Genomic DNA, 72089 nt, shown 5'->3' on the forward strand with positions numbered 1-72089 from the left:
ATGCATAATTGCCTTGCTGCAATTTTCCATTCATAATGTCATGCTGCTTTTTGTAGCAGTCCTTAGCCATATGACCCATTTTGCCACAATAGTAGCATTCAACATTGCTGTTTGCATTTTGGCTTCTCTGCCATCCACCACGGCCTCTTTGGCTCCCCCTGCCTCTAGAGTTACCACGTCCTCCTGCATAGGACTGGTTTTCTTGCGTTTGCTGCATATTCTGATTTCTACCACGGCCTGCAGATTCGGCCTCCTCTACCTCTGCCTCTACCTCTGCCAGCATTTGAGTAGAAGACAGTTTCTTTTGAAGTTCCTGCTGAAGAAGATGCACCCCCATTTCTTTGCTCTTCAGAAATTAGAAGAGCAATCAACTCCTCGAAATCTAGAAATTTTTCACGGACAGCAATGGATGTCCGGAATTGTGCATAATCCTTTCCTAGACCATTCAAGGTCACAGAAACCAAATCATCATCATCCACTGGCGACCCAATGGAAGCAAGTGCATCTGAAGAAGCCCAACTTGTGGGCACCTTTGCGGACCACTATTTTGAAGTTGAATTCTTGAAGCAAAAGGACCCATCTGGTTATTCTTCCTATTGTACATAGACGGTTCACAAGATAAAGCAATGCTTGATGGTTGGTGTAGAAGACAAAATCATTTGTTAGGAGATAGTGCCGAAATTTCTTTATACTATACACTATTGCTAGGGCTTCTCTTTCTGTGGTGGTATAGTTGATCTCTGCATCATTGAGTTGTCAACTGGCGAAGTAGAATGGGTAGTCTTTCTTATGTTCACTAGGTTGACAAAGCACACTCCCAATTGCATACTTGGATCCATCAGTATGAACATGAAAATCAATATCCTAGTTGGGAGATATAAGGATGGGTGCTATGATTAGGTGCCACTTTAAAAGCTCAAAGGCTTGGTCGCACTCTTCGGTCCATAAGAATTCCACTAATAATTTTTATAAGAATTCCACTAATAATTTGTAAAGTGGTCTAGCTATCATGGCATACTGCAAAATAAATCTTCTATAATAGCCAACATGTCCCATAAAGACCTGTACACCTTTGAAATTTGTAGGAGGAGGCAATTCCATGATGATTTTGATTTTGTCCATGTCAGTTGCAATCCCATGTTGAGAGACGATGTGTCCCAAAACAACTCTGTGGGTGACCATGAACTAGCATTTTGTTGGATTTAGGGAGATGCCATACTCCCTCCATTTGATTAGTACTGCTTCAAGACATTTGAAGTGGTCTTTTTTGTTTGAATGGATGCACAAATCATCGAAAAAGACCTGTAAAAATGTATTAAAAAATGACTTGAAAGCCATGAACATGACTCGCTAGAATGTGGCCGGGGCATTACAAAGGCCGAATGGCATGACTCTATATGCAAAAATACCCCATTCTATAGCAAATGCTATTTTTTATTGGTCTTTAGGAGCAATTTACACTTAGTTATAGCCACACTGAAGCCATCCAAGAATCTATATATTTCAAAGCCTACCACTTTTTCCAACACTGTTTCTGTTAAGGGTAGGGGATAGTGATCCCTAATTGTGGCGGCATTCACATTTTTTAAGTTTACGCATATTCTGAGCGTCTTGTTGTGTTTAGGCACAATGACGATGGGTGAAACCCAATCAAAGTGCTCTATCTCATAGATGAATCCGGCATCTATATGCAAAAATACCCCATTCTATAGCAAATGCTATTTTTTATTGGTCTTTAGGAGCAATTTACACTTAGTTATAGCCACACTGAAGCCATCCAAGAATCTATATATTTCAAAGCCTACCACTTTTTCCAACACTGTTTCTGTTAAGGGTAGGGGATAGTGATCCCTAATTGTGGCGGCATTCACATTTTTTAAGTTTACGCATATTCTGAGCGTCTTGTTGTGTTTAGGCACAATGACGATGGGTGAAACCCAATCAAAGTGCTCTATCTTGTAGATGAATCTAGCATCTAGGAGTTTTTCCAGCTCGTTCATAAACCATGGTGCCATACTTAGGATTTGTGCGATAAGGTCCACATACCTTAGGGTGAGCACCTTCCCTTATAGGTATTGTGTGTATTGCCATGTCTAGTGAAATTCCTTTCATCTCTTTATATGGCCATGCTAGGCAGTCACAATACTCCATTAGGAGGGCTTTGAGTTTGGTTTCATCTTCTTGTCGAAGCTGTTTCCTAATGAAAACCAGTTTTTCTTCCTCCCCTTCAAGAGCGAGGTTTATTGTGCATGTTTTTGCCGATCCCTCATAGATTGGAGTTTCTCTAATGCTATTGGACTTTAGATTCCCTTAGTGGTCTTGGCATTGCTATTGGTGCACTGCCACTTGTGTAATTCTTGAAGTATTCCGGCACTTCTCCAAGATCGGCCTCTGATGGTGTTGAACTAGCCTGACATGTGCTATGTGTACCGGGTGGCATAGTTGCATTTACCAATTTGTTAGGCTCTTTTTTACTTTCTTTTTCTGAAGTCTCTTGATCGAACTTCATCCGCACACGTGGCTTATATTTCTGAAACTTCTTACGTTGGGAACTATGGGGTAACTTTTCCACTGGTAAGGTGTTTTTAAGTAAGGGTTCATTTTCCTTCTAGTCCCTCAAGGGACCATCCAAGAGGCAATGGTTCTAATTTTGAGGGAGCTGGCTTTGCAAGGTATGATTCAATGATCCTTATTTGGACTCGTTCAAATTCATTGAAGTGTTTGGCCTTGGCTTTTTTGCGATTTCCTCCTTCAGCTTTCTTGCGGGATCTTTTGCTGTTATTCAACCTTGGAGGTTCAACTTTTGGGAGTTCGACTGCCATTAGGGCATGCAGAATGGCTAAGCTATTATCAAAGATTTGATCTTCAATTTCAACATTCTCAGCCTCTGTTTCAAGGTCCCAAGGAAAATTTGAGTCATCATTGGTATGGGTACCTTCTTCCGGTTCATTATCCCGCTCAAGGTCAAGGTGTCACCCAATGCTCTAGGCACAATTGGTTTTATAGCTCATGTCCCCACATTCACCCTGACTGTGGTGTCGTGATTCTAGATTGTCAGTGTATCAATTCCCTAGTCATGGAGGACTGATGCTTCCCATAACCAAGGATGTCCCAGTAAGATTTGATAGGATTTTTTGGGGAAATCCAAGATTGTGAATTGAAGGGAAAAGCGGACTCTTGCAGTCTTTGTGGACACGCCATTTACTATTCCCAAGAGTTTAGCCCAAGAATCATTGGCAAGGCATATTTTGAAATTAGCCTTTTGCATTGGTGGGAGACCCCATTCTTTGTAGAGCTCCATTGATAGGACATTTACACCTGCTCCACCATCCACTATGGCTTGGACTTCATTATATGCCTTGTGGATCAAAGGCACATTAATGTTGTGTATGTCATCTCCCTCATCCATCCGCACAAGGATATCTTCAATGTTGTTCATAGGTGAAGGGGGATTCGCAAGTTAAATCCATCCTTTGAAACTCTCCCAGAGATTGGGACAATTTCATAGGAGGATTCCGATTGGAATTGACACAAGGCAACTAAGGATGCTAGAGAGTGCGGCTCCTTCAAGTTGACATGGCAGTACATTATGTTGTGGAGTCTGTTGTTGGATCACAGGCTTGAGTACAGTATCAGTACTTTGTGGGGCCAAGTCATGGATTGGGTCTTGAGATTGTTTCTCAGCACCAAATTGAGCTTGCTTCTTGGCCTTAAATTGAGCTTGTTCCTTTTGTACCCATTGTTGAAGTGCTTGAAAACGAGCCTTCTCCACCTCTGCATTTGGGTATGGAGTTTTTTTATTTGAGGCTCGCGAGTTGATGTGGAAGAGCTCGGCTGCTCATTGCTTGGCGGAGGTGGAGGCACTTGTGCTTTCTTTTTAAGAAGTCACTTTGGTTGGATTGGAATGTTAGGGTCCTTGGTGGCCTCTTTCTGTTGGCATGTAATTACATTTACAAGTTGTGATATTACACTTGCTGGACACAGACTTTGATGGTCCACCCCAATGATGTTGATTGGGACGTCACGCTTAACCTCTGTTTGTTCTGGGCCTTTATTTTTCATGGGACAATCCATACAAGCATGTCCTATGCCACAATCTCTGCAAAGTGGTTGGAAAGTAGCGGGGCTACCACGATGAGGGCACTCTGCGATCCGATGATTTTCACCACAACCATAGCACTTGATTGGTGCTCGATATGTGTTGGGAGGTACTTGATTTGCATAGACTAGTATTAGACCCTCTGCACCTTCTACATAGTACATTGGGTACTATGTTTCATACTCAAATGATGAGTCTACTTCCTTGGTTTGTAATTGATGTATTGGAATTGGCTGAGGAGCTGGATTTGGTGCTCTTGGATATGCTCGTGGATTCGGATTTCTGAGTAGTTGTGGGACTTGTGTCCGAATAGGAACAGGATTTATCCTCGGAGCTGGGGGTGCTTGTGCAAGTGCCGATTGCCTGTACACTGGCATGGGTGCCACTTGGTATTATTGAGGTTGAGGCAGGTTGTTGCGCATGTTGAAGATGCAACTGTTTTCATCATGGCCGCCAATGACGCAAATATGGCACCACAACCTTGGCGATGGATTTGCTTGTGCATCGATCCTGGCTCTCAGGACCGGGCACTCATTTGCTGTATGGTTGGCCATGCAGTGTGGACACCAACACTTTCTCATCGTGGATATGTTTGAGTTGGCGACTGAGACAAGTGAAGTTTTTGTTCCATGGCTTGCATCATGCCTTCTTTCAGCTTCATGGTCATGGCCTCTAGGCGATCTTCATTTGATGTTTCGACAGTGGAATGATTTGCCCTTTTTCGAGCGCTTATCCCGCGCACTAGATTTGCCATCATCACTGCTAGTGTCTAAGTCGATCATGCCATCCTCGATGTCAATGGCTGCTGATGTGTCAATCATGCCATCCTCGATGTCAATGGCTGCCACATCAGCAGCACTGAATGTTTCATAGCTGCTAATCTTTTTCATATCCTTTTGGATTTTCTTTCTTAGTCCTACAATGAACCAGGCCATGAGGTACTTTGCATCGGGATGTGGGTCACATTTGGCGATTAATATTTTCATCTTACCCAAGTACCTGCGTACATCTTCTCGACGGCCTTGTTTGATCTTGCTTAGTTGGAGAGCGGGATCATCTTGTAGCCTCTCTGTTTGAAAGCATCTTTTAAATTGGGCATAGAGAAGCTATGCAAGTTCAGAGACCTGCTTGGTGTGCAAGAATTGGGATTGAGCTTTAGGAGGAGTGTTGAGATATCGAGCTCCACTCGTGATATGCCATGGTGACCATTGTGCATTGATGTCACCGACTTGTTAGCTGCAGATGCGATTGGTACACCGCCCATGAATAATAGCTAGATGACAACTATCTTTATGTACTCTAGTTAGTGGCTCAGTTAGTACGCCACCTAGGTTAGCTGAGTTTGGTTTGAGACCCACATATAGGGTTCACCTATTCCTTTTGTACTTAGAGAGAGTTCTTTTTGGCTTACACAACTAAGAAGAGGAAAACTATTTTCAGCCTCCACCTTTATGTGTATTCCCCCATTGTGTATGTGAGAAAGCTACAAGTGAGACTCCTTACTTCTCTTCCACTCTCTTCACTTATATTTGGGAAGTTCCAATTTTCCCAAGGGACGTCTGCCTTGATTGTTATTATTTCTTCGATTAAAGAAATTGTTAGCCTCTACATCGAGGTCGATATCCCCATCATTGTCTCGCTAGACAGCGTCCAGCCATGTTGTGGTATGGAGGAGTTAAAGGGAGTGATTGAATCTTAGGGGGTGATTCGGGGTAGAGGATTGTCAGGGGTGGTGGTGTTAGTGGAGTTGTATGTGGATTTGGTGAGCATTGGAGTCAGAGGCATTGGCCGATGGCGAAACGTAGCTGCATGTAGATTGGGCGAGATTTGCAAAGGGTGTCTCCGCCCCGCAAGTGCGAGTGTTGATGTAGTTTTGTTTGGAGGGTTAGAGTGGTGTTAGTTTGTGTAGGGACCTTCATGTTAATAATGTGCCTAAGATTGTCCTACGTGTGTAGGGAACTGTGCCGGTGCAGACGGATCGTTAATCGAAGGTCACGGCATGAAGATACGAGCGAATTTGTGCGAAACGAGGCCCACATGGGGGCACAAATGTGCGAATGCTAGTGATGCAAAATGGTGTGCAATGGGCTGGAAAAATATTCCATAGCATGGTGTTTTTGTGTGTGAAATATGGGTTCAAACAGGGTCCAGTGTGGGTCCCAAACAGATGACTTACGAGGGGTTAAAGTAGGGGTAAATTTCGCTTTTTTGGGGGGGGTGATGGTCTCAAGGCTGGTGTGAATGGACATTAAGTCCGACTAAAGGGTTTGAATCAAGATAGTTCTAGTTAGATAAACTAACCTATATCCTCCCAGTTACTATAACTGGGAGGTTAATCTAACTACTCTTACTAACTACAATTAGTTACTAGCTGAAGGTTAGTTAGACTAACCTAGCTATTAGTAACTAACCGAGGTTAAACTAACCTAACTAAGTTAGACTAACCTAACCTAGGGTTAAATTAATGGTTAGGTTAGTTTTCTTTTTAATATATATATATATATATATTTATTTATTTTTTTTTTTTAAATTTTCGTTAGGGGGGGAATTCCGCATGGCGGCGACAGCGCGGGGGGTGGGGGTTTCGCATAGAGGGGAGGGGAGGGAGGTGGAGGGGAGGGGAGGGTGAGGGAGGTAGAGGGGAGGGGAGGGTGGAGGGGCGGGTGAGGGAGGTGGGCGGGTGAGGGAGAGGGCGCGGCCATGGGAGGGTGGAGGGGGGAGGTTATGCGGGTGCGGGCGGGTAGGAACGGGGAAGAAGGGGGTGGAGGGGAGGGGCTGAGGGTGGGCGAGCGCTGCCCTGGGCTGGCGCTACGTGCAAGTGCCGCCGTTTTGACGGGCGCCATACCCTAGCAGCAAGGGCCTTAAGGCCCTTGCTTAGTTAGTAGGTTAGTTTTTTTTAGGTCAGTGTAGGGAGCAGCCGGTGAGGGGGGGTAGAGAGAGAAGAGAGAGAGAGAGAGAAAGAAAGGGAAAGAGGGAAAGAGAGAGATAGGGAGAGAGAGAGAGAGAGAGAGAGAAGAGAAAGGGGGGTAGAGAGAGAGAGAGAGAGAAGAGGGAGGGGGAGGGAAAGAGAGAGAGAGAGGGAGAGAGAGAGAGGGGGGGAAAGAGAGAGAGAGAGGGGGGGAAGAGAGAGAGAGAGAGAGAGGGGCAAGAGGGGGGGGTGGAAGGGGGGGGAGGGGAAGGGGGTGGTGAAGCAGGTGAGGGAGTGGTGGAGGGGGTGGTGGTGGAGATGGAGGAGGGGAGGGGGGAGGGGGTGGTGGAGATGGAGGGGGGTGTAAAGAGAGTGGGAGAGAAGTAAGGAGTCTCACTTGCAGCTTTCTCACATATACAATGGGGGAATACACACAAAGGTGCAGGCTGAAAACAGTTTTCCCCTTCTTAGTTGTGAAAGCCAAAATAACTCTCTCTAAGTACAAAAGGAATAGGTAAACCCTATATGTGGGTCTCAAACCAAACTCAGCTAACCTAGGTGGCATACTAACTGAGCCACTAACTAGAGTACATAAAGATAGCTGTCATCCAGCTATTATTCATGGGCGGTGTACCAATCGCATCTGCAGCTAACAAGTCGGTGACATAAATGCATAAGGGTCACCCTGGCATATCACGAGTGGAGCTCAATATCTCAAAACTCCCCCTGCAGCTCAATCCCAATTCCTGCACACCAAGCAGGTCTTTGAACTTGCGCAGCTTCTCTACACCCAATGCCTTCGTGAATATGTCAGCTACTTGATCCTCTGTGCTGATATAACCTAGATCAATAAAACCTGCTAGACCCTTTTCCCACACATAGTGATAATGTACCTCAATGTGCTTTGTTCTAGTGTGATAGACTAGGTTATTTGCCAAGTGTATACTACTCATGTTGTCACAATAAATGACAACTGGCCCATCTGTAGACTGATTAATATCATAAAGTAGCTTATGCAACCAAGCTACCTTACATGCAGCCATTGCTACACCCTTGTACTCAACCTCTGTGCTCGACAAGGCAACTGTAGGTTGTTTCTTGCTGCTCCAAGTGACTGTAGCACTCCCAAAACAGAACACATATCCACTGGGAGATCGTCTATCATAAATACTACTAGCCCAATCAACATCAATGTATCCATGCAACTGTTTATGCAGGTTCCAAGGAAATCGCATTTGGATGCGGTTAGACGCATACTGAGGTATGTGAAGTCCACATTGCAATATGGACTATTTTATGAGATACAGTTGCATGGATACATTGATGCTGATTGGGCTGGTAGTATTTCTCATAGACGATCTACCAGTGGATATGTGTTCTCTTTTGGAAGTGCTGCAGCCACTTGGAGTATGCAAATCAAGTACATCCCAACACATATCGAGCACCAATCAAGTGCTACGGTTGTGGCAAAAATCACTGGATTACAGAGTGCCCTCATCATGGTAGCCCCACTACTTTCCAACCACTCTACAGAGATTGTGGCATAGGACATGCCTGTATGGATTGTCCCATGAAAAATAAACCCCACAACAGACAGAGGTTAAGCTTGACATCCCAATCGGCATCATTGGGGTGGACCATCAAAGTCTGGGTCCAGTAAGTGTAATATCACAACCTATCAATGTAATTACACGCCAACAGAAAGAGGCCACCAAGGACCCTAACATTCCAATCCAACCAAAGCGACTTCTTAAAAAGAAAGCACAAGTGCCTCCACCTCCGCCAAGCAATGAGCAGCCGAGCTCATCCACATCAACTCTCGAGCCTCAAATAAAAGAAGCTCCATACCCAAATGCAGAGGTGGAGAAGGCTCGCTTTCAGGCACTTCAACAATGGGTACAAAAGGAACAAGCTCAATTTGAGGCTGAGAAGCAAGCTCAATTTGACGCTGAGAAAAAGCTCAAGACCCAATCCATGACTTGGCCCCACAAAGTATTGATATTGTACTCGAGCCTCTATCCCAACAACAGACTCCACAACATAATGTCCTGCCACGTCAACTTGAAGGAGCTGCACTCTTTAGCATCCTGAGTTGCATTGTGTCAATTCCCATCGAAATCCTCCTACGGAATTGTCCCAATCCCTAGGAGATTTTCAAAGGATGGATTGAACTCGCAAATCCCTCTCCACCTATGAACGACATCGAATATATCCTTGTGCGGATGGGTGAGAGAGATGACATATGCAACATTACTATGCCTTTGATCCACAAGGAATATAATGAAGTCCAAGTCATACTGGATGGTGGAGCAAGTGTAAATGTCCTATCAAAGGAGCTCTACAAACAATGGGGTCTCCCACCAATGCAAAAGGCTAATTTCAACATACGCCTTGCCGATGATTCACGGGCTAAACCCTTGGGAATAATAAATGGTGTGTCCACAAAGATCATAGGAGTCCACTTTTCCCTTCAATTCACAGAGTCTTGGATCTCCCCAAAAAATCCTATCAAATCTTACTGGGATGTCCTTGGTTATGGGAAGCATTAGTCCTCCATGACTGGGGAACTAATAGACTGACAATCCAGAATCGCGACACAGCAGTTAGGGTGAATGTGGGAACAGGAGCTATTAAACCAATTGTGCCTAGAGAATTGGATGACACATCTTCAATGATGACAATCTCAAGCAAATCAACTCCCTTGCAACAGCATGCCATAGTGGGCGATTCACAAAGCAATGTGAATAACTAGATACAAACATTGGCAACCATTGACAACTGCCATTCATTAGACCCCATCTTCTCACAGAAAGATACTAAGGCACTATAGGTAGATCCTTCACTCACACATAAAGAACCAATCAATCTAGAGATGCCATTCTTTATGGCTGACCTTGACTAGGATAATGAACCTAAAGAAGGTACCCATACCAATGATGACTTAGATTTTCCTTGGGACCTTCAAACAAAGGCACAGAATGCTGAAATTGAAGATGAAATCTTTGATAATGACTTAGCCATTGTGCATGCCCTAATGGCAGTCGAACTCCCAAAAGTTGAACCTTGAAAGTTGAATAACAATAGAAGATCCTACAAGAAAGCTGAAGGAGGAAATCGTAGAAAAGCTAAGGCCGAACACTTAAATGAATTCAAACAAGTCCAAACAAGGATCGTTGAATTGTACCTTGCAAAGCCAGCTCCCTCAAAATCAAAACCACCGCCTCTTGAATGGTCCCTTGAGGGACTAGAAGGAGTATGCATAGCAAATGAACTCTTACTTAAAAACACCTTACTAGTGGAAAAGTTACCCACAGTTCCCAACGTAAGAAGTTTTGGAAATATAAGCCACATGTGTGGATGAAGCTTGATCAAGAGACTTCAGAGAAAGAAAGTCAAAAAGAGCCTAACAAATTGGTAAATAAAACTATGCCACCCAGTACACATGTCACATCTCAGGCTAGTTTAACACCATCAGAGGCCGATCTTCGAGAAGTGCCGGAATACTTCAAGAATTACACAAGTGGTACTGCACCAATAGCAATGCCAAAACCACTAAGAGAATCTAAAGTTCAAGAAACCGATAGCATTGGAGAAACTCCAATCTATGAGGGACTGGCAAAAACATGCACAATAAACCTTGCCCTTGAAGGGGAGGAAGAAAAACTTTTTTTCATTGGGAAATAGTTTTGACAAGAAGATGAACCAAACTCAAAGCCCTCCTAATGGAATACCGTGACTACCTAGCATGGTCATACAAAGAGATGAAAGGAATTTCACCAGACGTGGTAGTACACACAATACTTATAAGGGAAGGTGCTCACCCTAACGTATGTGGACCTTATCGCACAAATCCTAAATATGACCTTAATGTTTATGATGACGAGCTAGAAAAACTCCTAGATGCTGGATTCATCTATGAGATAGAGCACACTGATTGGGTTTTACCCATCGTTCATTGTGCCTAAATGCAACAAGAAGCTCAGAATATGCGTAAACTTAAAAAATGTGAATGCCGCCACAATTAGGGATCACTATCCCCTACCCTTAACAGAAACAGTGTTGGAAAAGGTAGCAGGTTCAGAAGTATATAGCTTCTTGGATGGCTTCAATGGCTATAACCAAGTGCAAATTGCTCCTAAAGACAAATCAAAAACATCATTTGCTACAGAATGGGGTATTTTTGCATATAGAGTCATGACATTCGGCCTTTGTAATGCCTCAGCCACATTCCAGCGAGTCATGTTCATAGCTTTCAAGTCATTTTTGAATAAGTTTTTACAGGTGTTCTTGGATGATTTGTGCATCCATTCAAACAAAAAAGACCACTTCAAATGTCTTGAAGAAATACTAATCAAATGCAGAGAGTATGGCTAAATCCAACAAAATGCTAGTTCATGGTCACCCACGGAGTTGTTTTGGGACACATCATCTCTCAACATGGGATTGCAAAAACTGACATGGACAAAATCAAAATCATCATGGAATTGCCTCGTCCTACAAATTCTAAAGGTGTACAGGTCTTTATGGGACATGCCGGCTATTATAGAAGATTTATATTGCGATATGCCATGATAGCTAGACCACTTTACAAATTATTAGTGGAATTCTTATGGACCGAAGAGTGTGACCAAGCCTTTGAGCTTTTAAATTAGCGTCAAGAATCACAGCACCCATCCTTATATCTCCCAATTGGGATATTGATTTTCATGTTCATACTGATGGATCCAAGTATGCAATTGGGAGTGTGCTTTGTCAACCTGGTGAACATAAGAAAGACTACCCATTCTACTTCACCAGTCAACAACTCAATGGTGCAGAGATTAACTATACCACCACAGAAAGAGAAGCCCTAGCAATGGTGTATAGTGTAAAGAAATTTCGACACTATCTACTGGCAAATGATTTTGTCTTCTACACCAACCATCAAGCATTGCTTTATCTTGTGAACCGTTTGTGTACAATAGGAAGAATAACCAGATGGCTCCTCTTGCTTCAAGAATTCAACTTCAAAATAGTGGTCCGCAAAGGTGCCCAACAATACATTGCTGATCACATGTCTCATGTCAAGTCGGGAGAAGAATCCACTGGAGTAGAAGACAACTTACCAAATGCCACACTATTTCAAATAGATACTGTTCCAAAGTGGTGTGGAGATATCATTGGGTACTTGATGGCAAGAAGACCACCCCTTAAAATGAAAGTAGTAGATGCCAAAAAATTGATTCTAAAGGCTGCACCCTATCAACTCATTGCAAGACAACTGTACAAGATGGGCAAGGACCAGATATTAAGAAGATTTGTAATGCCTCATGAGATCATGCCAATCTTGAGTGAAATCCATGAAGGCATTGCAAGAGGACACTTCCAATGGGAAGCCACAGCAAGAAAAGTTCTCCTCGTAGGCTAATGGTGGCCAACATTGTGGGCAGATGCCTATGAATATGTAGAAGGCTGTGATATATGCCAACAGACTACTAAACCACAACACAAAGACTTCAATCCCCTAACAACAATTGTTGCACAAAAACCATTTGAAAAATGGGGGATTGACTATGTGGGTCCCATAAATCCCAGCAGCAAGAGGAACATAGGCACGCTACATCATTATGGGGGCACTAATTACTTTACAAAATGGATTGAAGCTAAAGCAGTTAGAAAGGCAGATGCCAAAAGCACAACAAGATTCTTATATGAATATGTGATCACCCGATTCGGATGCCCCATTGAAATTGTGTCGGATAGAGGCACACATTTTGTCAATGAGGTAATCCAAGAACTCTTGTCTGGCTTCATGGTGGTAATCCATAGAAAAAACACACCCTACTACCCCCAAGGGAATGGGCAGGCCGGATCCACCAACAAAATAATATGCATTATCCTCACCAAGGTAGTAGAACCACAGCATTCTGATTGGGCAGAGAAACTGAATGCATCCTTGTGGGCATACAGAACCACACTCAAGGTCAATACAGGGAACACACCTTTTCAATTGGTATACGAACTTGAAGCTGTGGTCCCACTAGAATTTGTCATACCAAGCCTGTGCATAGTAGTATAGGAATGCATGGGAGACCATGAATCCTTGAAAGAAAGACTCTATCAGTTGGAGAAGCATACAGAGACAAGACTAGTCACTACCATGCCATGACAACAGAAAAACGCAGAAGAAAGGCATGCTTTGACAGAAATCTGAAAGCTAAAGACATCAAGGAAGGCGACTTAGTCCTGTTATACAATGCCAAAGTACACAAGGGGAAACTGAAGTATCTAGGTCAAGGACCATACTGAGTATGAAAGATGAATCCCATCAAAGTTGTACTGCTAGAAACATTGGATGGAGTCCAATTCAACACAACAATAAACAGGAGCCGACTGAAGTGCTACTACGTCAACATGCAAGCCATGCCTGACAAAAACAAATATTTGGGAAACCAAGTCTTCCTTAGTTAGGATTAGATTGTATCACGAGCACTCACTAGCATATGCACGTTTTTGCACATATAGTTTGCACTAGATTGTTACATGCACACTCACTGGCATATGCACATTTTTGCACGTTTAGGAAGACCTAATCAATTTCGTATTAGGGATGATTCAGTCTTAGTTTCCCTATTAAATCCCACAAATAAGCATATAGTTAGACACATCATGTGCACTCACACGATTTTGCATAGGCACATAATAGATTGCATCAATAATAGTATCACACACTTTCATTCCATACTCTGAAAGCATGCAATGAATTCACAAGTAGGACAAGAAGCTATGCCAAAACTCAAGATGAATTGGCAAAAGACTCAACAGCCTCAGCAGTGAGACCCTCGCCAAACATCACAGCCATATCCTATATGCAAAAATATCAGACTTGCATATAAACTTATGTACAAGCTCAATGATACGGATGCAATCGCATCCAACATGTATGCAAGATAGCAAGAAATGCCAGCCTCAACAACGAGACCCCCGCCAAACCGCTTCCCAAGAAGATTCAATGGCAGAGTCTGCAACCTCAACAACAAGATCCCCTCTGAAATTCACAGCCGTCTACCCCTCTTTAAGAGGAGATAAGCTTCCTGACTACATACCATAAATTGTATGGTGTTGAAGCATTACAGGAGGAGAAACCTGCATGCCACAAGCCCACCAATAGCCACTGGGTTATGCACATGGCATCCCAACTCAGAAATCAAAATAAGACATAACCAGAGGACGGGTAATAAAATGGATCCAGGAGTATGTTGTCTCTATGCTAACATGGACTCAGGTAGAACAGAATGTGTGTGTAGAGTAGCGGCAAAGCTCCGCTTGTACTTGCGTAAGGCTAGAAATAATCCCTCTTAGAAATCCAACTTCCATGTTCTACATGCAAGTTCTACATACGATTCCTACATGTGAGTCCTACATGCGAGTCCTACATGCGAGTACTACATGCAGCTCCTACATGCAACTCCTACATGCGAGTTCTACATGCAACTCCTACATGCATCTCCTACATGCAACTTCTACATATAGAGAGAGAATGTCTTACAATTCCTACATGTAGAGAGAGAAGCTCTCCAACTTGTATAAATACCCCATAATGGAATGAAGCCCACACTCTTTGGGGCATTGTGTTGAGTTCTACTTTGGTATTCCAAGCAATTGTCTCAAGTGTCCATGCTTCCTTGCAGTCCACGTCCAAAAGCATGTCCTAACCTTGCAACTCCTCCTCCCCTCTCCTCCAACCTTGTAACCCATCCTCTTCCTTCCTCTCCTCCTCCCTCCTCCTCCTCCCTTCTCCTCCTCCCTCTTCCTCCTCCTCCTCCCTCCTCCTCCTCCTCCTCCCTCCTCCTCCCTTCTCCTCCTCCCTCCTTTCTCTTCTTTCCCCCATGCTCTTACACCTTTTTCCTCTCCCACTCCTATGCTCCCCCTAGACCCTTAGTTCCTCAACCCTTAATCTCCATGATCTACAAGGGAGTCAAGTTCTCCACCATGTACCCTACTCTAAACCTTGGAACCTCTTCTAAACTCTGGAACCTCTCTCTAAACCTTGGAACCTCCTTCTAAACCTTGGAACTCCTTCTAACCCTGGAACTCCTTCTAAACCTTGGAACCTCCTTCTAACCCTGGAACCTCTTCTAAACCCTGGAACCTCCTTCTAAACTCTGGAACCTCCTTCTAACCCTTAAACTCCTCCTAAACCCTACAACCCCCAACGAAGGTGAAAGCCTTCATTACCTCAACCATGATGATACACGTCCCTTTTACACATCCATGCACTATGTTTGCTTACCACACTTAAGCCTACATCTCTCATCGGAACATGACTCAAGGTCCTAAGCTACACGTATACTACAAACGACGACCCCAATATATCTGTAGGTGAAAAAAAGCCTCGGAACCCTTCATACTAAAAAACCCCTATTCTTCCTACGAAAGCCATAGGAAAGAGCCAACATCATCCAATTGGACAGATCACACCATAGGATGGGATTTTGCCTTAGTAGAGAAGCGATCGGCATTTTCACCTCTATCGATAGGAAAGCAACCAACCTGACATTGTTGCAGGGCTCTGATGAAGCTTCTTCCTCCATGGACAACATGTCATCAAAGCCATATAGGTCTCCTTCATCTTGGAGGTTATGCAACACTGGGTCTTCCTGGAACATCTTCTGCATCAGATCCAAAGCTTCTGACTACTCCAAGCTGAGGTGTTCCTCTTCCTCCACCCTTTCTGGCACCTTGAGTGATTTTGCCCCTCGGTGGCCAGGGTTGTTTTTATCGAAGCTATACTTATATATTAATATAAAATCTTGGCAAAAGTTTATTGAGCTGGTTTTTTTAGTTTCATAGCATTTGCAGAACATACTACAATTGTATATATATTCTTTTGATTTTTAAATAAAAGTTGTAAATCCTGGCGAAACTTTAAATTTTTTCTCATAAAAGTTTCAAATCTTGGTAAATTTTTCAAACCTTTATTTTTTTAAGGGCATACAAACTTTCGACACCAATATAAAAGTTTCACTTCTTAATGAAACTAATAGGAAAAAATCATCCATGTCGGTGGCTCATCAGGTGGGTTGGATGAATAGTATCTGACCCCCTATAACTTGCCTTTAGGCAATGCTCGAACTTATCTTGGCAATCCCATACCAAGTTTTGGGCATCCTTTATGTATTGTTTTTCTAAGACCGGGTTGGGATAGGTCTCCTTATAGGTGGGTGAGGGTGCTAGGCCTTGGGCATGCACTAGTTTGTTCACCTCTAGGATCCTGGGTGCCTCAAGGTCACCCTGTGTGGAAGACTGTTTGGAAGCATAGGAGTGTTGAGATATCAAGCTCCACTCATGATATGCTAGGGTGATCGTTGTGCATTTATGTCACTAACTTGTTAGCTGCAGATGCGGTTGGTACACCACCCATGAATAATAGCTGGATGGCAGCTATCTTTATGTACTCTAGTTAATGGCTCAGTTAGTATGCCACCTTAGTTAGCTCAGTTTGGTTTGAGACCCACATATAGGGTTCACCTATTCTTTTGTACTTAGAGTTCTTTTGGCTTTCACAACTAAGAAGAGGAAAACTGTTTTCAGCCTCCACCTTTGTGTATATTCCCCCATTATGTATGTGAGAAAGCTACAAGTGAGACTCCTTCCTTCTCTCCCACTCTCTTCACATGGTATCAGAGCTCGGTTCGTGGTAAGGAGCTCAAGAAAGCAAACCAAGTTTGCGGTGTTCTAGTAAGAGAATCAATGTTGCTTTCCTTTTTTTTCGAGTTTGGGAGCAAATCTTTGCAGGTAGCACAGCCGAAAAGTGCAAGAGTGCACTATCTCGGATTGGGACGCCCTTCGCGATGTGGCGAGAGGGCAGTATATGCTATGGGATAGGGCAAGGCCCTTGGTGAAATTTTTTTTTTTATTCGAGGCCATTTCGGGACCCGTTTTAGTGGTGGAAGTTTTCTATAGGCACTAAGGAAAGTGCCCTGTTTTTGCTATGCGACCACTATTCTAGAGGTCGATGAAAAGTTATCACAGAAATTACATCATATGCCTGTGCACAGAGATATTGGGAGTGACAAAATCATTCTTATTGCTTGTTGATGTGTAATCGTCACTAGGAAGTGACTGTGTGGTCAAATACCACTCTCGTCAGTTTTGCATATTTGCCCTTGTGAGGCAGAAGTTGTGTTTTTTTGCAGTGTTCTGTAATGGCATCTAATACACTTTCACATATTGTCACTAAAAAGCTTGACAAGAACAACTTCCAAGCATGGAAGTTTAGAATGACGAATTTCATTAAGGGAAAAGGCTATTGAGAGTTCATTACTGGAGTTGAACAAGAACCAGTTATTCCTAATGTTCCCAATCAACAGGAGTTGCAAGCATTTAAAGGCTAGCATGAGAGAGCCAAAAAAGTTATGTACTGGCTGTCTATCAGTATTTCAAATTCTATGATTATGCATATTCAAGATGCAAGCACACCGAAGGAGGCGTGGGATACTTTGACAAAAATGTATAGCACAAATACGCAAGCCAGGAAAATGCAACTCAAGCAGGAGTTGCATAATGTGCAGAGAGAAAATATGAGCATCAATGACTACCACATGAAGGTGAAGAAGATTGCAGATGCACTTGCTTCTATTGGGTCGCCAGTGGAAGATGATGATTTAGTTTCTGTGACCTTGAATGGTCTAGGAAAGGATTATGCACAATTTCGAACATCCATTGCCATCCGTGAGAATTTTCCTGATTTTGAAGAGTTGATTGCTCTTCTAATTTCTGAAGAGCAGAGAAATGGTGGTGCATCTTCTTCAGGAGGAACTTCAAAAGAAGTTGTCTTCTACTCAAATACTAGAAGAGGTAGAGGCAGAGGTAGAGCAGGCTGATTTGGAGGCCATGGCAGAAATCAAAATATGCAGCAAATTCAAGAAAACCAGTCCTATGGAGGAGGATGTGGTAACTTTAGAGGCAGGGGGAGCCAAAGAGGTCGTGGTGGATGGCAGAGAGGCCAAAATGCAAACAAAAATGTTCAATGCTACTACTATGGTAAAATGGGTCATATGGTTAAAGACTGCTATAAAAAGCAGAATGACATCATGACTGGAAAATTGAAGCAAGGCAATTATGCATCCTCTAGTAGATAGGGTGATGACAAAAATGAGCATCTGTTATGGTGCAGCACATGACCAATTTTGGGACAAGTGCAGAAGAAAGCAATGATGTGTGGTATGTTGACTCAGGTGCGTCAAACCACCTGACAGGTCATGCAGAATGAATGCAGGATGAAAGGAAAATGGAAAGGCCAGGATTTGTGGAGACTAGTGATGATACTGCACATCCTATTGTGCAGATTGGTAAAATTCCTTTGTCTATGTAGGATGGAAAAAAGAAATACCTATCTGATGTATTTTATGTCCCAAATATCACCAAGAACTTGGTTTCTGTTGGTCAAATGGTTGAGCAGGGCTTGCAGGTCAGATTTAATCCTCAGGGATCCTTTGTTGAGGATATGAAAAATAAAGGTCACTTGATAGCAAAAGGGAAGAAGAAGGGCAGGATGTTTACGTTGGATGCAGACATGCCTGAATTGAGTGCAGCAATGTTTGCACATGGGACCAGTGTAGTTGCAGATATTGAAATCTGGCATAAACGCATTGGTCATGTTAATGTACAGCAACTTAAATTAATGCAAGCCCAAAATATTGTTGCAGGATTGCCTAAGTTCAAGGTTGCATAAATGCATAAGGTATGTGAAGCCTGTCAATTTGGAAAACAGGCAAGGAAACCATTTCCTAGACATGTTCAAGAGAGTAAGAGGCCATTGGAATTAATCCACTCTGATGTGTGGACTATTAAAGCTGTATCTATTGGAGGCTGTCATTATTTTGTCACTTTTATTGATGACTACAGCAAAAAAGTTTGGGTGTATTTTATAAAAAAGAAAAGTGTAGTGTTTGGGCATTTCAAAGCTTTTAAAGCTATGGTTGAAAAAGAAACAAGCCTGCAAATAAAATGCCTAAGGTCAGATGGAGGGGGAGAGTACCTCTTAAATGAGTTTGCAAGTTTCCTACGGGAGCATGGCATAAAGCAAAAATATTCATGCAATCATACCCCACATCAAAATGGACTCGCAGAAAGGAAAAACAGGCATATTGGAGAGGTATCTCGTGCCATGCTCAATGAAAAAGACCTGCTAGATTATTATTAGGCTGAAGCAATTGCTACATCAGCCTACATAATGAACACGACTCCCACTGCAGCAATACATGGCATGACACTAGAGGAGAGGTATACTGGTGAAAGTTTTTGGTTGCATTGCCTATGTTCATGTGCCAGATGAGTTGAGATCCAAGTTGGATCCAAAAGTTGAGAAGTGCATCTTTATTGGTTATTCTCTGCAACAAAAATGGTATAGATGCTATAACACTTCTACTCGTAAGTTTATAGTGATCAGAGATGTTTTTGATAAGATGAGTAGCTGGTATAAACCAGTAAATGTGATTGATGATGTAGATGCACAAAATGGTGATGCCGCACAAAATTCACAAGAGCAATCACAAAATATTAGTGAACCTGTAGTGTCCTCTTGTAGTGTTTCACATACTTCACCGTGGATAGGTAGATTGAGATCAGGAGAATCTCCTCAAAGCAATGCAAATAGTGGTATGCAAGTATCACGAAAAGGAAAAGAGGAAGTAAATCAGCCCATGGTTGATGTGAATGCCAGTCACTCTTATGTGGATGGTGAATCCAGTGGCTCAGAATAGAGCCTTGATGATGAGTTGGGTATTCCTTCTGTTGCTACACCTGGAGCAAGGAAGATAAGGGATGTTTTGAGAGCACTTGGTAGTGAGCCTATTTTGCGCAGGTCTACCAGAGCTAGGTATCCTATGGTTAGGCTGAAATATGATGGATTTATAGCCATTCACTATGCCTATATGATCAAAGTGATACATGAACCAAAACCCACTTCTTTTGAGCAAGCCATGGGAAAAGAAAAATGGGAGAAAGCCATGGATGAAGAAATGGATGCCTTGGAAGCAAATGCTTCATGGGAACTGGTGCCTTTGCCTAAAGACAAGAATACAACTGGCTGCAACTGGGTTTATAAGGTGAAGCACAATGCAGATGGTTCTGTGAACAGATATAAGGCAAGATTAGTTGTCAAGGGGAATGCACAAACATATGGCATTGATTATGAAGAAACATTCAATCTAGTTGCAAGGATGGCAACCATAAGAGCAGTCATTGCTATGGCTGCATCAAAGGGATGGTCTTTACATCATATGGATGTAAATAATGCCTTCTTGCATGGTGATTTGCAAGAAGAGGTCTATATGGAGCAGCCACCAGGTTATGTTCATGTTGTTCATCCTGAGTTTGTTCATGTTGTTCATCCTGAGTTTGTTTGCAGGTTGAAGAAAGCCTTGTATGGCTTGAAGCAAGCACCCAGAGCATGGTCTGACAAGATAGGAAAGTATCTTGCCACTATTGGCTTTCAGATTTCCAAAGCAGATTTCTCACTTTATGTGAGAAAAACAGAGAAAGGCATTATGCTACTTGTCATTTATGTTGATGATTTGATCATCACAGGTGATAGTGATAAAGATATCCTTCATGTGAAAATCCTATTGAAGCAAAAGTTTGAGATGAAGGATTTGGGAGAGCTGTGTTACTTCTTGGGCATTGAGGTGATTAGATCCACAAGTGGGATATGGCTCTTGCAGAGGCAGTATGGATTGGACATGCTCTCCAAATATGGGATGACAAGCTGTTTCAGTTCCTTTGGAGCAGAATGTGAAGTTGAGCGCAGATGCAGGTGAGCTTCTAGAAGATCCTACTATGTATAGACGCATAGTAGGAAGTTTGATTTATATGACTATTACCAGGCTAGATTTGAACTATGCTATTGGGTTGGTAAGTCAGTTTATGCAGGCTCCAAGGAAACCGCATTTGGATGTGGCTAGACACATACTGAGGTGTGTGAACTCCACATTGTAGTATGGACTATTTTATGACACTGGGGTTCAGATACAGTTGCATGGATACACTGATGCTGATTGGGCTGGTAGTATTTCTGATAGACGATCTACAAGTGGCTATATGTTCTCTTTTGGGAGTGCTGCAGTCACTTGGAGTTGCAAGAAACAACCTACAGTTGCCTTGTCAAGCACAGAGGCTGAGTACAAGGGCGTAGCAATGGCTGCATGTGAGGTAGCTTGATTGCATAAGCTTTTTTATGATATGCATGAGTCTACAGATGGGCCAGTTGTCATTTATTGTGACAAAATGAGTAGTATACACTTGGCAAATAACCCAGTCTATCATGCTAGAATAAAGCACATTGAGGTGCATTATCACTATGTGTGGGAGAAGGTTCTAGTAGGTCTTATTGATCTAGTTTATGTCAGCACAGAGGATTAGGTAGCTAACGTATTCACAGAGGCATTGGGTGCAGAGAAGCTCTGCACAAGTTCAGAGACCTGCTTGGTGTGCAAGAATTGGGATTGAGCTCAAGGGGGAGTGTTGAGATATCGAGCTCCACTCATGATATGCCAGGGTGACCGTTGTGCATTTATGTCATCAACTTGTTAGCTGCAGATGCAGTTGGTACACCGCCCATGAATAATAGCTGGATGACATCTATCTTTATGTACTCTAGTTAGTGGCTCAGATAGTATGTCACCTTAGTTGGCTGAGTTTGATTTGAGACCCACATATAGGGTTCACCTATTCTTTTGTACTTAGAGTTCTTTTGGATTTCACAACTAAGAAGAGGAAAACCGTTTTCAGCCTCCACGTTTGTGTATATTCCCCCATTGTATATGTGAGAAAGTTGCAAGTGAGACTCCTTCCTTCTCTCCTACTCTCTGCACAAGGAGGTGGCAAGAGTAGCTATCTCCTCATCAAAACCATCCTGGAGGAGCACCTGGTCGAAACTGTCACCTACTCGAATGGCTTTCTTGAATTGGGTGTGGGGGAATCTCGGGATTGGGCAACGGGGATCCCTTACCCTTCTTTTTGAGCTTCCTCATTGCCTTGCCTTGTGCCTTGGCTTGCATCCTCGTAATGACTTGTAGTGGCACAGCCGGCCACATGGTCTTCTTCGATGCTCAGCAGATTGAGGCTGGTGCTCTTTGATGCCGGAATGAGCGGGGTGGTTGGTTTCCTCATGGGACAGTCCTGGAATAGATGCTCCGCCGTCCTGCATCCCACACACAAAGGGGTGGGATCGGTTGTGGTTGGGGCAGTGGGCATACAATCCCTGTATGGAGAGTCCTTCAAGAAGTGTAGGCCCTGGCATTTGAAACACGACACTAGAGGGTTTGAAGTGCCTCAGTATGCACTTGCTCTATGGGGACCCTGGCAGGTGTAACATTGTAGCGGGGGTCTTTGAGCAATTGAGTTTAGATCTCTCGCCCTTCCGTTTATGGGGACAGTCTGGAATATGGGGACTTGTTGATCCTGTGGCGGGAGGTAGTGGATTAGGGTACCATTTCCCTCCTTGTAGGGGTAGTAATCATGAGGTCCATGATCAGTATCCGTTTTCTCCCGATCGTTGGGCAATTCTTCAACCAACACTTGATTGACTAGGGCAATACAAGGTAGCAAGGGCTGTGGACCTAGTATGGGTGGTGGTAGCGGAGTTGGATGAGTCCTATACTGACTAGAGCAAGCCTCGAGACCACCTTGAGAGATCTAGGGGTTAGGTGGGGCCGTTAGGGCTAATGGGGGTCTCATTTGATACATGGGTTGGGGGAGGGACCTCGAAAATTGACATTGGGAGGTATCATGGTTTCCCCACCTATGGCAATGTGTGCAGTAGAGTGTCGGCCTTTCCCTTAGGTGCAAGCACTCATTGGAGGGGTGGTTGCCATTGCATACCCCACACCAGGCATTGTCTCTCCATGGAAACAAGTAGGGGTTGCTCGATGCCTCCTTGGAGGTTCCTGTCTTCCATTGCTGGCCTAGCTAATCCAACGGACAGAAGGCCAGCTCACTCATATCCAAGCCTTTAGGCTCGTTAGCCTCCTTCTTGATTGACTCTACACTCGAGGACCTAAACAATGGAGCTATTTTGAAGGGGGCCAAGGCCTTGTCCAAATTCACTTTATCCATCATGTTGTCACATATACGGATGGCTACTTTGCTGCATAGATCAAAGGAGGTAGGGTTCATCACCATGAGGTGGTCATGTAGCTTTGGGTCTCCTAATCCGCGATAAGGAAGTGAGGCAACAGTCGTTCGTTGCTCATCCGCTCATATGGCTCACAGCGGGCATTGAGGTGCTTAATCCTAGCAATGTAATCACTCAGGGATTTCTTGTCATTCTGTTTTACCCCATACAATTGGTTGATCAGGATCCATTTATGGCCGTTGGGGGCGAACCCCCACAATAAAAGCCTTTCTCAATGTCTCCCAATTGATCTTTTCTTCTAGGATGAGAGCCCTATACCATTGGCATGCCTTGCCACCCAGGCTAACGCATTGGCCATCTCTAGGCTGCCTCGCGCACCAAAGGCTTCACAAATCTGTTCAAATCATTCCACGTGGGAGACCGGGTCTCCTTCTCCTAGGAACTTGGTCATTAGCTTGGAGATGGCTATGGGACAGCTCCTTGAGAGATTCGCCATCCCTGCAGGGAACATTGGGGCAGGTGGATGTGGTGTTACCCCCCTTCCTAGGACGTTCACCAAAATACGCATTACCTCATTTGTCAACACCGTTTGAGTGGCTAGCGGAGATGGTGTTGCTGTGGGACTGATGGGTCACAGGGCTAGCCTAGGTGGTGGTCCCCATGTAGTTGCTGGTATTGGCATTGGGACGGAGGTACCAAGGCCTACATTCATTGGTGTGACTGGTATACACGGGAAGGGAAGGACTCCGGGAGGTGGTGGGTCCCGGGGCATGGTAACATTGGTTCCATGCAGCAGGCTGGAGGGTGGAAACTGTGGTGCCCCATAGTTGACAAAGGCTAGTGGCACCGAGGCTGTTAGAGGGTCATAAGGCACTCCACCTTGGAAGTTCCTAGTATCCCCTTGACTTGGGTTTTGTCTATGGAATTTGCTCATCCATGGATCTTCATCATCCATGTTCTCCCACTTGGGAGGTCTAGCATAGGCGGAGGGACCTGGATCAGCAAAGGTGGTTTCTGTCCCGACGAACTGGGGTTCGGGAGTTGTATGCTGCTGGCCCTCCCTTCTTGCGAACATGCCAGCAAAGGGGTTCTCCATGTCCACCGACTCTGTTCATCCTAAGCAGCCAAACATGTTAGAGAATGTACATCTAAGCATGGATGCAACCGAAGGTGCAGGAGAGTTGGGAGAGGATACACTTGTGAATGGAGCTTTCGAGGCCCTTGGACCCGAGGGGTCTTCCATCACTTCATCTAGACTCTTTGTTTCGTCAGAATTCAATATAGTTTCTGGTCAGGGACCTACAAACGAGTGGAGGCTCGGTATCGAGCCTTGGCACCCTACGGGCCCAAGAGCCCTTAGTTGTAAAGAGAGAGAGAGTGCTAAAAAGGAAAAGGGTTGGCCCTCCCTTCAAAAAGTGACTTGTATAAAAGGCCAAATGGTTGACTTTGGTCTTCATTGTTGTCAAGTTGAATACAAGCTCCCTCTTCTCTTCCAAGAGAGTGTTTTGGGTGTTCTCTTGTTTCCTTCATAGTGCCCTTGTGCTTGTCACTTTATCCCCCTTTACTCCCTTCTCCCCCTTCCCCTCCTCCTCCCTCCTTCTCCCTTCCTTCTCCCTCTCCCCTTCCCTCTTCCTCTTCCCTCTCTCTCGCATGAAACCACATTGCAACAATCTAGAGGCCGCTTGCATGACACTTGCGGAACTCGTGCTATGCATTGCTCCCACAAGGAGTAACTAGGAGTGGAGACTCTGTCAGCATATCTTCAACATCCCCACAACACGTGAGTCACTGCTGAGACCCACTACATTTTTGGCACTGTTGCCAAGGAGAAAATGTATGCTTTTGCATTTGCACGTCTTCTTTCTATATATTCCCATTGCACAAGTCTTCAAGCTTACCTTGGAGCTTGTTAGTGGAGTTTTAGGAGAAAAGAGAGGTGGAAAGTGAGAGTGTGGACAGAAAACTGTTTTTTCTTGTAGGAAAGCCATTTATGAGCATTGGAAGCTTGTCTTTGATGCTTTTTGGTATTTCAAGTTGATAGAAACTTAGTGGGCTTGATTGCTAAGGTGTGTGTGAGGTAAAAACACCTCAAAAATCAACAAAAATATGGATTCTTGCCAAGTTTTGAAGTAGTTGTGTCTTAGAACTCACCTTTTCTAAAATTTTGCATTTTGGCTTTCAAAAAGTGTTTTGTTTTCAATTTTTTTCATTGAGTAGGTATATTAGCTAGAGTAGCATCCCCCCATCACAAAAATTCATGAACAGAAACTACAAAATCTTCAAAAATCATCAAAACTGAGTTGGCGACACTGTGTCACTATCCCACCGAGTCGGCACTGTGGCCCTATCGCACCGACCAAATACCCCGCTCATCGACACGTTAGCCATGCCCCATCGGTCAACCTACATTGACCTAGTGCCGTAGAGCTACCCCATCGACCTAACCTTTGACCACGGTCTAGCCTGTCGCATCGATTTAATGCATGTCAGAGTTACTTCCCCGTCGATCTAACAACCGTTGACCAGCATTGTAGAGCTACCCTGTCGACCGTTGTCATCCGGCTACTCCACCATCGATGCGCTGAACCCACCCCCATGCCCGTGGTCATAATCGTTCCCCTCCGCTCATCCCGTTACTCCCATCACGCCGCTTGTCGCTATTTGCATTCAACTGATTGTCGCACTTTTGATCCCATCGTCTAGTGTTTTACACTTACTCCATCGTCATCGTCGCGCTATATGTTTATCCCATCGATCGTCACCATTTTGATCCCCACGCCCATCGCGATACTATCCCGCCAACCGGTGCATTAGTAAGATCCCACCAATTCCCTATCCCACCGCTCGCTATTATTTCATATCCCTACACCTACGAGGATAGCCCTTGCGATTGTTCGCACTGACCATGTGGCAATATTTATCCCGCCAATCGTCGCAATACAACTATCTCATTGCTTGTGGTTATATTCTTTCTCTGCTGCCGTCACTATATGCTTATGCTATCGACCATCGCTAATACCATATTACACCACCCGGTGCTATACCGTATCCCTCCCACCGTCGCTATAGATCTATCCCACCGACCGGTGCGATACCTCTAGGGTAGCCAAAGAATCATAAAAAGATTCCAAAACCTCAGTTCAGCCTGAGTGTTCCTAGCGAGAGGCATCCCACATGTACTTGAGGTCCCGAAGGATTTTGCCAAAGGATCCCATGCCAGAAGAAAGCACTTCGAGCTACACTCAGCAGCCCACCCTCCGTCCTAGCTAGGAATCTGAAAGCATATTGCTATTCTTACCATCTCTCCCTACTAGCAAAAATAGCGCTTTTGTTAACCATATTAGAGCACTTGGGACAAGCCTGGAATTAGGAGGTGGTCCTAACCAGTTCCCAAATAGTGCTTGTGTTAGCCTTGTGCCTCCTAGTCTTAGATGATTTGAGGCTCAAATTCCCTAAGCGCCCTCACACCTTAACCTATTTGTGGTTCGAACCCCATGCATGAGGCTCAAAACATGGAGTGGCGAAGCTCAGCTTCCACGAGACACTCATCGGTAACCCTGTCTTGGGATATTTGGGGATCAAAATCCCTGAGTTTGAGCTGTACTCCTTTCATGGCTATTTTCATTGGCATGGCTATTTTCGTGGATGTGGAGCTGAAAAGTGCACATTGCTTACACTCCTTGTACTTCCGTGGACGTGGGACCTGAAGTGTGCATCTCCTTATTCCTAGTGGTGGTAGCTGGAACATACAACCTGTGCCTAGAATCCTTGAATCCTTGGACTTTGGAGCAGACTTTGTATTGCTGAGAAAGTTTCTAATCTTCTTGGCCCATTCTGATATCAAGTCTACAAGGAAGAGTGTTGCATCTAGGAGATTGTCCTCAACGCCTGTTGGTGGTTCTCCATTGGGAATTCGAGATAGATGATCGGCCATCACGTGGGTCTTTCCCTTATGAACTATGATAGTGAAGTCAAATTCAAGAAGATTTAACATCCAATGGTTTATTCTCCCTCTCCTGTATGGATTATTTACTAGTTAAAGGAGCGCCTGGTGATGATCAACAAAGAACATGAGCTTGTATGCTAACAAAAGTAGTGTCTAAACTTTTGGAGCACATATACCATGGCTAGTCCTTCCCTCTCCATGGTTGTATAATTTACTTTGGCACCATTGATTTGATGGCTTGCAAAGTAGATTGGGTAGTCTAAATTATGCTCCTTTGGATGAGACAATATTGCACCCTATTGAAAATTTCAAGGCGTCTATGTTGACATCTAATATCAAATCCCAATCTAGTGTCCTTAGAGTTGGTACGGTAGCCTAGGAAAGTTTAAGGGTGTTAAAAACTACTTGGCATTCCTCTGTCCAAAAAAAATTCACTAGTAACTTGTACAATGGGTAGGCTATGTCTGCATAAAAATTAACCTTCAATAATAGCTCGTGTGCCTTGTGAAATGTTTTACACCCTTTTGATTCATAGGAAGTGAGAGCTCCAAGATGAGGTTGATCTTATTATAGTATATGGAGATCCCAACACGATGTGCCCCATAATTACTCCATGCTTCACCCAAAATTGGCATTTGAGGGGGTTGAGGGAGATGCGGTACAGGTGACACCTCTTTAGGACTAGTCTGAGATATTTAAGATGATCATCCCATTTAGAGTTGACACATAAGTTGTCAAGGAAGACTTCTACAAAATCGCTTAGATACTCCTTAAAGGCTATGATAATCAGTCTTTGGAATGTTACAGGAGCATGATTGAGCCTAAGGAGCATCCCTCATGAAGCAAATACTCCCCATTCTATGGCAAATGCCATTTGTGTTGATTTGCCAAGGCTATGGATACCTGGTTATAGCTAGAGAATCCATCAATACACATGCTTTGTAAACGGTAGTGGATAATGGTCTTTATACATTGCAACATTCAATTTCTTTAGATCAACAATACTCTACTCTTGCCATTCTTTTTAGCACGATGACTATGGGGGATACCTAGTCCATATGCTTGATCTCATGTATTGAATTCTGCATCAATTAGCTTTTGTATTTCTTCTCTTACAATCATCACATATTTGGGATTCATGGGGCAAGATCTTTGCTTGATCGGTTTGACGTCATCCATCATACAAATGGTGTGCTGTATGACTTTGGGAGGCACAACTTTCATGTCTATGTACTTCCAGGCAAAGCAGTCCTTATCTTCTAGGAGGAGCATAATCAAAACATCCTCCACTAGTTGGGTGAGGTCATCAGTGATATACACAAGTTGAGGCTTTGCACCCTCTAGGGCAAGATTCACCTCCTTTACCTTAGTTGGACCATCATATCCTTGATAGCCACCCTCTTCCTTTGTCCATTTGGCTTGCTAGAAGAGGATCTTTCGGTCTTGGATCATGTAATCCTTATAGTGGGGATGGACTTGGCATAAACCATCCTTATTGTCATCACTCTCCTTCAATCGTTATCTCAGGTAGGGGTTTGGTTTGGGCTGATGGCTCTTTGGCTTTGGCTTTAGTAGTCTTGACATGGGGTACTTGTTCCTTGTCTACATTCATAGTGCCTATAGGAGTATTCAATTGGCATAGGACGTTGTTCAAAGCACTATCTTTGGGTTCAAGTTCTATTCCAAGGATCCTATTAGACCTCAAGTGCATGTAGATAAGCAGTCCAAGAAATTTACTCCATCTCCCATAAGCAACCTATAGGGGTCATTGCATTATGGCTGATGCAATAGCGTTGCATGTTGCATTCCTCCAACATGTCTTTGGAAAAGTCTACTAAGGTTTCCCATGATTTTGGACAGAGGGATGTGGTAGCTAAATTATATGAGTCCCAAAGCTCATACCTATAATCATTGGAATGAAGCTCAATTTTTTGTCTTGGAATTAAGGGAAAGACTTTGGCAAGCTATGAGTCATCGCAGTTTGTAAAGGTAACATCTAGACAGGCTGAAACAATTAAACAAATGGTTCAACTTGGATCATCATAAAAGAGGCTATGGAGGGGAGGCTCCTAGAATAGCCAGGGATGTAGAAAATACTAGAGCCTATCCACATAGATCTTTAAGAGTATCATAAAGATCACTTGCATGTCCACCAAAGATCGCTATTTATTGACATGCAATTGTTTATGAGTTCCACATTTTCCTCTCGTTTTTTTTTTAATGTCACCAAGATCAACACCCATTCATAAAAGGAAAGGGTGGCCAACAAAGAACCATGAGTAAATAATGAGGTTTTTTTTTTTTTAAGCATTAACTCATGATGTGATACAAGCCATGATAGATTGAATAATGTGGGATGAGACAAGTTTCAACTCACCACACGCATGAGGAACCAGTTCAAGGATCCAAACCTAAAACCATAGCAAAATAGAGCCAACTTACATTTGTTTCTCCTCAACAGGGGTACTGTGTGTCTGCTTTTGAGCTGAAAAAACACCTCCTTGGATTGCAACTGCCAAGGCCAAAGCCAGAGAGGAAAATACTTTACTTCTGTAAAATGTTGAAAAATAGTACAGAGGTAGAGGAAAAGACTTTGCAATAGTTTTTTAGATTTTCAATTCCTAACTAGGTCTAAGAGGTGAGATTGATACTTGGAATCCAAGGTGACATACTGTGTACTTCTCCTTTTGGGCCATCACAAGTGAGATTCCAACAAAGTCCATTCCCTATTTGTGGAACGGGTGAATGGAAGCCATAGGATAAAGTTGACCAGGGTGTAGGTCCTTCTTGCCAAAGAATTGATATGTTTCACATGCCAGATAATAGGGAATTACAAGTTTGAACATCTACCACATAATGCCCCCCATTGCCCCCATCATGGTATTATATCAACAACCATTAGTAGCCTACATGTAGTATCATCTACCACATAATGTGCACTGCTACACACCCCATCATGGTATTGATACATTACATCTTGAAACTTCTTGCCATCCATGTCCCTTTGAAGCACACAATCAATGACTTGATTAGAATTAGCTCCGATACAAAATAAAAATAAGCTCATGGCCCCATTCTTCATTTTCCAAGCTACATGATTAAAATAAGCATTCATTATCATCAATATTTGTATCTAGTCAATTCTTATATTGATGGTAATGGTTCTGGTTCCTTATAGATGCCAACACCAATGCTATCTATGCTTTAAATTTTCCCCCTAAAGCAAATAGCAATAAAAAGGGGCCTAATTATTGGTATGGAGACAATTCATGGAGTCAATAGAGAACAAACTATTTTCAAGTACATGACCTACTGTAAAAGGATAATAGATGAGGGGTTTTTGAGCTATTGCAAAAAGGCAATAGAAAAATCAAAATGTAGTCATTGGTATGGTCCACACCCATGTACATATATTGGTGTTTTATATATCTATACATGGGGTAGAGGGATCTGATTATAGGAACATTGGTCACATTGGTGTGCCTAGGTCCAATGAGTGGAAAAGCCACGTGGAAAGACAAGGGGAGGGTAATAACAATGTCCCTCTATTTATGAGAAGAGGGCCAACCTCCCCTCTTATTTATGAGAATTTATAACACTTATACTCTACTTCTTATACAAAATCTCCATAAAAATTCCCCTTTTGCATGAAATTTTGGAGCTTTCTCTTTGACTTTAGCTTTTGGGGTACTCCACCTTTTCACTTAGGAAATCAATTGAATTTCTCAGTTGGAAACTCCATAGCTTAAGTTATATTCATGCAATAATTTATTGATATTAAGGGCCTTTAAAAAACCCACAATTAGGTTGTATCATAAATTTAGAAAACCCAGAATTAGGTTATATCATACTTTCATTTTGTAGTGGAGAATTTATGGACGATGTTTTCACCTTGTAGTAGAGATGATGGATGCGTCTCCTTTAAACCATGCTTGTGTGAGTTGCTACATGATATTTGAGCTCCATTCCCAACTCAAAATTGTAGTAGAGCCCATGGTGGATTCGAGAGTTGAATGGATGTGAGTGGCGCAATTGGCTAGTGCGTAGGTCTCATAGCTACTAAGAGAGTTGAATGGATGTGAGGCAGCATGTGTGTGACCTTTTGTTCCACACGAGACTGAGTGCAAAGAGAGAGTTCTACTGTTTCATCTATCTAGGTGATCTTGCCAATTTGTGTGAGAGACAGTCTTGAGACAAAAAACCTATGTCTTTCATCTAAGAATCTTTTGTTGATTCTTCGATGTGGCCTCAAATTGCAATTTTGGTGCGAAATTTTGTGTGCGCTCATGCTTACATTTGTAGGTCTGCCCTCATATTATGAAGTGCCATTTAAAAATGGACAGAGATGGCGCATGGTTAGGTTTATGATTCCACCCTATTGTATGGAGGATGATTTTCTTAGTAGTGTGTTCACTCCATCTAATGGCTCTCACCTAATTTCTCTAATAGTTTACTTCCCATCTCCCATAAATACAAGGATGTACCCTCCTCTTTACCCCCCCCGCACCACCGTGCCCTCCCCCACGCTTGCCAACCCTTGCCTTTTCGAACCCTGCCTTTTTTAATAATTAATTGAAAAGCGCGGAAGGGTGGAATTGCAATGTCCTAAGGTGGTATACGAAAGGGCATTTAAAGCCCTAAAGTTAGAGTATTTATAGCGATGTTGTTCTTTAAATTCGAATTAGGGTAAGACGATTTGCATGTTCTTGCAACGTTCTTCCATTACGCTCTTCTGGAGTTGACGATCAACCGACGAGACAAAGATCCCTCCACTCACACTGGTTCGCAGCTCATCAATCAATCGCTAAATCTCCCGTGGCGTCCTCCCAACACAGTGGAGCCGTCTTTGCATTCAGGTACTGCCGTTTTTCGCAACCGTCGCCATTGAGAACCTCGGCAAAGCTTTTTCTCCGCCTTTACATGGGTTTTGTGAAGTACTCTTCCATAAACGCTCGGTCTTGCGAAGAAAACCAGCCGAAAGAAATAGCATAAAGAACTTTTTACCGATCGGTAAAAATGAAGGACTGATATAATTACCACGTAGTCGCTGTGTATAGATGGCCGGTGTAGGCCCAAGAGACCGAGTGTTTATGGAAGAAGTACTTCACGGATCCCTATCCGTGGCAAAAGAGTGATTTGCGCACATAAAGCGGTAGATTGGCTAGTCTGACGAATCTCTTGTGAATCTCAACGACAGCCAAACTTTATGATACAATCCAGGCCGGGTTAAAACATGCAGGAGCACTGCGCAGGCTTGGCTGGGCCGTGTTGCAAGGTCGGCTTCTTCTTTTGAGTATAAATGCATCTAAAGAACAAGAGAGAAGAGTGGAGGAAAAGCCCCCTCTAGAGCCGGTTATGTCTATGCAATAAATGCCCCAGCTGCCTTGAAATTTAAAACTTGCATAGGTGGAAAACATTGAAAAATCTCTCGGTCGTATGCGTACGTATGCAAAAGTAGGCGGGAAAAATCGCTTGACTTCTTGCTTGTCCCAATGTTGGTTGCTCAAAAGGTATTTAGAATTGGAGCGACGAGAAAAAGTAGTATGATTCTAAGGATGCCTCACGGCCGTTCTGAAGGCTTGTGCTAGAAAGAGGACTACAGCTAGAACATGAAAGTGGCAGGAGTTGTTGGCAACACCTTGGTGGATATGTACGCCAAATGTGGCTTGCTTGCAGAAACATAGAAGCGTTTAGCAACTGCCAGTCTGAAACGAGGTCTTCTGGAATGCACTAATGCCAGGGAATGACAAGCATGGGCTTGGTGAAGGAGCACCTGTTGCCACTTTTGTTTGCAGCTTGAAAGCTTGTGGTAGTGCAAGGAAATGCACTCGGAGATTGCTAAAAAGGGGTCTTTTGTTGGCAACACCTTGGTGGATATGTATGCCAAATGTGGCTCGTTTGGAGAAGCACGGGAAGCTTTTGACAAGCTGGCAGTTCAAGATCGTGGACTGGATCTGCTCAAACAAACTGAACTGTCTTGATCTCCCCAATTGCCAGTTAGCTGCCTTGAAAGCTTGTAGCAGCATAGGAACCATAAACAATGGCCGAGAAATACATGTGGCTGAGCTGCTGAGATTGCCAGAAAGGGGCTGAAGCACCTTGATGGATATGGCACCTTGTCAAATGCTTCCCGTTCTTCTGCAAGCGAGCAACATTTAGCATAAACGATGGCTCGTGGAATACGCTAATGCTAGATATGTTGGGCTTTGTGAGGAAGTGTGACTATCTCGAAGTGATGCTACTGAAGAGTGCTGTGTGAGGAGCGCGACTGTCTCCAATAGATGCTACTGGAGAGTGGATTATTACAAGCTCTGTGGGGCCATAGACAAGGAACAAGAAATACATGTCAAGATTACCCAAAAAGTGCCTGGAAAAAAAAAAATTGTGGCCATGCCTTGTTGTATATGTAATGTGATTGCTGAAGCCTGGGAAGGATTGACACTGCTAGTTTCAAACGTGGTCACTGACGGCAGGATATCAGTTCAAGATGAGGGCCTGTGGTCACAAGAATAGCAGAGAATGCTGACGATGACCTTGAAAGGCAGCAAAATACAGCAGCAAGGAGCAAGTCTGATTGTTTTCTATGTGCTTCAGATAATGAGAGGAAAGACAGATCTGGTTACGTGCTCTATTGCGATTTGTGTTCAGGATAAGGGCCAAGAAGTACAAGACAATTATTGAGCACCGCATTGACTCCTTGTTCGGGCAAGCCTATTTGGACGAGGCAGTAGTGATGGTGAAGAAGTGCCTTTCCATCCTAGTATTCTGGTGTGACATACAGTGTTGGGTGCTTATTAACGAAAGTGTGGTAATACGGTGTTTTATTTTTTGTGTGGGTGTGTGGGAGGTGTGTGTAATGTCAGGCATGCCTCTGAACATGCAGTACAGTAGGATGTATTCTGGCAACTTATGTTTGGATATCTTACCTCTATGCAGGTCTATACATGCAGGAGGAAGGGAAGGAGGTCAAGGCAATGAGTGAAGAAAATTGGAAGAGTTTTGGGGTAATGTGGAGCTGTCCTTTTTTTGAAGTGGGGGGTGTGAATAATCTGGATTTTGGAAGACTTGCGCTTCTAGCTAGCCATCCAACTATTCGGTCTGACGGCCAGGTCACAATAGGACGAAATGTATGCTGCCAACTTATGTTTGGATATATCCTCTATGCAGGTGGTAGATGCATGAGGAAGGGAAGAAGGTCAATGCAACGAGTGAAAGAATTGGAAGAAGCCAGGATATAGTTGGTGGGCTGACATTGGTGGTGGTGTGCATTTGTTTTTGGTGTGGTAAACAAGACAGTCCCAAGGAATATACATGCAAAGCTCAAGGAATTTTCCCCTCAAAATGAGCTAAGGGTATGTCCCAGATTTGCAATTTGAAAAAAATAAAGTCTGTAAGCTCGGATATAGTCTAGCCTTATATATGTGCGTGTGTTTGTGTTTTGGGGAAATAGAAAGATCCCTTTGCTCCTGCTTCTCATGAACCTCCTCATTTTTCCAAGAGCCCTACATGAGGGGGGGTGGGGCTATGGACTTTTACCCCCACAAAAAAGTGTGTGGGCTATGGGAGCACAATGAGCAACTCGATGTATGCATCCTAATTAATACAGCCAATGGGACACGTCTTATCAAGAATGTATGGATTTTTAGGGACTTCACATGTTATTAATCATTTATGAACCTAAGTCGTGTCTCTTTCCGTGGGAACTTGAAGAGTCAAGCAAATTTTCATCACAGTATATTTCTGTTGCTTGCTGTGCTTTGCAAACATGAAAGAGAAGGTGGTGTCAAGTGACTTGTACAAATGAGAACGGAATTGAATAACCTATCGACGATGTTGCATGAAACCATTCTGTTTCGATAGGGGTACGAAAAACGATTGAAAGCGATGGGAGTGGGTAATATGGTTGGATGTTGCAAGCTGTTCCAATTATCGGATGTGATTCCGAGAGCTGAACGGAGATGAATACCACACATGGAAGGTTATTGTCAATGGTTTGGGATGCAATCTGGAAAGTTGACTGATCTCTAGGGTCGATTGCCATGGCTTATTCTAGTGATGCATATTTTTTAATGTGGCTCGAATAGTATTTAATTTGGTTCAAATATGGTTCACTTTGCAGGTCAAGAGCCTCCTTCTTGGCTTGGTTGTGGGCCATGCTTCCGTTAAGGACTTTGCATTGGTGGTGTGGTGCTGTATTCATCTTAGACCTCTCCAAGAAGGGGGCAACTATCAATCTAGGAGGGATTTTTAGAGGTGGAGATAGTAAGCATGGAGGGCTAGGGAGTGGACTTGTGGAGCAAGGCTATACGGGGGCAAAGGGAAGCTTTGTTTAAGCTCCACACCCTATGCTACCTTTGATTTTCCTTTTTGCTTCTACTTACGAGTTGGACATGGAGTTCTGTTTGCAATGTTATTTGAGGGCTAGCAAGAAAGATGCAATTCATCATAGGGTTGATGACAATTCATTTGCATCATGATGGGTGCATTACAAAGCCAAGTTGTGCATAATGAAAGTCACTTGTCTCACCTAACAGACCTCCACACCTATGTGTGGATTGTAATGTGGATTTATGATCACATCCACTCACTTTCATCTTTGGTGCCCTTGTGGTACTACATACACAAGCATGTGCACATAAAAAAGTCTCCATATTGAGATGTTTGCCACATGTCTACCATAGTGCCATGAAATGTTGAATCTAGTTGAGGGTTAATGAGGGTAGTGTAGTTCGTCCCTACATCGTTTTTTAGTTTCCCTTTTCTCACTTCGTTGTTTGGCCCCTTTCTCGCTTAAAATTGCCCTTCATAGTTTCTCATCCTTGGCTCTTGCTCCTCTTGACTAATGCAAGTGATGAAATGTATAGAGTGAGAATTTGAGGCACATTGAAATCTATGTAATAACGCATTGATTGTCCTTCTTAGAGCATTGGCTGCATATCTCTTTGCTCCTTTTTGCCATCCACACTTCTTGCTTATAGGTTGAAAGAAAGCCTTGTAGGTAGTTGCATTCAAAGGTGGAGTTAATGGTTGGTTGTGACCACATCTAGCTCCATCTCAAATCTTGCCAATCATATAATATGCGTGCCTTGCATCCATCTAGAACTAAATGGTAGATGTTGCCCATATGTTTAGAAATGAGGTGAAGTATTTTTTGGTCATCCTATGTTACATAGTTTCCCTTTGAATTGGAATCGCCTCTAAAAATATGTAAATCTCTCTAGTTGAACGCTTTAGTCATGCACTCTTGAGCTTTAGGGACTATGCACTACAACAACAAGTGGCCCCTTTTGACACTTGGGGATTTTTCAAGTCGAGATGTAGTGTCACGGGGATGTGAATTTCTAAGCTTTAGGAATTTATGATGACTGTTGTAGCCTCCAACTAATTAAAAACAATTCAAAGGACACTTCAGTGCAATTAATACCATGGGCCAAGGCATGGGACTGAAGGTTAGAGTGGTAAAAATCCTGTTGCTAAAAATAGCAACCACCTTTAGCAAGTTGGCTTGAGGAGCAAGGCAAAAAGTTGAAATTTGTGATCACATAATTACAAGGAGAGGCAAGTCACAGGTTGGGAAAGTGCTCCAGGGCTATTTTATTCCATCGCCTTGCTGATTTTTGACTACAAGGGCAGTCTGGGGGTTGTTGGTGGGTTGCCAAAAGCTCAATGATGAGATTCGTTTTTGTGCCAGGACCCTCTAGATCAGTTCGTTTTTGTTGCATGCCTATTGTTCATGTCTTCCTAGAGGCGCAAATCTTGTTTGCACTTCTTCCAAGAGCTGTCCAAGCCAGGTGCCTATCAAAATCGCACTTTTCCAGGAAGTTTGGAGCTTCTAGGCAACTCGATTTACTTCCAGACTTGGCGATTCTCTTCCAGTAGGTTTTCGAGGGTTGCTTTTGATTCACCTGCCAAGGTGCCAGAGATCTTACTAGGGAATTTCTTTTTTCCATCTTTGCTGATTTCCCAGGGTTTCTCGAGCTTTTCGATCAATTGATTGCTTTTCGGAGGCTTTCGTACTGCTTCAGAACCTAGAGGTCCCTTTTGCTTTGCGCAGTTGGCTTTTCTGTTTGCCAGGTACAACCAAGTGTGGTTGTTTTGTTGGCCTTTGTCTTGCTAGGAGTCCCTTGACGGGTATTCAGAGCTACCAAGGCAGACTGGGCTGATTTCTCTCCTGCGAGGACTCCCCTAGTGGGTATCAGAGCTGCCAGGTTAGAACCCTCATCCAAATTCGGAAGAAGGGCTGCCATGGAATGTTGCACTAGACTGGGATGCCTTTTTACATAGGACAGAATTGCCTATTATTCAATTGGTTGTCTGTGGGTTGATGCACTGCGATGCTATTCTTGTATTTGCAAGCCTTTTGAATAAAAGATAAAGAAATATTGAAAGGGGCGCTAAGTTTAGGGCCAATCTGGTGTTTGGTGCAAGACAGGAGCTATGAGATCTGGACGGAAAAAACAAAGGGGTGGTGGTGTGTTCTAAGTTGATTTGATTTGCGTGGAAAGTTCTAAGTGGCTATAAATTAAGTATCTGTTGGTTATTAATTGTTCACTACCCTTTGGAGAGCCCGAAGGAAATATGCATGTTTTTCCTTTCTGCAAGTCCATTTTGTTGTGGGGTGTGACTGCATGAATATTGTTGCTTTATGCCATGCTCCTATAGGAACCTTGCAAACTCATTTGAGAGGTACTCTCCCCCTCCATCTGACCTTAGGCATTTTATTTGCAAGCCTGTTTCTTTTTCAACCATAGCTTTAAAAGCTTTGAAATGCCTAAGCACTTCACTTTTCTTTTTCATAAAATACACCCAGACTTTTCTGCTATAGTCATCAATAAAAGTAACAAAATAATGACAGCCTCCAGTAGATGCAACTTTAGTAGTCCACACATCAGAGTGGATTAATTCCAATGGCCTCTTACTCTCTTGAACATGTCTACGAAATGGTTTCCTTGCCTGTTTTCCAAATTGACAGGCTTCACATATCTTATGGATTTCTGCAACCTTGAACTTGGATAATCCTGCAACAATATTTTGGGCCTGCATTAACTTAAGTTGTTGTACATTAACATGACCAATGCATTTATGCCAGATACAAATATCTACAACTACACTGGTCCCATGTGCAAACATTGCTACACTCAATTCAGGCATGTCTGCATCCAACGTAAACATCCTACCCTTCTTCTTCCCTTTTGCTATCAAGTGACCTTTATTTTTCATATCCTCAACAAAGCATCCAGTGGTTCCATTGCCAGGACATCACCAACTTTCTCAAGGGGGTAAGACCTATGGTTGTTGTGGATGATGTTGGGATCAGGGATATCCGAGGTGACGCCTTTGGCTGCTAAGAGAATTCAACCAAGATGTTGTGCAGCGAAAGCACAGGATGTGCCAAAGTATATGCCTTATGAGGAACAGCTAGAGATAACAAAGACCAGATCTTGATTCAAGAATAGTTGCTGGCACAGAGTGGTAGAGTTTCCTCGTTACTTTTTGAGATGTGACGTGGATGGAGAAGGGTTTCCTCATCGCTATTTGGGATGTGATGTGGATGGAGGAGGGTGAACTGGTAGATTCACCTCAATTGATGCAACTCTACTTTTCATCTTGAGCCAGTTGGGGCTCATTCAAGCTACTCCACCAAAACAAGAAGCAACGTATGCCATAGAAGACTTAAGGAAGTGCAATAGGTAACAACGTGTTTGCTAATAGAGTCTAAGTATGGGGGAGAGAGAGAGAGAGAGAATCGATTAATTAAGCAGCCAACTAATCTAATTAATAAGATCAATTAACTTAATCAATCTAAGTAATCAATTAATTATATTTACCCAAACTAGAACAATTAACAAGATGTGGTGACTTGAACATTAGCAGTACATGTACTTTGTGAATGAATGGTCCGAGGCCCTTAGTCTTGCTGGCCACAACTTTGGAACAATATATAAGCCTTCATAGGGCAATGTGGACCTCGTAATTTCTTACAATAGTAGTCGATTCAATATGATCCTTATAAGGACTTTGAAGCATTTCAAAAGAACCATATAGTTCCATGTCAAACCAGGATAGCTTGCTATGTAGGTGCATGTGTAGTTTATCTTGACGCATCCAACGGATGATACCAACACCTATATCGGTAGTGGTATTTGTAGTTAAAACAAGCAAAAGACCTAGACAAATATGGTCTCTTTCTTCCTTGTGATAAATAGTTAGCCTAGAAATTGTAATGCCACATGCATATAAATGGACGGGAAATGGACCTCCCTAATATATGGATCTATATGGTCTTTAAAAGGCTTCTGTAACCTTGCTAATTCAACGTGGTCATTACAAGAACCCTATAGCTTTTTAAAAGAACCATATAGTTTCACATCAAGGTAGAATAGTTTGCCACATAGGTGTATGCAAAGTTTATCTTAGGGCAAGCATTTATCCCAATAGTGGAGTTCGTAGTTGAAGCTAGAAAAAGCCTTGGAAAGATATGTCCCCCTTCCTTTCTTGTAATAAATAATTGCATATTTTAATGCTATGTTCATGTAAGTGGACCTACATGGTTCATAAGTATCTTTATGGTCTTATAAAGGCTTGTGTAGTTACACAGTTCTCATAAAGAAACACAAAACTTCTTATAGCCAATGCCACATCGCCCAAGTAAGAAAATCTAAATTAACTAATTACCTTCTAATTAGGTAAATTAATTCAATGAAGTAAAGCAACAAAATCATCTAATCAATCCAATTAAACTAATAAACCAACCTTATACCAACCAAAAAGATCTATTAATCCAATCAATCTAATCAAACTATTAATTATATCTTCTCAAGATCAATTGATTAATATAATTAATCATCTCATTAATTAACCCAAATAAGTTTGAGCTTCTTATTTGTGTTTCTTGCCTATGGTGCTGTACAGAATCTTGAGAGCACCATCAATTTAGCAAACCCTTGGAATTGCGATAAATTGACAAGCTTTGTTGCAGGAAGAATTAAACCAAATTTGGGACAGGTTGAGCTAGCAAGTCAAAGTGCTAAATTTTGCAGTCAAAGTCTCCCAAAAAGGAGGTCAACACCTTTGGTTGACTCGCATTAGAGAACCTTATGACCAAGGAGGTAAGGGTGGTTTTATTAAACTGCCATATGCTAATACATTAAACCCTTAAAACCTTAGAGAAGCAAAGGAAACGTAGGCTTTGGACATCAGCCACTAGCAAGCATTCCGACTATAGCATGCTTTTGATCTAACATGGTGAAAAGTGCCCCAACGTTGAATGTTCGAATTTAAGAGCTTGCCTTTCAATTCAGGCAATCCTCCATGTTTGGTTTGCTTTTGTGAGGCCATTGAATAGATTACCTTCATAATTATAATACAAGACAAACTAGTCACATCGAATTTGATTAATTGATTGAGGTCAAATGCATGAAGGGTTGCAGCTTGCTGAGTGATTCCACATTTGCAATTTTGTTTGTGTATTTTGTATGCTATATTTTGGTTAGCATGCCTTGTAAGGATCATGTACCTCTACTTAAACATGCAATTTGCATATGGGATATTGGTATGTGGGTTGTATTTTCCTATGTGCTTTGAGGTATTCTGGCAAGGTTTTTCAATGCAAATTTACATGTGCACAATTGAAATTCCATGATTTTTTATGAGTGCATTTCATGTGCTTTTGAAAGAGATGATATAGGAAACACGTGAGAGTTTTATGATCAGTGTAGACCTTAAAATGGATGCCATACCTATGTAAGTCCAGCCCATGACTTACCACTCCTACTCTTTCTCTAACTCATGAGATACTACCCTGTCCTAACTCTCCTACTATATTTCCACTCTTAGATTGTCTAGTTCCTTGTGACGATCTTCAGTTAGAAGTAGTCTTGTTGCATATCTTGGTCCTTTGAAACATTATCTGGGCATTAAAATTGCTAGCAGTGAGGAGAGTATTATGATGTCACAGTCCAAGCATATTGGACAGCTCTTGCAGAGTTTTCAGTTTGAGGATTGCAAGCCAGTATCCACACCATTAGAGCCTGGTTTCCATTTCTCACAGCTGAAGATGGCACTGGTGCATGTGATTTACTCTCTATCGATAGGCAAATGGTTCTTTGATTCATTTATGCCATACTAGGCCAGACCTTCAGTATGTTGTCTCATAGTTGAGCAAATATATGCAAAGCCCTTCTACATACCATTGGTAGGCCGTGAAGCATGCCTTCAGTTAAGGCACTCAGCATTTGGGCCTTCTCTACAAATTCGATTCTTTACTTGTTATGCATGGATTCACTAATAGTAATTTGGCTAGCTGTTCTGACACTCGTGTGTCATATAATGGCATCTATTTCATGTTGGATACTTCATGCACATCATGGTTCAGCAAGAAGCAAACTACAGTTGCTACCTCTAGTTGGAGGCTGAGTACAAAGCAGCTTTAACAACTATAGTGGAGTGTATTTGGCTCCGGAAGTTACTTGCAAATCTTCATGCATGTCATACAACTCCTACCGTCATCTTTATTGATAGTCAAAGTGCTTTGGCTATGGCACGAAATCCCAACAAAGCATATTGAGGTTCACTGTCACTCTGTCAAAGAGAGATTATCAGCTCCCCCTGAAAACAACTTGGCAGATTTCTTTATAAAGGATCTCCCTTGACCTAAATTTGAAGCTTTTTGGCAAGCTTTGAACTTAGTACCTTTTGCGACTTGATCTATTATGCTCTGTAGAGTCATAGGTTACTATATCCATTCAGGACGAACATGTGCAACCATGACTAGTTCTTCAGGTATTCTGAGACATGTCCACAATACTTCAGCCCATACCATGGAGGGCGATTTGTAGGCCATTCTATGGGCTATCCATAGGTGCCATATCATATCATCTCTCTCTCTCTCTCTCTCTCTATGAAAGAAAGAAAGATAGCAAGAGTGAATTATTTTAATCATGAAAACTAAAGGAACTACTTACACATTTTTACCATTTCCTACAATGATGCAATATTAAACTCCTTACTTAAAAAGTACATGCATACTCATTTAACTCTTTTCAAAACAAACAAAAAAGCGGCCTGTCTAGTTCCCTACTGTTTGTTTTGAGCTTATGTTCAATGATTCTATCTAAACATGCCTAAGACCGATACACCATAGATAAAAGAATTCATATCTAAGATGGTGCGTACTTTTTTTATATTTTTCTTGGAGTATACCCCTTATAAATTAGCAAAGTGATCAAATTACTACATTGAGTGATAAAAGATTCTTTACTTGTACAAAGGTGGGAGAATCTATGGAATTGGGAAGAAATGACTCCATATTTTTCCATATCAAAAATGTTTTGAGTCAATATGAGGCACTTTTATAATGTGTAAACCACTATATTCAGGTTGTCAACCTTTATCATAATATCAACCTCTAATCCTACATTGAATTGAGAGATTCTAAGATCTAAGAAAACACAAGTATCTCCTCTTGAAGTACAATTAAGTTCACAAGAGTCACGAGGATAGATTCCTTGTCCAAAATCACAAGCGTCTTTGTACTTAAAGTTTTGAAAGTCAAGCACATTTAGTATAAATAAATTATCTATATAACTCCTAACTTGGCTAAGCTTACGTAAAATGATAGGGCAAGCATTGATCTCTAGAAAGGAATACACACCCACAACTCACATCAAATAATAGAGATAGAAACAGATCTTACCTGTCCTTCCATCCTCATCATTTGAAAACCTGTTAAGTGTTGAGTATAAATTCTTAGAGTGTATGTTCAACACTCTTGAAGCTCTTGGAATAGAAATTTTGTTCTCATGCAATGATGCCACTACCATGGTTTGTATGCAGTGTAGTTATATCACAGTTTCCCAAATGAAATTTTAATTTTGAGACACTATGATTTTGCATTTGTTTTTTGTTTTCATTTGCGAAGGCGGGCCTCCATCCTTGCTCCCTTCAGTTCCTTTTTGTTGAGTTTTTAACCCTCTTTTTTTTTTTAATCTCTTAAAAAGTAAGTTAAATTTGAAAGTTTTTGTAAAGAAAATGTATGTAAATTTATAAAAAGGAGTTGATCATATTGCATGAGATTAATTTACCATGAAAGTCCTCTAAAATCTCCAAGACGACTTCATAATGGTGTCAATAAACACCTTTTCAAGTTTCAAAAAGCAAGAGTGGTAAAATCTCAAAGGACTTTATAATGATGTCAACAAACACATTGCAATAGTTTAAAAGGTTTTTTAAAACAATACAAAGTGAAATTATACAAATACGATGTTTATTTTTCTAAAATTTTCCCAGACTGGCCTGGTAGTCAAAAATCAGCAAGGCGATGAGATAGAATAGCCCCGGAGCATTTTCCTAGCCTGTGACTTGCCTCTCCCTATTCTTCTGTGGTTTAGAAACAAGCATCAAAGAAAATTTCAACTTTTTGCCTTGTCCCTCAAGCCAACTTGCTCAATGTGGTCCCCTGAGCTATTTTTAGCAGCGAGATTTTTACCCCTCTCTAACCTTCAACCCCTTGCCTTGGCCCATGGAATTAATTGCACTAAAGTGTCCTTTGAATTGTTTTTAATCAGTTGGAGGCTAGGGCAGTCACCATAAATTACTAAAGCTTAGAAATTCACCTCCCCCTAACAGACCCCCCCTCTTGAAAAATTGCAAACGTTCCTGTTTGCACCGAACTTTTTGCTTTGTTCCATTAGAACATGTAGCAAAGTCTCAAAGCAAGTAGAAGCTCAAAGCCTCAATTAGTTCAAAAACACAACCAAGCATCCTTCCACAAACAGCAAACATACATGCTCAAACAGACAAGATGCTCCATATGGCCATCCCGTAGGACCCAGAGCACGAGATACATCAAGAGGATACACAAGTACTCAATGCATGCAAACATACAGTCAATGTGTACCTTCTTTTTTTTTCATATGGCCATCCCGCAAGACCCATTTATGTTTCTCTTGATGTACTTCTCGCTTTCATATGGCCATCCCTCAGGACCCACAACTAGTAGTACATCATTAGTACACACAAAAGCACTTCATGCATGCATACAAACAACCTATGCATACTTTTCACACATGTTCCTTTCAATTATTTACGCACTTCATTTTATGGCTATATGGGACTGTCCAAATCTATCCTAGCAGCTCTAAAAAAGTCCTCACAGAAAAGAAACCATCCATGCAAGATTACAAGATGAACGAGATATATGATTTGGTAGAGCTGCAGGTAACCAACTCATATACCATTTACAGAGTGACTACTACATTAATCTAGGAGTCCCGCGGTAGATATACCGTCAGCAAGCAATACTTCGAGTGAGACCGACAGTGTCACCAAGCGACCTCTAGATATCAGGAGGAGTCTAAACCAAGGGAGTGGATGTGCTACCCCCCCTTTTGAGCATCAAGCAATGCTCCAGACACCTGCTCTGCTGATTCAGTGTGACTACTTTTTCGGGTTGAGATCATGGACATTGTGTGTTCTTCCTGTGCTTTGGGACCTCATGCATAGCTTTGTTTTTTGTTTTTCGAGGCTATGTGGGTAAGAAAAAGTTTCCTAGGTTTTTAATGGCATGGGGTGCTCCTTGTTTTAGTGGAACGGCAACTTGCATGGTGTTTCCATAGTTGCGTGTTGTTTAATTTACTCTAGCACAAGTTTGTTAGCCACGGTTCCATCGTGTGCTTTGGAATGTTCCTTGAAAGGTTTTCTCAAATGGAACATGGAATTTGCATGGTGCTTGTGCGCACTTTTGTTCATCATATCCCAGAATTTACTCTCCATGTGCCTTGGAGTATTCCTTGAAAGGTTTGCTCAAATGTCACATGGGTATGCATGGTGTGCATGTGTCTATTCCTACATTCTAATTTATGAACTCTGGGTAGTTCATAGGCTACATAAGCCTTTATAAGACCATATAGATCCTTATGGGCCATGTAGGTCCATTTATATGCACTTAGTATTAAAATTTTTAGGCTAATAATTTATTACAAGAAAGGAAGAGGACATATCTCTCTAGGGCTTTTGCCTCCAACTACAATCTCCACTATTGGATAAATGCTTGCCTCAAGATAAATTTTACATACACCTACATGGCAAACTATTCTACTTTGACATGGAACTATATGGTTCTTTTCAAAAGCTAGAAGGTCCTTCTAATGACTACACTGAATTGTATGGGCTGCATAAACCTTTCTAAGACCATATATATCCATATAGGTCCTTACATGGACCACCTACTTCCTTATATCAACCATGTAGGTCCATTTATATGCACATAGCATTAAACTTTTTAGGCTAACTATTTATCATAGGAAAGAAAGAGGACATATATGCCTAGGGCTTGTGCCTCTTTTAACTACTAGCACTACTAACTAGGATAGACGCTGCTATAATTCATTGGATGCCTCAAGGTAAACTTTCCATACACCCACATGGCAAACTATCCAACTTTGACATGGTGCTATATGGTTCTTTTAAAATGCCGCAAAGTCCTTATAATAGCCACATTGAATTGACCATCATTGTAAAGAATTATAGGGCCCACATTTTTCTATGAAAGCTTATATGTCCCAAAGTTATGGCTAGCAAATTTAAGGCTATGATGTGGTATGATTTTGTTCTGGTGGATTTCCAACCTCCACAGTGTTTTTATATTCACATATTAATTAATCTGGCACTTTCCATAGGCAAGAAAGATAAATAAGAAGCGAGCACGCTATTGCCTATTGTGCTTCCTTGGGTCTTTTATGGAATGGGCTACTTCTTATTTTGGTGGAGTCGTAATTTGTGGAATGATTGTACATTTTTGTGCTAATTAACATGATGCTTTCTCTTTTAGTCGGGTAAATTTTTGGGCTTATGCTCAGATTTTGTATAAGTCCTTGAAACTCGACATCTGAGGTTTTAAAAATAGCAGCCTGTGTGGGTTTTAAAAAGGTTTTTGGGGTTTTTAATGGCATGGGATGCTTTCTGTTTTGGTAGGGCTGCAACATGCAAGGGGTTTTTACATTTGTGTGTTAATTGATATGGCATTTTACTTGTCAAGTTCACTCTACCACAAGTTCTTTCATCATGTGCCATCGTGTGCTCTTCTTGTGCTTTGGAGTATTCCATGGAAGTTTTGCTCAAATGGCACATGGAATTTGCATGGTGTACATGTGTACTTTTGTTTGCTATTTCTTACCTTGGAGTATTCCTATAAAGGCTCTCTCAAATGGCACATGGGATTTGCATGGTGCGCATGTATCTATTCCTATTTTCTATTTTTTGTGTGTTTCCATATCAATTGATATGTGTGAAAAAAATATTACTAGGATCTTTTATGGCATGGGATGCTTCCTGTTCTAGTGGAGTTGTTATTCATGTTGTGTTTTTGCATGTGTGCATTAATTAATATAGCACTTTGCCTATTTGGTTTTCTCTAGCACAAGCTCATTTGTTACGTGTTAGTGTGCACTCTTCTGATGCTCTGGGGTATTCCCTCAAAAGATTGCTCAAATGGCACATGGAAGTGGTATGGTGCTCGTGTGCACATTTGTTTGTCATTTTCCACCATGACATTGAAATGATGGCTTGGAATCCTTTTTCTATATGCTTCTCTATCTCACACACACAAAGATGCACATACGCACATAGATGAATTTTCTAGTTGCAGAAATGGTCGTGATCATAGCCCTCAATATGAGAAATGAGTTGAGGTTTCATGGAAGCTACTTCTAGTTTTTTATTTCTATTAATTCCTTAAGAAATGCTTCTTGCTTTGGTGGAGTTGCAACTTGCACGATGATTTCGCATTTGCATATTCATTAATGTAGCACATGTTGGGGTAAAGGGCAGTGTGCCCACCCACTTGTACAGTGCCCATGTATACTCATATATATATATATGATAGAGGAATAAGCTGGAGTAGCGTTTGCTCCACCACATTTTGGTGTCTCCTTACCCCTTTGTGTGTGCTCTCCTCTCCCACAACTGGTATCAGAGCCCATGGCGTTCGATCTACGAGGAGCTCGGTGAGAGGAGAACGGGCACTGCTTCGAGAGATCTACCAGGAGCTTTGGAGAGCTTGATTCTCTCATTCATGAAGAGATTTTGGGTAGACATCATCCAAATCTGTTTGCTCTACAATGCAGCTGCAAGAATCACTTTGGGTTATCTTCCAGTGCTCCAGCGCTCTAGCAGCCTAGCGTTGGAAGGAGACCGCTATCTGTTGGTCTTGACGTTGTCTCGTGGGAGCCTATCGTTGGCTGTTGATGCATCCTTTGCAGCAAGTGGCTAGCCGTTGTGTGCTTGATGGAGGCATTGCTTCGTAGATACTTGCTGGAGATTGTTGACATTGGTGTTTCGCAACTCACGAGTGGATATCGTTGGAAGCTGTCGTATGAGTCTTAGAGGCAGCTTGTGTCTTGGAGCTCGGTCGTAAAAGCACCGTTTAGGCTTGCTGCTGCTGCTAAGGCTGGAGCTTTGAGCGATGCACTCTTGAGGCTGAGCCTTCATTGGAGAGCGTTGTTTGGAGAGGGCTGTAGGGAAGCTCTTTGTAGATGCAGCTACTGCAGATGGCTCATGAGCCACTGCGAGCACTTAGATGGAGTAGATAGGAGTCTCTTTCTCTCCATACCCTTATCCTTCCTGTGAGCAAAGGAAGAGCAGCCCAGTGATAGCAACAACATCCACTTTGGAGAAAAAGAGTGAGTTCTTTGTTTTTAGTCTGGAAATCTGACAGTATTTCAGATAGTAAAAGTGAGCAGAATGCCATTTTCGACAGTAAGTATTTGCAAATCCATAAGGATTTAGGCTCGATGCCCAACAGAGGAGTCGGAGAACTTTGGAAGGGCTACATTTTCTCTGTTGACAACTCGGTCATCTGAGTTTACAGTACAGAATTATTTACTATCCAAAATAGGGACAGTTCATGATCAGTGTGCAGACAGCCATATTGCAGACTGTATATTGGCAAATGCATACATGTTGATACACTTTGGCAAGTTGATGCATTTTGGCAAAAGGATGCAGTAAATGTCACTTGGTATATACCATTGGTGATGCATTTTGGATGCATAAGTGAGTGGCAAATGCATACAATTTGATGTTCACTTGAATGCCAATATAATGAGGCCATATACATGCAGTAAATGCATTTTGGGGACTCTTGAAAGGCATTTTTTATTCTCTGGTATGCAATTTCCAGAAAGCGGTTTATGCATTGGATGCCACAGTATATGCAAGTATTTTGCTCAGAAATTGGATGTTCAATATTTGGTTATGCTTTGAAGCCCGCGAGAAAATGATTGATATTCTTGACTGACAGGTCATTGAATAGTTGCTGCTGTTTTTTTTAAATGACAGAACAGTCATTTTCAGGACTGAATATCTCTTTCCTAGTGCGGAATTGCACTTTGTGCCGAACTGGAAAGTTGTAGTTCAATAAAATACTACAACTTTGCTTTTGGAAGCAAGTTGATCCGGTATAAGCTGTAGGAGTTACAGCCTCTGCAAAACCACAAAAAGTTGCAGTCTACTGTCTATTTGTGACCAATGTGCAGGAAGCTATTTTTCAGGTGAGAATATCTGAGAATCCAGAAGGATTTGGCTCTTAAGATCAACTGACAAGTTGTAGATCTTTCTACCAGCTACAACTTTGCTGTTTACAGCTTTGGCATCAGGTCTTTCAGTGAAAAGATATCGCTGTTCAAAAACAGGGACAGCGTGTTATTTTGCCCAAAGTGGCTGTGAGGTATTGTTGTAGGGATTTCTCTTACACAACAGTGAATTGGGAACTCACAGTAAATTATATAAAGTGATTGGGATCTCACTTCAGTCCAAGGGCATTATTGGCATTTTGGCAAGTCACTTTGGCACATTTGGCAAGTGGTGAATGCTTGATTTTGTTGCCAAAGGATTGCGCGCTTGAGATGATGCATTGGTGATGCAATAAATGCCATTTCGATGCATTATGGATTTGCATTGGTGGATGCCGCACTGATGTTTATGGATAGTTGAGCTGGGCTCCTATTGCCATTGGTTGAGCAGGCATTGCTCATTTGGTTCAGTGCATTTCTTACCTAGATTGCCAGGCATTGTCAGGCTGCATATATTCTTATTTATGCCTCTTTATGGCTGAGTGCTTTTGAGCATTGGATCAGCCAATTTATTTGGAGACCTAATTGGTCTGGACAACACTATATTTTTTGGTCATTTGGGTTGCCTATTGCACTATACTGCCCTTTGGTTGTGACCTATTGTGCCACAGATATGGCATCTACAGCTGGTAGTGCCCTCTTTGATACTGAGAGGTTGGATGGATCAAACTTTCAGTATTGGAAAGAGCAAATTTATGATGTGTTAGTGCAAAAGAGGCAGCATAAGCCCATTCAATGCAAAGGTGTCAAGCCTAATAGCATTAAACAGAGTGATTGGGATGACATGGATGAGCAAGCATGCTCTATCATTCAAGCATCACTCTCGAAGTCAGTCTACTTGCAGGTACAGGATGGTGTACAGGGTGTAGACTACCATGCATATGAGTTTTATACTCGTATATGCCGGATGTATGACCATGATAGTGTTATGTTACGGCATGATGGGCTGAAATGTCCTGATGGGCTGAATTACAGCCTTGATATGCACTCCAAAGGTCGATCAATTGGTAGAAACAGGTCATGTTCAAGGGGGAATTCCAAGAGCAAGTCTAGCTCTCGGACTTGTGTTGAATGTTTCTATTGTGGAAAGTATGGCCACATGAAAAAGTACTGCTGGAAATGGCTAAGAAAATGCAAGAAGAAGAGCAAGGTTAAGAATGACAGGAAGAAGGAGAAGAAGCATGTTGAGCTTCAAGGCGTGGATGCCAGGGTTTCCACTAACAGTAGCAGTGATGAAGGCATTCTTTTGTCTATGTCTGACACCTCCTTCTTGGCCACTGATGTACCCATTCTTGATGATTGGATGTTAGATCCATGTGCTTCATGTCATATGACCCCTCATAGGTCATGGTTCAGTGCATATCAAGAATGCATTGTGGAGAGTGGTTTGATGGGCATTAATCATTCTATGGATGTCTATGGTTATGGGGATATCCACCTTGTTATGCCTAGTGGCTCTATTCTTGTTCTACAATTCAAAATAGCATATCCTCCATTGTCAAAACATCCATTGCCTTCAACTCACCAGAGATAACACTGAAGATTTGATCTATGTCTTCATGTGTATGGCCGACAAGAAGAAAGCCAACTTCCACTTCTTCAAATATTTTCAAACCAACCAGCATAGACCATAAAGCAAATATATATTTATTCTTGTTCTCTCTCCAACAATTATCAGCTTGTATTCGCAATGTGTTAGGCAAACATCTGTGAGCATCTCTAACCTTTCTTATTGCTTTCATGATTGATGTAACAACCTGGTTACTATCATGGTCATGCAAACTATCAATCCATACATCACAAAAGATTCGATATCCATGTACTAATACTCCACACGTGTGTGTTTTTAGTCCACGTTTGCCCTCCAATGCTGGTGGGATACGTCTATATTGTGGCAAAGTGGTTGTATTCTGGTCCATGCCATCAATGGTGATGCACATGGATTTATCAACATGTGAAATAGCTTCCTCTCTCCAAGAAGCATACAACTTTCAAGCATCCTGCACATGACGTAAATGGATTGATCACCATTTAATATATATTCCTCGCTGCTGCTCACATTTACTATGTTCAATGGCATTTTTTAATTCATCACATATCTTACATTTTGACATCCTTTGCTTTGATGGTGTCTTGACATGGCAAAAATCTCTACGCCAAATTTTGTACAAGGTTGATCGTGAAATCATGCTCTCGTCTCTGTCTTGTAAAGTTTTATTGACAGGTTCTAGGATGACCTTCTTTGTTATTCCCAAAGGAAGATGTTGTTGTTATTCAACACATCCATCTAGCATTGTTTGTTGAAGATGAGGCTGCGGTAATGCATGGTCTTCGAGAACTTGCTTTAATGTTGCAGTTGCATTTATAGTGCTTTCATGGCATTTAAGCTTGTAGGTATTTCCATGAATTGTATGAATAACTTTTTCTTTCACCTCTGCCCAAATGGTCCAGTATGTGCCATGTGATAGTCCAGTTAACCATTGATATCCTTGATTGCAAATGGGTCTCCCATTAACCATGGGTTTCAATCTAGGTTTACAGTGTCTTGTGCTCAAATCTTGATTAGTGCCTTGATGAAGAAAGCATGAAAACTCTTGAAGAACATAGTTATGTCTATTAGGCACTGTCTTACTCCAAATACCAAGGCGTATGGCTACACAATCATCTTTCCCAACTTTTCTAATGCAAAGTCTCTTGCAACAAACTCACATAAGCATCCTTTCCATATTCTCCTCGGATTGCATCACATGTCTCTTTGGTTCTGGAATTGATTGCATGATTCTTCGCCTCTTCACACTCACATACTTTCTTTTTGTAATTAGCGTCTTGCCTTTTCTAGTTGTAAGACCATCAAACCTCGAATCCATATCCCTTGAATGTTCATCTTTATAATCAAATGCTGTGTGGGCTTAAGACCATCAAACCTCGAATCCATATCCCTTGAATCTTCATCTTTATAATATCTTGGAAATGGCAATCTGGTAGACATGTTCATTGATGTCAATTTGTTGCCAATGCCTCTTGAATTTTGTAGTTGAACTGTTTCTCCTTCGTAACTCAAGATTCTCCCATCTATATTCTCTGGCATGCTAGCAACAATATTACGAACAACATGACAAGTCTCAGATTCTCTGCCCCTTTTGCCTTGTGTTCGAGTGGTAACATCATGATCATTGTCACTAATATCATCAATTCTTATTATTGCATCACTTATCCCATCGATCTTTGCATGTATTTTTCTTTGTGGTCCCATCTTATTATTCTCAACACAAGACAAGTCTTCTATATCAATAAGCATGTTTGAGTCACTTGCAGCACAAGACAAGTCTTCTATACCAGCGAGCCTATTCGAGTCACTTGCAACACAGGACAAATCTTCTATACCAGTGAGCCTGTTCGAGTCACTTGCAACACATGACAAGTCTTCTATACCAGTGAGCTTGTTCGAGTCACTTGCAACACAAGACAAGTCTTCTATACCAGTGAGTATATTTGAGTCACTTGCAACACAAGAAACCTTTTCTACATCAACATCTGTTACTATAATGTCCTCAATACCTGTGAGCATGCCACTATGATACGCTTGATTACTACTATAGCTTCTTATCAATTTGGATCCCATTTGTGTTATAGTCTTTTTCTTCTGATAATATTCCATTGTGTCTTCCATGACATTGAAGGAAACTATCTTGGGAAAACTTGATTTCAAGAAAGCTAACCCCCATTTACAAGTACTATGAACTTGTAGTTGAGACGTAGTATTATGGACATCTAAATGTGAAGTACTATCCATTGCATTTTGAATAACACCTACACTAGTCAACTTAATTATCTCCACAATACAGAGAAAACTCTGAGCATAGCCCTTAAAGTTGCCAATTGCTAAAACTTCTCTGGAGCAAGATAACATCTCTACTTTTTCCCCCTCAAAATAAGTTTTCTTGATATCTTGAAAGTATGTCTTTGGAACAATTTCGTCTTGGTCCCAGAGTGTTCTGTGTGCTTGCATATCAAATATGTCACATTGTAAGATATCTCCCAATGTTTTTAAGTCTCCATGTGGATATTTTAAATGTACTTCAGGATTTACAACGTTAGTGATTATCACTACACATCTTCTCTCACCACAACGTTGAAAATGATACACATTCATAGGATCAAGACTATGAATTCGTCCAAAAGCCACCACTTCATTCTCACTTCATTCTTCTTATATAACACCAAATCCATACCCTCTGTTACGATGAATACCTGTTTTATGTACAAAAATAGATTAGCAACTCACAATGAACATAATAAATAATCATTAAGCTTATTATTACTTAATAACTTCTATATCAAAACTAGCAGAGAAGGCATTAAACCTGAACCCTACATCCTAAACTTTAAATAATTAATACCAAAGCATCTTAACCACCGTAAATCCTAAACTTTAAACATTTAATTCCTAAACCCTAAACCCTAAATCCTAAACTCCTAAACAATAAATCCTAAACCTTAAACCCTAAACTCTAAATCCTAAACCCTAAATCTTAAATCCTAAACCCTAAACCTTAACCCTAAAATACAACCAAAATTTAATGAATTTTTTTAATTTGTGCAATAGGTTGGATATATCCCCCAACTTGTTGCTTGAGCAACAGGTTGGATATATCAAGCAACAAGTTGGGGTATATATCCAACCTATTGCACAAATAAAGATTTTTTCTTATTTGTGCAACAATTTGATATACAGTTGGGGAATATATCCAACCTACAACTCAAGAATTTTCTTGATTTGTGCAAGGTTGGATATACCCCCAACCTGTTGCTCCAGCAACAGGTTGGGAGGTATATCCAACCTGTTGCACAAATCAAGAATTTTCTTGATTTGTGCAACAGGTTGGGGGTACCCCCCAACCTGTTGCGTGAGCAATAGGTTGGGGTCACCCAACCGAGGCTTGTTGTTGGATATATCCCCCAACCTGTTGCTTGCCCCCAACCTGTTGCTCAAGCAACAGGTTGGGGGGTATATCCAATCTGTTGCACAAATCAAGAAAATTCTCGATTTGTGCAACAGGTTGGATATACCCCCTATTGGGGGGTATATCCAACCTGTTGCACAAATCAAGAAAATTCCTTGATATTTGCAATAGGTTAAGTGCACCATTAACCTATTCGACTTGCAACAGTTTGGAGGATATATCAAACCTATTGCACAAATTGAAAAAAATCATAAAATTTTGATTGTATTTTAGGGTTAGGAGTTAGGGTTTAGTATTTAGGGTTAAGGATTTAGGGCTTAGGATTTAAGATTTAGTGTTTAGGGTTTCGTGTTTATGATTATGTTTTTAGGGTTTAGGGTTTAGGATTTAGGGTTTAGGATTTAGGGTTTAGGGTTTAGGGTTTAAAATCTAGGGTTTAGGGTTTAGGATTTAGCATTTAGGGTTTATGATTATTGTTTTAGGGTTTAGGATTTAGGATTTAGGTTTTAGGTTTTAGGGTTTAGTATATAAGATCATGAGCTTAGAGTCTAGAATCTAGGGTTTAGAATTGAAAATTAGGTTTTAGAATTTAAGTTATAGGGGTTAGGGTTTAAGGTTTAGGGATTATAACTGTTATACAAGTTTAAGAGCTTAGATTGTATAACCTAAGATTTAGGGAACTTTAGGATTTAAGATTTAGGGTGTAAGATTTAAGATATATAGACTATATAAAATATGCATTCTAAAGTATTTAGTTTAGATATATATAGACTATATGTTATATGCTTTCCAAAGTGTTTTGTTTATAGGTACGATCCTTTGCAAAGGCTTTACTTTAAGTAAGTATAAGTCTACCTAGTCAAAGTATCCTACTGATTAGGGACAAGCACATAGGCTAAAAGCACACTGATTCATATTTTCTTACATTCATGCTGCATGGTGTATCAAAAGGTACGATCCTTTGTAAAGGCTTTACTTTAAGTAGTTATAAGTCTACCTAGTCAAAGTATCCTACTGATTAGGGACAAGTACATAGGCTAAAAGCACACCGATTCATATTTTCTTACATTCATGTTGCATGGTGTATCAGAAGAAATGAAAAAGTATGTGATAAGAAATATTCAGAAGAAATATGTATTCCATATCATGGATACCATGGATATCTGGTAGTTACTAAAGTAAAAAAATGATATGGATGCAATGATACTGTAGATTTGTGCAAAGCCTTAAACTTTGTTTAAGGTTTTTGCAAAGTATTACACATAGTAATAAAGATAAGTAAGTATGCTAAACCTCTTCTAGATTCTATGGTTTTAAATACCTACCTTACAAATACATTATCCAATTTTTCATTCTTCGACTAACTAACAAGTATTATACACATGGAATAAAAGCATACATGCTAAAAGTAAGTGTGTAAATTTTAATATTTTCTTATTTTTTAAATTAATTCAATTCTTTTATTGACTAATTTTTAAAATTGAAAGGTTATTAGTATAAATCTACATAATTTTAAATGTTATTAATGTATAATATTAATTATTTATATATTTATTTAAATTTATATAATAATTAATTTATATTTATATTAGTTTTTAAGTTAATAATGTATAGAATAGCAATATATTCACTAATTCTTTATTGTTTTAAGAATAAGTATTATATAAAGCACATATGTGAGAACATCTCCCTTTCAAGTTATTTTTTTTAATTAATGTATTTATATATTTATTTATTTAATATATATATTAATTTATAGATTAATAATATATATTTTTAGCAAAATTATATTTTAACATTAGTTAATAAAAATTTATTATATTATGGAGTAAAAATATTATAAATGGATTTCTTATATTAATAAAGTGTCGTGAGAAGAGTTTTTTGGAAAGATTTATGATTAAATTTTGTTTTGAAGTTATTGCATATGCAATAGGTAGGGACGTTTGAGTGGTTTTGAGGTTGAGAGAGAAATTTGTAATAAAGTATCGTGAGAAGAGTTTTTTGGAGAGATTTATGATTAATTTTTGTTTTGAAGTTGTTGTGTACGCAATAGGTAGGGAGGTTTGAGTGGTTTTGAGGTTGAGGGAGAAATGTGTAATAGATTGTTTTTTTTTTAAAGGAGTTTTCTGGAGAGATTTATGATTAAATTTTGTTTTGAAGTTGTTGCGTACGTAATAGGCAGGGAGGTTTGAGTGGTTTTGAGGTTGAGAGAGAAATTTGTAATAGATTGTTTTTTTTTGTTGATGAGTTTTTGGAGAGATTTATGATTAAATTTTGTTTTGAAGTTGTTGCGTACGCAATAGGTAGGGTTTGAGTGGTTTTGAGGTTGAGAGAGAAATTTGTAATAGATTTTTTTTTTTTTGTTGAGGAGTTTTTTGGAGAGATTTATGATTAAATTTTGTTTTGAAGTTGTTGCGTATGCAATAGGGAGGGAGGTTTGAGTGGTTTTGAGGTTGAGAGAGAAATTTGTAATAGAATAGGTTAGGAGAGAAATTTCTAAAAATAGGTTGTGAGAGTTTGAGGTAAATAGGAAAATTTGTGGGAAAAAAGATTTAATGCAAAAATGGTTTTTTGAAGTTGTTGCGTACACACAAGTTTTTGAGAAAAGGATCGGATTTGAAAAAAAAATCAAATTTATAAAAACTTAATTCTTAGAAGTTCTTGCGTACGCAATAGGTTAGAAATGAACTCACCTCTTGCAACATTTTGAAAATTTTTGAGAATCCTGCAACAGGTTGATGAGAGGAGAGAAGCGTGGAGTATAAACGAATGATCTTTGAATGAAAGAGAGAATGAAGAATGTTCTACTTATAGTGAACCTAAAAGAACTAAAAAAACCTTAAAAACTAAAAAAAGCTGACTTGACCTAATAGCTACCCATTTCCTATAAAACTCTACTTCTCCTCATTCTCTCTCACAACTCTCCTCATTCTCTCTCACAACTTTCCTGGAGCTCCACCACCTCTCCACCCAGGTACTCCCTCCCTCCCTCCCCTCCTGCTTCCCATCCCCTCTTCTCCCGCTTTCTCTCTCCCCTCCCTTCCCCTCTCCTCCCTCCCCTCCCCCTCCCTTCCCCTCCTCCCCCTTCTTCTCCCGCTTCCTCTCTCCCCCTCCCTTCCCCTCTCCTCCTGCTTCTCCCCTCCCTCCTCCGGCTTCCTCTCCTCCCCTCCCCCTCCCTTCCCCTCTTCTCCCCCTTCCCCTCTCTTCCCTACCTTCCCTTCCACTCCCCTTCCTCCCCCTCCCTTCCCCTCCTCTCCCTCCCCATCAGCCCTTCCCCCTCCCTTCCTCTCCCTCCGCCTCCCCCTCCCCGCAGGCCGCTCCCTCCTTGCAGTCCCTCCCTTCCCCTCCCCCTCCCCGCAGCCCCTCGCTCCCCTTCCCCACCATCCCTCCCTTCCCCCCTCCCCCGCCCCCGCCCCGCCCCCTCCCCTGCGCCCCCCCTCCCCCTCCCCCGCGCCCCCCCTCCCCCGCCCCCTTCCCCTCCCTCGCGCCCCTCCCCTCTCCCCCCTCCTCGTCGAGCCGCCCCTCGCCCTCCCCTCCCTCCCCCCCTCCCCCTCCCCCGCCCCGCCCCGCCCCCTCCCCTGCCCCTGCCCCTGCCCCTCCCCTGCGCCCCTCCCCTCCCCCCCCCCTCCCCTGCTCAACGGGGAGGGGAGGGGAGGGGACAGGGCAGGCTCGATAGGGAGGGGGGGGGAGGGGAGGGGCGCGGGGGAGGGGCAGGGGCAGGGGAAGGGGAGGGGGCGAGGCGGGGCAGCGGAGGGGGAGGGGGGGAGGGAGGGGAGGGCGAGGGGCGGCTCGACGAGGAGGGTGGGGAGGGGAGGGGCGTGGGGGAGGGGCGCGGGGGAGGGAAAGGGGCGGGGGGAGGGGGAGGGTGCGGGGAGCGGGAGGGGGCGGGGCAGGGCGAGGGAGGGGACGGAGCGGGGAGGAGGAGGGGGAGGGGGAGGGGGAGGGGGCCCCCCCTATTGCGTGCGCAACAGGTGAGGGAGGGGAGGGCGAGGGGCACAGGGGAGGGGGAGCCGACGGGGAGGGGCGAGGGGGAGGGGAGGGGCGAGGGGGCGGGGGGCGAGGGGGAGGGGAGGCGGGGAGGGGAGGGGGCCCCTGTTGAGATATCAAGCTCTACCCCCGATATATCTCCTGGATGACTATCATTTATGTCACCGCCTATGTTAGTTGTACTCGTGGTGTAGTTAGACTACCACGTATGTTTTTGGTTTGGGTTCACATATGAACCACGTATTCTAGGTTTTGACATATAGGGTATTTCCCTCTTCTATTGTATTGTTGTTGTGTGCAAAAGTGAAGAAAGGCTTCACCCTCCAACCTTGTGTCCTCTCTCTTTTGTGTGTTGTGAAGAAAGCTGCACTTGAGTCTCCTATCTCTCTCCCTTATTCTTTACATGGTATCAGAGCCTTGTTCGTGGTAAGGAGCTTAAGAAAGCAAGCCAAGTTTGTGGTGTCCTGGTAAGAGGACCAGTGTAGCTTTCCTATTTCGAGTTTGGGAGCAAATCTCTGCAGGAAGCACAGCTAGAAGTGCAGGAGTGCACTGTTTCAGATTGAGAGGCCCTTCGCGGTGTGGCCGTTTCGGGGCCCGTTTTCAGACTTTATTTTTTTGATTTGAGGCCGTTTCGGGGCCCATTTTGAAGGCGGAAGTTCTTCGCAGGCACTCAGAAAAAGGCCCTGTTTTTCACTGTGCGACCACTGCGCGGCTAGTCAGTGGAAAGGTGCCACAGAAATTGCATCGTATGCCTGTGTGCAGAGATATTGGGAGTTGCAGTTTCATGCCTGTTGCCTGTTGATGCAAAATCGTCACTAGGAAGTGACTGTGTGGTGAAATACCACTTTCGTCAGTGTTGCGGATCTGCCCCTGTGAGGCTGTTTGCAGAAGCTTTGCTATTTGCCCTTGTGAGGCATTTGCTGTGTTTACAGGTTGCTGTTGCAATTCGTGATTTGTAAAATGTCTGAGAATCTGTCTACCATTGTCAGTGAGAAGCTTGACAAGAACAACTTCCAAGCATGGAAGTTCAGGATGACAAACTTCCTTATGGGAAAGGGAGTTTGGGAGTACATCAGTGGTGAAACTGCAGAACCAGTGTTGGGTGCTGCTCCCACTCCTGCTGAATTGAAGGCCTTTAAAGAATGGCATGAAAAAGCCAGAAAATGCTTGTATTGGCTGTCTGTTAGCATTTTAGATTCTATGATTGTGCATATACAGGATGTAGAGACACCTAAGGAGGCATGGGATACATTGGTGAAGCTGTATAGCACAAATACCAAAGCACGAAAGATGCAGCTAAAGCAGGAGTTGCACAATGTGCAAAGGAAAAATATGAATATAAATGAGTATTCCTTGAAGGTGAAAGGCCTTGCAGATTCTCTTGCCTCCATTGAAGCACCTATTGATGATGAGGACTTAGTGTCCGTGACCTTGAATGGTCTTGGGAAAGATTATGCACAGTTTCGGACATCCATTGGAGTCCGTGAAACATTTCCTGATTTTCAGGAACTTATTGCTCTCTTGCTAAGTGAAGAGCAAAGGAATGGTGGTTCAGCCACCTCAACTTCTCAAGAGACTGCTTTCTACTCGAATACAGGTAGAGGCAGGGGTAGAGGAAGAGGCCGTTTTGGTGGCCGTGCAGGAAATCAGAGCCAACAGCAACAACAGGAAAACCAGTCCTATGGAGGAGGACGTGGTAGTTCTAGAGGCAGGGGGAGCCAAAGAGGCCGTGGTTCATGGCAAAGGAACCAGCAAGTAAATAGCAGCACAGAATGCTATTATTGTGGAAAGCCTGGACACAAGGAGAATACATGCTATAAAAAACAGAATGACATCAAAAGTGGGAAGTTGCAGCAAAGCAACTATGCATCATCAAGTGGGCATGGTGACGACAGAAATGAGCACCTTTTTGTGATGCAGCATATGGTTAACTCCATGTCAGGAGATGCTGCAGCTTGCAATGATGTTTGGTATGTTGATTCAGGTGCCTCTAACCACATGACCAGTCATGGTGAGTGGTTTCATGATGTTAGAAATTCGGATAAGCCAGGTTATGTTGAAACAGGTGATGATACTGCGCACCCAATTACGCAGGTTGGTAAAGTGCCATTGGCTATGCAGGATGGCAAAACAAAGTACTTGGCAGATGTACTTCATGTTCCAAAAATCACTAAGAACCTGGTTTCAGTTGGCCAGATGGTTGAGCAAGGTCTGCAGGTTAGATTTAATCCTGATGGATGCTTTGTTGAGGACTTGAAAAATAAGTGCCGCTTGGTTGCGAAAGGCAACAAAAATGGCAAAATGTTCACCTTGGATGTTGATATGCCTGAGGTGAAAGCTGCTATGTTTGCGCATGGGAGAGGTGTCATTGCAGATATTGAGATATGGCACAAGCGCATTGGGCACGTGAATATACAAAGGCTAAAATCTATGCAAACGAAAAACATTGTTGCAGGTTTGCCTAAATTCAGAGTTGAGGGAATGCAAAAGGTATGTGAAGCATGTCAAATGGGTAAGCAGGCCAGACATGCATTTCCCAAAAATGCTAAGGTGAGCAGAAGACCTTTGGAAGTGATCCATTCAGATGTTTGGACAACCAAAGCTACTTCTATTGGTGGATGCCATTATTATGTGACGTTTATTGATGACTACACTAGGAAGGTGTGGATTTATTTTATGAAGCACAAAAGTGAAGTGTTCAGCCATTTCAAGGCTTTTAAGGCCATGGTTGAAAAAGTGAAAGATGTGCATATTAAAGTGCTAAGATCTGATGGAGGGGGAGAGTACTTTTCAGAAGAATTTTGTGAATATCTGAAAGAACAGGGAATTCAAAGGAAGTACTCATGCAGGTCTACCCCTCAGCAGAATGGGGTTGCAGAAAGGAAGAACAGGCATATTGCAGAAGTAGGACGGGCGATCCTAAATGAGAAAAACATGCCTGATTATTTTTGGGCTGAAGCAGTAGCAACTGCTGTTTATATTATGAACAGAACCCCCACTGCAGCTGTCCATGGCATGACGCCTGAAGAAATGTATACAGGCCAAAAACCAAATATTTCTCACTTGAAGGTATTTGGTTGCATAGCTTATGTTCATGTTCCTGATGAGAAGAGAACAAAGCTGGATCCAAAGGCAGAAAAATGCATCTTTATTGGATATGCTCTGCACCAGAAAGGGTATCGCTGTTATAACCCTTCCACCCACAAAATGCAAGTGAGCAGAGATGTTTTTGATGAAATGAGCAACTGGTATGCACCAACTGTTATGGTAGGAGATGCAGATGCAGGAAATGGGAATGCTGCAATAAATGCAGAGCAGCAATCTCAAGCCTTGAGTGGACCCAGAGAGTCCTCTACTAGTGGATCTAATGCATGGACAGGGAGATTGAGATCTAGTGAATCGCCACATGGCAGTCCTGATAGTGTTGTGCAGGTATCACATAAGGGAAAAGAAAAAGTGGACCATGCTCCAGTGTTTGATGTGTCTGCTGGTAGCTCTCATGTTGATGGAGAGTCAAGTGGCTCTGAAATGAGCCTTGATGAGGAACTTGGGATTCCTTCTGTTGTTACACCTGGTGCAAGGAAAAGCAGGCATGATTTAAAGACTCCTGCAACTGATCCAGTTGTACGGAGGTCCACTCGTATTAAGTATCCAGTTGACAGGCTGAGATATGATGGGTATACAGCACATCACTATGCTTATATGGTCAAGGTTCTAGAGGAGCCAGAGCCCACATGTTTTGAGGATGCAGCAGGGCATAAAAATTGGGAAGCAGCTATGGATGAAGAGATGGCTGCCTTGGATGCAAACCACACTTGGGATTTGATGCCTTTGCCTCATGATAAGAAGGCTATTGGCTGCAAGTGGGTTTACAAAGTAAAGCACAATGCTGATGGGTCTGTTAGCAGGTACAAGGCAAGATTGGTTGCCAAAGGTTTTGCACAGACATATGGAATTGACTATGAGGAAACTTTCAGCCCAGTTGCAAGGATGGCAACCGTGAGAGCAGTAATTGCTATGGCTGCTGCAAAGGGATGGTCTTTGCATCAGATGGATGTGAAAAATGCCTTCTTGCATGGTGATTTGCAGGAAGAGGTTTATATGATGCAGCCAGAAGGTTATGAGGATAATTCACACCCCGATTTTGTATGCAGGTTGCGCAAAGCCTTGTATGGCTTAAAACAGGCGCCGAGGGCATGGTCAGACAAGATAGGGCAATATCTTGTCACTATTGGATTTCAGATTTCCAATTCAGATTTTTCACTTTATGTGAAAAGGACAAACAGAGGGATTGTGCTTGTAGTCATCTATGTTGATGACTTGATTATTACAGGTGATAGTGATGCAGACATTAATGAAGTGAAGCTGCTGTTGAAGCAGAAATTTGAGATGAAAGATTTGGGAGAGCTGCGTTACTTCTTGGGCATTGAGGTTATTAGATCCCCGAGTGGGATATGGCTATTGCAAAGGCAATACGATTTGGACATGCTGTCCAAATATGGGATGACAGGCTGTAAGCCTATCTCTGTTCCATTGGAGCAGAATGTGAAGCTCAATGCAGAGACAGGTGACCTTCTTGAAGATATTACTATGTACAGGCGCATAGTAGGTAGCTTGATTTACATGACTATAACCATTGAGCTATGTTGTGGGGCTGGTGAGTCAGTTTATGCAGGCACCGAGGAAGCCACATTTGGATGCGGCTAGGCGCATACTGCGGTATGTGAAGTCCACATTGCATTATGGACTGTTTTATGAAGCTGGGTGTGCATTACAGGTACATGGATACACAGATGCTGACTGGGCTGGTAGTGTCTCAGACAGGAGATCTACTAGTGGTTTTATGTTTTCCCTTGGGAGTGGTGCCATCAGTTGGAGCAGCAAGAAGCAGCCAACAATTGCCTTGTCGAGCACAGAGGCTGAGTACAGGGGTGCAGCAATGGCTGCATGTGAGGTAGCTTGGTTACGGAAGCTACTTGCAGATATGGGATAGTCAGTTCATGCAGCAGTTGTCATTCATTGTGACAACATTAGCAGCATCATGCTTGCTAATAACCCAGTTTATCATGCTAGAACGAAGCACATTGAGGTGCATTATCACTTTGTGAGAGAGAAGGTTCTAGCTGGTGAGATTGATCTTGTCTATGTCAGCACTGAGGAGCAGGTGGCTGATATTTTTACGAAGGCATTGGGTACCGAGAAGCTTCGCAGATTTAGGAGCTTGCTTGGTGTACGTGAGATGGATTTGAGCTTGAGGGGGAGTGTTGAGATATCAAGCTCTACCCCCGATATATCTCCTGGATGACTATCATTTATGTCACCGCCTATGTTAGTTGTACTCGTGGTGTAGTTAGACTACCACGTATGTTTTTGGTTTGGGTTCACATATGAACCACGTATTCTAGGTTTTGACATATAGGGTATTTCCCTCTTCTATTGTATTGTTGTTGTGTGCAAAAGTGAAGAAAGGCTTCACCCTCCAACCTTGTGTCCTCTCTCTTTTGTGTGTTGTGAAGAAAGCTACACTTGAGTCTCCTATCTCTCTCCCTTATTCTTTACAGCCCCCACCTATTGCGTGCACAACAAGGGGGAGGGGGGGGAGGGCGAGGGGCATGGGGGAGGTGGAAGGGAGGGGGGTGCAAGGAGGGGGGGGCAAGGGCACGGGCGAGGGGGAGGGAAAGGGGCGGGGGAGGGGGAGCGGCCAAGGTGGGAAGGCCGGGGAGGGGTGCGAGGGAGGGGCAGGGGAGGGGAGGGGGAGGGGAGGCGGGGAGAGGGCCCCCCTTGTTGCGCACGCAACAGGGGGGAGGGGGGGAGGGCGAGGGGCGCAAGGGAGGTGGAAGGGAGGGTGGCACGGGGAGGGGGGGCAAGGGCGCGGGGGAGGGGGAGAAAAAGGGGCGGGGGAGGGGGAGCGATCGGGGCGGGGAGCGCAGGAGGGGGAAGGGAGGGGAGGGGGGGTTAAGGGGGAAATTCCCCCCACAGGGGGGAGGGGGGGGCGTGGGAGCAGGAGGGGAAGGGGAGGAGCGCGGGGAAGGGGCAGGGGCAGGGGAGGGGGAGGGGAGGCGGGGAGGGGGGGTTAACCCCCCCAACAGGTGGGTGGGGGGGAGGGGAAGGGGAGGGGCAGGGGAAGGGGCGGGGACGAGGGAGGGGAGGGGGGGTTAACCCCCCACCTGTTGCGCACGCAACAGGGGGGAGGGGGGGCGGGGGAGGGGAAGGGAGGGGCGGGGGCAGGGAGGCAGGAAAGGGGAGGCGGATGAAAAAAATTAATTAACTTAATGTATTTTTAAAAAAATAAGTAAGTTAAAATAAATAAAACTTTAAAAAATTTTAAATTTTAAATTAAATTTTAAATTAATTAATTAAAATAAAATAATTACAAAATATAAAAAATTTAATTATTTTATTTTATTTTAAAAATTAAAAATAAATAAAACTTAAAATAATATCGAATTAGAAATTTATTTAATATTTTGAGTTCAAAAATCATTGTAACTCTCATTTTTTATTTTTGATTGTTTTTCAGAAAACTATGGCTTCCAGTTTTGGTTCCAAGGTGTCTTTCAAATACCTTGAACATGCTTGGTATTTTATGGAGCGCAAATCAAAGTATTTTTTGGTGATCACTGCAGAGAATGTATCAAGCATGAAATATTCTACAGAGGCAGTAAGAAATGGTGGCATGGTCTCAAACATCAACATTAAAGAAAACAATTTGATAGAAGTTGTGTGCAAAGGAAAGAATGACAAGGTGGTTTACAAGTTACGAGTTACTCATAAGCACTTCTTGAAGCCCTTACTAGATTCAATTGAGGGATCCCAAGAATTACTTAGTACCTTAGAAGCATTGAAGAAAATATGGGATGCATTTTCAAGTGGTGGTGTTGTACCTTCAGCAATAGTAAGTATGCCATCTATAACATATAACCCTCAAGTACTGCCAATATCTGTGGTGATAACTACGGTAACTCCGGCAAGAGTAACTACAGTATCTCCAACTGTACCTACACCATCGACTGCTGCAACTACAGGAACAAGAAGGAGTGATCGTGGAGCAGATTCAAGTTCTACAGCTATTCCCAGAAAGAGAGCAAAAATAACTCCTACGCCACGTGCAGATCGTTCAAGTGCAGGTTATTTAAAACCAGGCGAAAAATTGGATAGCAATGAAGAGGAGGATCCGCAAGAAGAAGATACAAGTTTCGAAGACTTTTCCGTAAGTGTGGCAGACTTACATCCTCCAGAGGATGAGGGATACATTTGGGGATTTTCACAATTTCACAATTTAACGTGGCCACAATGCTTATTGATCGAGCTTCATTGTTCACAAATCAAAGAAAGCTAGATAAGACATTTGCACGCAAATTGTATGAAGATACGAGGAAAACAAGAACTCCAGTTGCCACTAATATCACTCTTCGTCCTATGGCATTTAAGAGACTTCAAGAAGATGATCCTACATTGCCTGATGTCACATTTCAAAAGTGCGTGGACTTTCTTGATGCTTTTGAGAACTTTAGAAGGAGTGACTTTGTTCATGGAGAGACTTTGTACCAAAGGCGATATGGGACTGACATTAAGAAGAGATACATGCTGGCAAAGAATAGATTCTTGGAAAGATGCAGGTTTGAGCCCATTGATGGGCAACACTTTTGTGAAGCTTGCAAGATCGCCCTTGATGAGGGAAGAAAAGGAAACTTGCCACAGATTGAGTGGATGGAAAAGTTTCAACGGGTCATTTGTCATATATGCATATTTAACGATGACTCGAAGTACATTCTAGAATCAGAAAGGCTGAATTCTACTCCATTTAGGTTGAAAAAAGCTCTTCTCTTTCTGAGATCTTGATAAAGGCAAGGGAGTTATGGATGGGCTGTGGAAAGCCACAAACAGTGAAAGGCAGGAGACCTACATCTGAGTACATGGCAAAGAGGACTCGGTTCTATAGATGCTTGAAAGGTCTTGTAGGCAATACGCAAGGCATACCAAGTAATAAGGTTGAGGCAAAGGATTTGAACACCGCCGTTGCAAGATACAGGGATGTTACTTGCATGGTCTTCTGCAAGGACTCAGTGTTTCAGAGCATCGTGGATGTTTGCCAAGCATATGAAACAGGGAAGATATCCTTTGAGGCACCAGAGCACATTCCAACTCAGAGGAAAGAAATAAAGAAACTGATGTCTATTGTTTGGTGGAGAGCATTAAGGTTTGTTCCAGATGCAATAACAGAAGAAGTATGCAAGTAGATCCTAAGTGGTGACTGCTTCTTTGGAAAGAAGAGCAAGCATAGCAACTTGGATGAAGTGGTCACCCGAATGATTCAAAGTGAGGCTGCTCTCTCGGCACTATTATTTTTATTGAAATCTGATGATGAGTTAGCTGGCAAGTCAATTGATGTCGATAAGAAGAAAGCACTTAGCCTAGGTTAACTCCTTGATAAGACATGGGCTAGAAAGTGGTTGGCTTCAATGGATGCAGATGCCACACCAACAAAGGATCTAAGAGCTAAAATGCCAAAGGTTGTTGAGACAAAATATATGGACATGAAGAAAAAGGCCTTGCAGTCCACTACCCAAGGTAGAGCAATTGGTGGTTTAGATGATGGTTCTCCATTCAGCTTCTCCTATGAGATCCTGCTATCAGAGAATGATACAAAATTTGCACACATCAATGGCATTGATACAGAGCATTTCATAACAATGACCGGTCATGCTTGGGAGAAGCCATGTGTATTTTTCATAGATGAATTGCAAGACCTTGCAGTGTCACGGATAGTTGAACTTGTGCAGTTTATCATAGAAGGTCCTATGGCAGATAAGAAAAGATCAACGTTGGTCCTGTTCGTGACAGAATCACAAAGGGATGCCTTGTATGTGAGTTTGACATCTACATTTGGGTATTTACTTTCAAACGTATACCATGGTATAGTCCTACGTAATCATATGATTGTCTTGGAAGGCACTGCCATTCAAGTCTTGCAGCCTTTCTTGATGTGCTTCTTATCCAGGGGTGGTGGCAATCTAATCCAAATTCCTTTAAGGACTTTCGAGCTTCATTACTTTGAGGACAATAAGGTTAAGCTTGATGCAGCAATGGTGGATTATAGAAAGCTGGTGGATCCTGATGTGATACTAAAGATGATAAAGAATTTACTGAATAATGGGTGGTCATTGATACCCCCCATCAAATTGAGTTCTTTGACACATATTACAGTTGCACTACCTTCTTTGAAGAGGAAAATATCAAAGAAGAGGGTAGTGAGTCTGAGGGTGATGATTCTAGCTCAGGTGATGATGAGGATGAAAGCTCTGCATCCGATGACTTACGGCAAGAAGAAATCTGCACAAAGAATAAGGGTGATCAATTGTCAACTAGAGTCAAGGAGGTTCCACTCATCATACGGGAAGGCTTGCGACAGCAAGAAGTAGTAGTACAGCATGAAGAGAACTGTCATAGCTAGTGTCTGCAAGTGTGGTGTTGATGCTCCACTAATATCCCACCAACTCCATGAAGGCATGTGTTTTGCCAATTTTTGTATTATATATTCTATCATTTGCAAACAGACCTTTATTTTTAAAAAAAGTAGACAACACTAATTGTATTTGCATATTCCTTCATTGTCCTCAAAGAATTATGATTGTAGCCCATGCCAAAGATTACATAATCATCACATTTGGATCCATCAAATGACCGACGTAATGAAGTGAGTTGTGAGCTTAATACCATCATTTTCCCATAAATATGGTGTCTTCTCAATGTGTAATGACCCCAGGGGGCTCACTATGTGAAAACCCCATACAACACGTGCAATCGAGGGGTATTGAAAAAACCCCTACCTATTATATGCACCCCTTATATAAATTTTGAGATGATAAAAGTATTTCTTATGTATGAAATTTTTCACTTTTTGGATTAGAAAACCCCTTATCTATGTATGTTTTATGTAACTTCATAAAAATATAAAACCTTTCTATTGATTAGACTGCTATCTTGCTTAGTAAACCACTCGGGGTAATCACTAGCATGCCTTTGCATCTTCTCTCAGTACATCACATTTGGCACTCCACCACTCAAGTCATGGGCCACTTTCTGACACCCATACTGACACTAAATACATTGAATTTTTTTAAAAGCAAGTCAAAAGTGTCGGTGTTTGTGTCACTATCCATGTCAGTGCCTGCATCAAAAAAGATGAGTCGGTATAGGTGTTGATATGTATGTCTTTACCAGTGTTGTTATGGGCATCAGTATGGGTGATGGTATATACCAACATTGCTAAAACCATCAGTATATACCGACACAAGTAACACAATTTTCAAAAAAAATGTGGGGCAAGATGGGGCTTGTTTCAACCCCAATCTACCCCACAATCATATTTTTTCATTAAAAGGGTGGTACAACATGCTACAAAAGAGGATAATACATCAAAATCATGTTACAATGTTACAAAAGAGGGTAATACATCAAATTCATGTTACAATGTCACAAAAGAGGGTAATACAAAATTAGATTTGGGATACAAAATGGAAAAATTGCCGAAGTTCAAAATGGCAAATTTGCTGAAGTACAAAATGACAAAATGTCCTACTACTACTCCTCCTGCGAACTCTCCTCATCCTCCTCACCCTCCTTCTCATCCTCCTTGCTTTCCTCCTCCACGGTGCTCTGCGTAGCTTGCAAGACTCTCCTCTTCTTCTAGAGTTCCAAGCTGCAAGTCTTGATCTTCAAATGGGTCGAATTACCTCTCAAAGAATGAAACAACTTAGAAAATAATATAAGAGAGTCGATTGTAAGACAACAATGATGATTAGAGTATACTCATATGACAATGACGAGGATTAGAGTATACTCACATGATGCTTGACCACCTTCTGCCAATCGATCTAATATCCTACATCTCCTTAAACCAAGGCTTGGCTCCAATCTTTCATACCCTTCTATACTCATCATCGTTTGGAAGCATGCTAATCAAAGATTCTAGAGGATCCAAATTCAAGGAGTTAGATATGAATGAAAAAACATTTGAATAACATAACATATTAGATATACAGTAGAAGATAAATATACTTACCAACCATCCCTCATTGGCTAATCTACCACTACTCCCAAGGTGTGAAGCACCTGTAGTCTCCAAGTATCTCCTCCCTGCCCTCCTGTGATTGGACCACTTATCTAGCTTATTCTTAAAGTCCTTTTCTTAATTCAATCATATTTCTCACCTACTACAACTTCTACTTACCCTTCCTAATAGCATCATCTCTCAACTCAGATCTACGATGCTTGAGGAGATCAACCATGTACCTAAGTATGTAATTTGTATTGAACTCGTATTTGGGAGGGTTGGGAAATTGCAGCTTTATCCCTTCTAAGATGGCTTCCTTGGCATGGGAAAACTTGCTCAAGCCAAGGTTTCATGATATCTATGGGTAAGTGCGTGCTCATTAACTGCCTCATGTAATTGATGACCTTAGACCCTTTTGGATCCTCTATAATTTCTCTAAGGCCATTGATGAGGTAGTAGATTTCTTCGGTCAAAAGTTGGTCCAAGGCATACGTGATGGAGGGAGCAATGGAGTTAGAGCGCAGAGTGGGAGTAGTAGAGCTAGAGTGAGGGGTGGAACGAGGGCTGCCAAAGCGTGGGGTATAGGGGTGGTGCAGGAGATGAGAGGGTTGGGCAAGGGGCCAAACTGGTACTGCATCTCATAGGGGGGAGACCTGGAGCACTGAGAGTATGCAGACTCATCTACATCTCCCATCCCACCATAGAAACCATGACTCTTCTTACTCTTCCTAGACTTATGACACTGACCTTCAGGTGTTAATCCCTTGGAAGCTACAACCGGGGATGGTTGTCTAGTAGGGAGAGCCATTGATGGTCCCAATGTCCCCCCAAATGCCATAAAAGAGGCACAAGTGGACGTCCTTAAGAGAGAGAAGTACTGATTTGGCTCCTCAGGGCTCATGGATGCGATAAAATCCTCTAGACTCACAAAGACATGGGCTCCTAGCAAACGGGGAGTTTGCTGAGTGGGAGTGGAATCAAAGTCCTCTAGACTATAGAGTCCATGCTCTCTCCTCCTATGAAGAGTCTGTTAATCATGGAAAGTTTGCTCTCCGAATATGCAATGTGACGACATGGCTAATTTAATGGGATTGGACAAGATACAAACACAAACAAAAAAATCGAATAAGAAGCAGCAAAAATAATAAATACTTACAAGCGGAATAAAAATAAAATGTATAAATAAATACTTTCTTGAAGAAAAGAAAGAAAAGGCCAAAAAGTGGAAAGAAAGGAATGGCGGAAAGACGAAAAAGCAAAAAGAGAAGGAAGGTGGAATGAGAGAAAAGATGGAAAAGGAGAAAGACGAAAAACACAAAAACATGGAAAGACATAAAAAAGAGCAGAGAGGAAAGGTGGAATGAGAGAAAAGGTGGAAAGTAGAAAGATGGAAACACAAAAAATGCAGAAAGACGAAAAAGCGAAAAGATAGAAAAGCAAGTAGCTTAAAGAAAAGGCAAAAATGCAGAAAGACAAAAAAGTGGAAAAGAAGAAAAGAGAGCAAAGGCAGAAAGAGAAGAGAGAGAGGAGAGAGATAGGAAAGGCAAAAAGACCTCTTGTCTATATAGTCTACTTAGGGGGATCGAAGTCCTTTGGACTATAGACTCCATGATGTATCCTCTTACGGGGAGTCTGCTCATGAGGAGTCTTCTCTCCAAACATGCAATGTGATCACATGGCTAATTTAACGAGAATGCACAAAAAAATAGAATAAGAAGCAGAAAAAATAGTAATACTTACATGCGAAAGAAAAACAAAATGAATAAATAAATACTTACATGCGGGAATACAAAAATACGAAAAAGTGAAAAGATGAAAATGTTAAGTAATATGGAAAAGCAGAAAAGCAAAAAGAAAAAAATGCTAAAAAGTAGAAAAGCAAAAAGATGAAAATGCAAAAAAATGGAAATGCAAGTAATACAGAAAAGCAAAAATGTGGAAAAGCAAAAATACAAAAATGTGAAAAAGCGGAAAGATGGAAATGTAAAAAGATGGAAACGCAAAAAAGCGGGACAGAAACACAAAAATGCAAAAGGCAAAAATGCAAAAAGTTGAAAAAGCAAAAATGCAGAAAGATGGAAACGTGAAAAAGACAGAAAGATGAAAAAGCAAAAAAGGTGGAAATGCAAAAAAGACGGAAAAGGTAGAAAGAAAAAAATGAAAGAGGTGAAAATGCAAAAATGTGAAAAGGCAAAAGAGAGGAGAAAGAGGAAAGAGAGTAGAGAAAGACAAAAAAGAGAGAAGAGAAAGAGAGGAAAAAAGAGCAAAAGAGAGAGAAGAGAAAGAGAGAAAAGAGAGGAAAAGAGAGCAAAGAAAGAGAGTAGAAAGAGAGGAAAAGACAAAAGAGAGAGGAGAGAAAGAGAGGAAAAAGAGGAGAGAAAGAGAGGGAAAGAGAGGAGAGCAAGACTAGAAAGAGAGGAGAGAAAGAGAAGGAAAGACAGTAGAAAGAGAGGAGAGAGAGGAGAGAAAGAGAGGAGAGAAGAGGAGAGAAAGACAAAGAGAAGGAAAAAAGAGGAGAGAAAGAGAGCAAAAAGAGAGGAGAGAAAGAGAGGAAAAGAGAGCGAAAAGAGCGAAAAAGAGGGGAGAGAAAGAGAGGGAAATAGAGGAGAGAAAGAGAGCAGAAAGAGAGGAGAGAAAGAGAGGAAAAGAGAGGGAAAATAAGAGGAAAAAGAGGAGAGAAAGAGAGGAAAGAGAGGAAGAAAGAAAAGGAAAAAGAGGAGAGAAAGATAGGAAAAGAGAGGAGAGAAAGAAAGGAAAAGAGAGGAGAGAAAGAGAGCGGAAAGAGATGAGAGAAAGAGAGGGAAAGAGAGGAAAGAAAGAGAGCCAAAAGAGAGGAAAGAAAGAGAGCCAAAAGAGAGCGGAAAGAGATGAGAGAAAGAGAGGGAAAGAGAGAAAAGAAAGAGAGCCAAAAGAGAGGAAAAGGGGGGGGAGAAAGATAGGGAAAGAGAGGAGAGAAAGAGAGCAGAAAGAGAGGGGAAGAGAGGAGAGAAAGAGAGGAAAAATGAGAGGAAAAAGAGGAGAGAAAGAAAGGAAAAGAGAGGATAGAAGAGACGAAAAGAGAGGAGAGAAAGGGACAGAAAGTGAGCAGAGAAAGAGAGCAAAAAGAAAGGAGAGAGAGAGAGGAAAGAGGAGAGAAAGAGAGGGAAAATGAGAGGAAAAAAAGGAGAGAAAGAAAGGAAAAGAGAGGAGAGACAAGGATAGAAAGAGAGGAGAGAAGAGAGCGGAAAGAGAGGAAAAGAGAGGAGAGAGATAGGGAAAGAGAGGAGAGAGAGGGGAAAAGAGAGGAGAAAGAGACAAGAGAAAGAGAGGAAAAAAGAAAGAGAGGAAAAGAGAGGAGAAGGAGGAGAAGAGAGGAGAGAGAGAGTGGAAAGATAGAAAAA

General features: G+C 42.1%; 1 long non-coding RNA gene across 1 annotated transcript; it reads left to right on the top strand.

Moving 5' to 3' along the window:
- Positions 1 to 31734: 31734 nt before the first annotated feature.
- Positions 31735 to 34647, top strand: LOC147879579 (uncharacterized). The gene is made up of 3 exons (XR_015540621.1): positions 31735 to 31926; positions 34007 to 34074; positions 34238 to 34647. It is a non-coding gene; the product is annotated as an uncharacterized LOC147879579 (long non-coding RNA).
- The last annotated feature ends 37442 nt before the right edge of the window (positions 34648 to 72089 follow it).

Source organism: Dipteris shenzhenensis, chromosome 33 (assembly GCF_047967505.1).
Source record: "Dipteris shenzhenensis isolate YYH24624 ecotype China chromosome 33, Dip_SZ_1.0, whole genome shotgun sequence".
Classification (NCBI taxonomy): domain Eukaryota; kingdom Viridiplantae; phylum Streptophyta; class Polypodiopsida; order Gleicheniales; family Dipteridaceae; genus Dipteris; species Dipteris shenzhenensis.